This window comes from Hibiscus syriacus, unplaced genomic scaffold (assembly GCF_006381635.1).
Source record: "Hibiscus syriacus cultivar Baekdansim isolate YM2019G1 unplaced genomic scaffold, ASM638163v2 tig00111493_pilon, whole genome shotgun sequence".
Taxonomy (NCBI): Eukaryota; Viridiplantae; Streptophyta; class Magnoliopsida; order Malvales; family Malvaceae; genus Hibiscus; species Hibiscus syriacus.
The window spans coordinates 319,867-386,321 of record NW_024063102.1 but is presented as its reverse complement, the minus strand read 5'-3'; the positions used below and the strand labels follow the sequence as shown (position 1 = coordinate 386,321).

At 35.6% G+C, this 66,455-nt stretch overlaps 3 protein-coding genes, 1 long non-coding RNA gene and 2 pseudogenes across 5 annotated transcripts; 3 read left to right on the top strand and 3 right to left on the bottom strand.

Annotated features, from left to right (window-relative positions):
* The first annotated feature begins 5,889 nt into the window (after positions 1 to 5,889).
* Positions 5,890 to 24,865, top strand: LOC120163747 (probable serine/threonine-protein kinase PIX13). 2 transcript variants are annotated; one of them, XR_005519679.1, is made up of 7 exons: positions 5,890 to 6,057; positions 6,256 to 6,587; positions 7,416 to 7,551; positions 7,688 to 7,830; positions 7,965 to 8,088; positions 8,226 to 8,851; positions 24,855 to 24,865. XR_005519679.1 is itself a non-coding variant. In XM_039173593.1 (6 exons), exons 1-6 carry the CDS (start codon positions 5,991 to 5,993, stop codon positions 8,675 to 8,677), a joined length of 1,254 nt encoding a protein of 417 aa, XP_039029524.1. In that variant the 5' UTR covers positions 5,890 to 5,990; the 3' UTR covers positions 8,678 to 8,891. The 2 variants fall into 2 exon arrangements, 1 of the variants encoding a protein (XP_039029524.1); XM_039173593.1 differs by lacking the exon at positions 24,855 to 24,865 and having other exon boundaries at positions 8,226 to 8,891.
* LOC120163748 lies at positions 20,996 to 24,802 on the top strand (annotated as a pseudogene).
* A 548-nt stretch (positions 24,866 to 25,413) lies between the features above and the next one.
* LOC120163663 lies at positions 25,414 to 32,437 on the bottom strand (annotated as a pseudogene).
* A 1,133-nt stretch (positions 32,438 to 33,570) lies between these two features.
* Positions 33,571 to 36,954, bottom strand: LOC120163733. Its single transcript, XM_039173581.1, has 2 exons — positions 36,849 to 36,954; positions 33,571 to 35,970 (listed from the first exon to the last, which is right to left on the bottom strand). The coding sequence occupies exon 2, from the start codon at positions 35,618 to 35,620 to the stop codon at positions 33,707 to 33,709; it is 1,914 nt and encodes a 637-aa protein (XP_039029512.1). The 5' UTR covers positions 35,621 to 35,970; positions 36,849 to 36,954; the 3' UTR covers positions 33,571 to 33,706.
* LOC120163734 lies at positions 36,119 to 36,426 on the top strand. The gene is made up of 2 exons (XR_005519678.1): positions 36,119 to 36,160; positions 36,214 to 36,426. It is a non-coding gene; the product is annotated as an uncharacterized LOC120163734 (long non-coding RNA).
* A 13,271-nt stretch (positions 36,955 to 50,225) lies between the features above and the next one.
* On the bottom strand, positions 50,226 to 51,125 carry LOC120163662 (uncharacterized mitochondrial protein AtMg00810-like). The gene is made up of 2 exons (XM_039173542.1): positions 50,502 to 51,125; positions 50,226 to 50,348 (listed from the first exon to the last, which is right to left on the bottom strand). The coding sequence occupies exons 1-2, from the start codon at positions 51,123 to 51,125 to the stop codon at positions 50,226 to 50,228; spliced, it is 747 nt and encodes a 248-aa protein (XP_039029473.1).
* Between the last annotated feature and the right edge of the window lie 15,330 nt (positions 51,126 to 66,455).

The window sequence follows — 66,455 nt, the reverse complement described above, 5'->3', positions numbered from 1 at the left end:
CTCTCAACAACTCCATTTTCTTGAGGGGTTCTAGGTGCTGGAAAATTATGGCTAATACCATTTGAATTAAAAAAATCAGTAAATCCAAGATTTTCAAATTCAGTACCATGATCATTTCTAACACTAGTTATGGAGTAACCTTTTTCATTTTGGATTACTTTTGAAATTGTGATGAATTTTTCTAATGCTTCATCTTTAGTACTTAAGAATAGAGCCCAAGTATATCTAGAATAGTCATCTACCAATACAAAACAATATTATTTTCCACCCAAGCTAACAATTCTAATTGGCCCAAAAAGATCTATATGGATCAATTGTAATACTATACTAGTTGATACATCATTAATGGATTTAAAGGAAGCTCTTCTATGTTTTCCTTTAGCACATGCATCACAGATTTTATCATTATCAAATTTTAGCTTTGGCAACCCTCTTACTAAATCTCCTTTAATTAGTCTTTGTAAAACACTCATGCTAGTATGTCCTAGTCTCCTATGCCATAACCAACTATCATGTTCATCCTTAGCAACTAGGAACAAGTTAGTCATATTTATTGTATCTAAATGCACCATGTATATGTTTCCTATTCTATGACCAACAAGCATAATCCGATTAGATGCAATGTCAATGACTTTACAACCATTAGTTTCAAATATGACATTGTATCCCTTATAGCATAATTTACGAATACTAAATAGATTATGCTTTAATCCATTCATATATAAAACATTTTTAATTTGTATGGAAGAGGTATTACATATACCTTCAATGTGACATTTTGATTTATCATCAAAAGTCACATCTCCTCCATTTTTGTCATTAAGCTCTATGAACTGGCTCTTGTCTCCGGTCATATGTCTTGAGCATCCACTATCAAGGTACCATGAGTTTGAACTTGTTTCTCGTGCCTTGTAGCAATGCTCCTTTTCCAATAAACATAGATTAATTTTTTATTTCTGGTACCCAATTTCTTTTGGGTCCATATTCATTAGTTTCTAAAATTCTAGTCTCCTTTGGTATCCATTTGTGTAGGATATCCTTATCTTTAGTAGTAATGAGTTCTTTAGGAACCCATATACTTCTAACAATTTTTTCATTAGAGGTTCTTTGAGGACCTCTATGAATGCAGTTTTTAAAACTTTTTCTAACAAAGTTGGATTTTGAATTTTCAAAACGTTTTGTTCCAACTTTATCAAAAGAAGCTTTAAGATCATCAATTTTCTGTTGATGATCGTCGTTTACTCTTGAAAGTAAGTTATGTAAATCAATATTTTTCTTTTCAAAATCTTCGATTTTGATTTGCAATTCTTTGATCTTACTTTCAAGATCATTGTTGGTCTTGAATATGAGATTATTTTCATTTTTCAATTTTGAAATATCATTCTTGTATTTTAAAAATAATTTCTCATAATCCGAAGCCAACCCAGTATATTCCTCTAACAGCTTATCAAAAGAATAATCTTCGAAATTAAATGAGCTAGAGGTTACCTGAGAATCCTCCCCGAAAGCCATCAAGCACAAGTTTGCTACTTATTGTTCCTCTTCATTGGAAGCTTCATTATCGCTCCATGTAGCCACGTGTGCCTTGTACTTCTTCTTTGATTGACCATTTTTCTTCAATTGTGGGCAATCATATTTGACATGCCCCGACTTTTCGTATTTGTAGTAAATGATTGAGTCTTTCTCCTTCGATTTAGTTTTGAAGCCTTCATTTCGTTTGAATTTTCTTCCTCGGTTGGGCTTCATCAGTTTTCTGAACCGTTTGGCAAATAATGCCATTTTCTCGTCATCGTCATCTTCATTCGAATCACTCTCATCTTTTGTGGATTTGAGAGCAATCTTTTCGGTCTCCTTATTTGTCTCATCTATTTTCTTGAGGTCTTCCTCATCTTGAAGCACCATTTCATGCGTGAGGAGAGAACCAATTAGCTCATCGAGGGTCAAGGATTTTAAGTTTTTAGCCTCGATGATAGCCGTCTTCTTTTATTGCCAAGATTTTGGAAGAGAGTAAACTAACTTCCTCACAAGCTTCTCGTTTGGAATGATCTCTCCATATGATTTGAGACCATTGACAATTGTGGAAAATCTATCCGTCATAGCTTTGATATCTTCATCCGGTTTCATCCTGAAATTTTCATAGCTATGAGTTAGAAGACTAATTTTAGATTCTTTTACCTCGTTTGTGCCTTCATGGATGACTTGTAGTTTATCCCATATATCCTTGGCGGTTGTACAAGATGAAACTCTTCCGTATTCATCTGGTCCAAGAGCACAAAAAATAATATGGACAGCCTTTGAGTTGAGCTGGAACATTCTTGTCTCTCATTCACTCCACAATCTTGAATGAGTGGAAGGTATGATGTATCGTCTTCTATGTTATTTCATGCTCCCATGTCACTTGCTTGAATGAAGTACCTTATTCTATTATTCCAATAAGCATAATTAACTCCATTGAAGAAAGGATGCTTGTTGATGGGCAATGAATCAAGACCAAAGTCGAAGTTTGAAGTAGAGGCCATTGATGACTTGAATATCGATATAACTCTTCCCGAATCGACTCAAGAGGTGATTAAACCTTCAAATGAGTAAGGCTCTGATACCAATTGTTGAGTTAATCGATCGATGAATCGATAAAGAGGGGGGTGAATTGGCAATTAAAATTTTGGCGGAAGCTTTTGCAGAAAATTGAAAATAATTGCACAGCGATTTAGAGTGGTTCGATTTTCTTAACCAAAGTCTACGTTCACTACCTTAGCTATCCACACTACGGATTTTCCAAAAAATTCATTAATTTATTCTTTCTTTTGAGGACAAAGAGTAACCTTACAACTCCCTCAAGAATTATACCCCAAATTCTTGAGAACACTCTCTCCCAAAGAGAAATACACAAATTTGCAAACTTACAGAAAAACCTCACTAGGCAATATGTTTGCACAATTCTAGAACAAAGAAAGAACACTCAAGAATGAATACAATTGAGTGCAAATAATGTTCTTGAAAGCAAAAATGAATATTGAATGAAAATTGGCTTGAATTGCTCAAACTTGATGTTTAAGGCTTTCTCTTTGTTTCTCTCACAATTGTTGTTGATCAATGGCTCCTAAGCTTGTTTAAATACACATTGGATCACTTCTGAACGTTGGGGATCATTGGTGAAGTCAATAGAGCCGTTATTGAGTAATTATCATTTAAAAATCTAGTGGGAGCGTGGGTGCATCAGTACACTCTCAATGGTGCATCGGTACACTATGTGTAAAATTTAAATATTTCGACCGTTATAAGACCTAGTGCATCGGTACACTTGGGGTGCATCGGTATACTAATTACATTCGATGTTTCAAAAGAGCCAGGTGTGCATCGATGCATGGTTGTGCATCGGTACACAAAATGCATTCGAATTAGTGTGTGCATCAATACATCAAATGGTGCATCGATACATCCCTTCATAAAATTGATTTTTGGCTCGATTTTGGTTCGAAATACTTTGTAAAAATTGTTTCAAAAATATTTTAAGAATTTTACACTTTAGTAAGGTTTGAAATTGACCTTTGAAAAACTTGGAGTAATATTTTGATATTCGAATAATTTAATCGAATATACTTTAAAAATGATTATAAAATCTTAAAATTCAATAACACTTAATTTGTTATATCGAAACATCAAAATATTTTCAACAACTTTGGTATAACATATTAGATGACGCATTAAATTTGTGTGTGATTAGAACTAGTGACCCCTTTAATCCCTAGGCATGCCCCTACCACTAGGGCAAGCTACTCATTTGCCTCTACCACTAAGGCAAGCCACTTATTCGATTTTAATTTCCACAATTTTTTATATATTGTTTTTAAGGTTATTTCACACATGTATATAGATATTAAATTATTAAAATAAATATAATAAATATATTTATATTTCACATATATATTAAATTATAGTTAATGTAAGACTTAGAAATGAAAATAAGTTTAAATAAATTATAGTTAATGTAAGACTTAAAAATGAAAATAAGTTTAATGTTTTTTTAATTAAATTAAATTATTTTTATTTTTTGATTTATATTCTCTAAATAATTTTAATATAATTTTATATATTATTATTAACAATAATTGTAAAAAATAATTTAAATAAAAATATTAAACTCATTTTTATTTTTAAGTATTACATTAACTATAATTTAATATATATGTGAAATATAATTTATTTGTTAAATTTATTTTAATAATTATATATATATATATATATATATATATATATATATATATATATATATATATATATGAAATAAACTTAAACAAAATATATAAAATATTGTGCAAATTAAAATCAAATGAGTGGCTTACCCTATTGGTAAAGAAAAAGATGTCCCTGGTTTGAATCCTTGCCCAAGCTTCTTTTTCATCTATTATATTTTTCTTTTGCAAGGGTGGTGTCATGTGTCACCACTTGATTGGTGGGAAAATTATTTAATTAACATATTAAAATTAATTAAATTCACCCTCCAATTATATAGTGACATGTGGTACCTCCGAATTGGATGACTAAATTTGTTTAATCGAATTAAAATAGTGACTAAATTGATAAAATTTGTAAATATTAAGGACTAGATATATAATTAAATAAATTTTATTAACTACCACATCATCACCTCCGTTAAAAATTAACGACCAACGGCTTGATTGAATCATTTAAATAGTTGGTGGTCTGATTGATTGTTTCCAAATGGTGATGGTCAAAATGGTTTATGACCATAGTTTGATGGTCACCTGTGTAGTTTACCCAAGAAAGTATAGAAAGTTGACTTTCGAAGAATGGAAGGCAATGGAGTTAGGTGACGATTGGATTAATTCATTCACTCTCGTCTCGTATTTGTGTAGATGTTAGATTAAATTCATTATAACTTTATTTATATAAAATTATGAGTTTGATGAAATAATACTTTTATTATTTATGGTTGTAAACGTTGATTGAAAGAATTAAATTATATTAAATATTAATTTTTAGACATTTTATTATAGTAACTAAGTTTGAAATTTACTCCAACCACAATGATAAATTACCACGTCATTCATGATCTCAATGAACGACAATTACAAATTTCAAAATAACTACTAATTTTTTATTTACATATAAAAAAGAGGTGAAGATTCACATTGAAAAAATGATGTGGACAGATGTGATTGATTGGGACTACGAATGACGTGATGAACCGAAAACATCTAATAATTTCTCCACAATAATTTGTATTCTTTGATTTTATTCGAGTTAATAAGATTTTACATATGTTGTCATCTAATTGGTTAGTATAATATTATTCAAAATGACACATGAATTACATATTAGAAGAGAGAAAATAACATGTCAAATAAAAAAACTACATCTGTATTTTATTAATTTTTAACAGTCAATAATCAAAATAAAAAAATTAATATTATTTACAATTTATAAAAAATATAATTTGATGATTAAAATAAAAAAATATAATAAATATATATATATATATATATATATATATATATATATATATTAACACGTCGTTTTAATTGTCAAATAATATATACCTTAATCTCAAATAAAATAAAGAATAATATAAAGAGAGTAAGAATCGATTCAGTCAAATAAAATGTAACTTAACAATATAAACCGACAAGTAAAGAGTAATTAACAATAAAATAATAACTAAATTAACCCCTCATCAATATATATATTATAATTTACCCCGAGCACATGCACGGTTAAATTTTGTTTGCTTGCAATGTATATTTCTATTATTTATTTCCATTGTCAAAGTTTAGTTGTTGAATTTTCTTGAAAAAAGAAAACTCAGTTTGTGTAAAGGAAAACCATCAATGGAAGTCAACTGATGTAAAATAGCAAACCCCGTTTTTGTTGTTGATTAAAGCAAGAATTTTGATTATTTTCCTTATTATCACCTTGTTGAAAATATATTTCCTTTTGTTTTTGGTTTGGGGATAAGAGCTATTTTGAAGATGGGAATCTGCTGGTGTTCTCCAGCTGATAATCCAACACCAGCCACCACTACTCATCTCAGTTCAGGTATTTGTTTCGTAGTTTTGCTAAATAATGAACTTGAAATTGATTGATAGTGTTTAAGGATCTTTTTGTACTCAGCACCAAAAACCCAGATTTTGATGCTGCTTTGTTGTTGTATTTTGGTCATTGGCTTGTGTATTTCTGGAAAATGTGCATGTTATTTTTGTTCTAAGCATATTTCAATTCTGTGGGTTTCCATAGTTATATCTCAATCAACCAGCAACACAGCTTCTACTGCAACATCTAGGGACAGTAACATCTCCCGGGACAGCAGGTTCTCGGCTTCGAGTGGGGATGAGGCTTTTCAAAATGGGCAAATTTTGCCCACCCCGAACCTAAGGGACTTCAGTTTTGCAGAACTGAGGGTTGCAACTAAGAACTTTAGGCCTGACATGGTGCTCGGTGAGGGGGGTTTCGGTAAAGTCTTCAAGGGCTGGCTCGATGAGAAGGCGGCAGGGAAGAGTGGAATTGGAATCCCCATTGCTGTTAAGAAACTCAGCTCTGAGGGCTGGCAAGGATTTGAGGAATGGAAGGTAATTTCATTGATTCTCTAGATATTGTTACTTGCTTTTTCTTCTTTAATCAGTCCAGGGATACTCTTCAGATGAAATGTTCACATGTGTTAGACAAAAGCTTCTAATTACCAAAAATGCCTCGTTAAAGAGAACCGAAAGAAACGAAGAATTTTTCTGTTATTTACAGATGATGATGTCTTTAGAGTTCAAAGCTTGTTATAAGAGGGCTGAAAAGTGAATAATTATTCAAGGCTAAACCATATTATTATGCTTTACATTGCCACTTTTGGAAGTACTTTTTACAGTTTGCATTTTGAAATAACCTGTTTTCGTGCCCCGCCAACACCCCACAAAATTTGTAGCTCGGATACTTTTACAAATGCCATTTCTCGTGTAATATCATAATATTGTTCCATGTCATCTTGCATTGGTTCTTTTGACTTGTACATGTTATAGAACTTCAAAATGTCTCTTTATGAATTATGATGCATATCCATAGCTCACATTTCCACACCTGCATTTTGGGAATTGGTTACTGCATGATTTACTGGTTTTCTTCAAGTATTTAAAACGTATGGACATCAGTGGTTGCTCAGATATTTTTACGAATGCCATATCTCTTATAACTTCATAATATCGTTCCATGTCATCTTGCATAGGCGCTTTTGACTTGTACATGTTATAGAACTTCAAAATCTCTCTTAGTGATATACATCCATAGCTCACATATCCACACGTGCATTTTGGGAATTGGTTACTGCTTGTTTTACTGGTTTTCTTCGAATATTTAAAACGTATAGACATCCGTGGTTGCTAAAGCTTTTGTTCTGTCATTTATTGGTGCAGTCAGAAGTAAATTTCTTAGGGAGGTTGTCTCATCCTCACCTTGTAAGGCTTCTTGGATACTGTTGGGAGGATAAAGAGCTGCTTCTCGTTTACGAGTTTATGCAGAAGGGTAGCCTAGATAACCATCTATTTGGAAGTAAGAGTTTAGACTTTAGGTGTTTATATCTCTGGTTTTATCATGTGAGCATATATTTTATGTGTGCACACTTTCAATCTCTGATTCCCGGCGAGTTAACTTTGTTCATCGCACACATCATGGCTTCTGCTACCAGGGGGTTCTACTGTCCAATCTCTTGACTGGAAAATACGGATTACAATCGCGATAGGAGCTGCAAAGGGCCTATCTTTCTTGCACTCGTCAGACAAGAAAGTAATTTACCGAGATTTCAAAGCCTCAAATATACTACTCGACAGGGTAACTTTCCATGCAACTTGTGTTTTCATTTAGAGATTAAAGACTTGAATAATTGATATAGTATAGAGCATTCTCCTTGAATACATACAAAGGAGACATTAATTTTAATGGTTTGGCTATTGGTTACATTGCAGTCCTATACCGCCAAGTTATCAGATTTCGGGTTGGCCAAATTGGGTCCTTCAGCCAACCAATCGCATGTTACAACAAGGGTAATGGGCACATACGGCTATGCAGCTCCGGAATACGTTGCTACGGGTAATCCTCCGAAACCTTTCTGTAATTCGGGTGCTTTCATATATGATGTCCTTGCATTGCTCTACATATTGTTGCATTTTCAAGACAATCGAGCAAAACCCCACTTTGCACTTCTCATGCCTCGGCTGATTTAACAGGACATTTATACGTAAAGAGTGATGTGTACGGTTTCGGTGTCGTTTTAGTTGAAATATTAACAGGGCTGCGAGCACTCGATACAAATCGCCCCAATGGGCAACATAATCTGGTGGACTGGGTAAAACCGTATTTATCCGATAGAAGGAAATTGAAGAACATAATGGACCATCGGTTGGAGGGCAAATATCCTTCCAAAGCCGCAGTTCGAGTTGCCCAGCTTGCTTTAAAATGTCTTCAATCCGAACCGAAGTACCGACCGTCAATGAAAGAAGTCGTAGACACTTTGGAACAGATTGATTTGATAGACGAAACCCCGAAAGAGCCGAGAAAGCACGCTGCCTGTCAAACAAACCGTAGGCATCACCAGCAGCAGCCACTGCACCATCAATCTCCACTTGCTTCAAAACATGAAACAAAACGAGCCGACTCGAATCGTCCACAGGCGAGGTAAGTCGGAACATCTGCCGGATTTGTTTCAGGTCTCAATATTCACATGATAATTGTTCCACAAACATTTCCCTTTTCTTTATTTTTGTATTTGTTTAGAATCTGAGCTCAATTTTTTAGTGTGACTTATGTTGGATATATGGCTACTGTAATAGTTAAATTGTAATTATTTTAGTAAGTGCGAGTTGTGCTTGGTTTCTTGTTAGAATTGTAATTATTTTTGTGTTTTGGTAAAAAAAATTAAAAAAAATTATTACAACGATCTAATATCACTAATAATATTATTTATTATAAAAAAATCTTAATATTACAATTTTTAAAATATTAAAATAATTTAACTGATATTATTTGTGATAAAAAATAATATTAAAATATTTGCATCAATGTAAGTTATTTTTTTCTTTCAAATGTGTTAAATACTTATTTATAAAGATTACGTACAAATATTTATTTACATCACTGTAAATTAATTATTTTTTACTTTAAACGTATTAAATATTTATTTACAGTGATATAAATTAATACATCATAAAATAAAATAAATTTTCTATAAAATAAAAAAATTGCTAATGAAAAATTAATAATTTTACCATCGACCGTACCATTCCGCTCATTGGAATTATTCTTTTAATCAAATATTGAAAAATTAGGAATATATTTTTCGTAAAATATTACTCACCTAGGAGCACTATCAACGTAGATCAGCAAATAACACTTTAAAAGTTTAGGATCAAATTATATTAAATTAAAATAGATGGGTTAAACACCAAATATCACCACAATAGATGGAGTAAAAGTAGAATTAAACCTTTGATTTCATAACTCTATTGTTCAATTGAATTAATAAACTAATAAATTTTACCAGTTGGACTTTTTATTTCATTTAATGAAATGTAAAAAAATAATAATTTAAATAATTTCATTTTGTTTTCTAATTAAAAGAATTGTATGAATTGAAATTTTAATTTAAATCAAATTTTAAAATTTGTATATTAAAAGTAAATTGAATAAGTCAAGATTAATATTTTTTTTAAATCTTTATTTTACTCTTAATAAACTTGATAATTATAACAAATTTAAATTTAGGCATAACATCAAAAATAACCCTAATGTTTATTAAAATAGTAATTTTGGTTCTTATTCTTTTTTTAAGCATTTTAGTCTCATCGTTTCACTTTGGGATAAAAAGCCTCCTCTATAGATGTAAACTATTAATTAACAAACAATTAACGCTCTGAAATAAGAAAATTTGTTAACCTAGAATTAAATGTAGAGGACTAAAATGCTTCAGAAAAAAGAATAAGGAGCGAAGTTACTATTCTGATAAATGTTAAAGGCCTTTTTGTCTTAAAATAAAATATTAGGGGACAAAATACTCCAAAAAATAGAATAAGGAGAAAAATGATCATTTTAATAAATATTAAGGGCTAATTTTAATATTACATCCTATTCCTTAGTACTCCTGCATACACATCGTTGGACAAAATCAGTATCGGGAATCAGGTAGATAAATGATGACGGGGTCTCCGACCATCGAAATGATTTTTATAGAGAAAATAACCTCAGTGACCAAAAATGCCTTATAATATACGATTTTAACCAACTTTTTTTGGATTTGCCAAAATGACCAACTAAATCGTAATGCGATCGATAATTCGCAACGCGATCTCTGGTATCGCAAATCAGTTTCCAGATTCGCAACGCGATTCTGACTATCGCATTGCGATTTTCCTAATTCGCAATGCGAATACGTAATTCGCAATGCGAATACGTAAATCGCAATGCGAATACGTAAATCGCAACGCGAATCTGACTATCGCAACACGAATCTGGCTATCGCAACGAGATTCCGACTATCGCAACGCGATTCTAACTATCGCAATACTTAATTTCAAATTCGCAACTCGATTTCTGAATTCGCAACAGGTTTTAGTTTTGCAACACAAATGTTTTGGGTATATAACTACTCAGCAGCATCAACTCATAACCTAAATCCCTAAATCGCAACTCATTCCATCTCCATCTATCACTCTCTCTTGCGACATCCGTTCCTATATCCAACGACATCCTTCCCTATCCGGCAACAGGTTTTAGTTTCGCATCTCGTTTGTTTAGTAAATTAATTTACAATAATGAAATCATCTAATGTTGATCATGTTTGGATAGATTTGTGTTTTGGAGGGTCATGGGAGAATGTTCATGGTGTTTTACAATATATGCCTTTACCCATGAATCTTCAACTAAAACTGTCATTAAAAAAGTTAACTTATGAAACTCTAATGTTACGTGTTGCAAATAAATTGAATTTAGAGCCCCTAAGTGGATTTAGGCTATCTTATCAGAGAAATGGTAAAGTTTATTTGTTAAACGACAATGAAGATGTTGAACGATTCATTGCTTACATTAGTGTTTCAAGTGATGGTGTTACATTGTATGTTGTTGAACCTAGAAGTAGTGAAGTTGGGTCAGTAGCGGGTAGTAATCAACTAAGTTTTTCAACCCCAGTTTATGATGCTCAAAATTTAATGGTTCCACCACAATTTCATCACCAAGCAAATATTGTTTCACCACATTTCCAATACCAAACACAATCTCAAAACCCACAACCTTTCCCTAATCCAAATCCCAATCAACTTTCAGCACCAAATTCCGGTTTTCGTATTGACCAAATAGACGATGATGAGCCAACAGAAAAATTGTGAGTACTAGTCAGTATTCGAAATTTGATCTTGGTCAATACCCAGACTTTGATCTTGGTCAATACTCGGATTTTGATGATTTTTCAGAAGAAGAAACATACCATGCGTGTAATGATTTTGATATTGGTCAATACCCGAATTTTGATGATGAAACAGCCGTTGCCGAGGAAGATATTGTTGATGATAATGAGGAGGAAGTTACGACTGTAAATGAACATGTTGAACATCCATTCTGTAATTCATATAGCCCTGAAGAAGAAAAAGAAGAAGAAGAAATCCCCAAAGAAAAGTCCCCGAAGAAAATGCAACAGGAGTATAACTGGAATATGCCAGAATTACTTCAGATACCGGAAGAAGAGTTGGTAAAGATAGCAGTTGATTGTTACACAAAAATTATTCGTATCAAGAAAGATGATTGTTTTGATACAAAGGAAGACTTGAAGATAGCTTTGTATACGAAATGTGTGGCAGATGGCTATCAACTAAAAGTTAACAAATCAAGCAAAGATCGTTTCGAAACAAGGTGTATGATTGACAAAAACTGTACGTGGCGTATGATTGCAAAGAGGATAAAAGATTGCGAAATGTTTCAAGTTAGGACTTTTATTGATAAACATACATGTTCAAGAACCCAAGTTTTTCCTCACCATAGACAGGCAAACAAAAATGTGTTGGGTGGTTTTCTGGCTGAGTTAATGTTTTTGAATGGCAGGGTATATCAGGGACATGAAATTATGACTGACATGAATGCTCGATTCAAGATTAGTATCTCATATTCTCAAGCTTGGAGAGCAAAATGTTATGCCTTGGAATTGTTGAGGGGGTCGCCAGAAGCATCGTTTGCCCAACTGCCGGCTTATTATCACAATTTAAAGCTGAAAAATCATGGGTCGGTAACTCATATCAAAACAGATAGAGATGGACGCTTTGAGTTGCTGTTTATCGCCATTGGTGTTGCGGTTAGTAAATCAATATAATTTTGTTGACTCATTTTTGTTATTTACATGCATTTCACATTTAAATGATTATATTTCTTGTGTATATGATTTTGTAGATTCGTTCGTTTATTACTTGCATGCGCCCAGTTATTATAGTTGACGGAGCATATTTAAAAGGTCAATACCTTGGAGTAAACTTATTAACAGTAGCCATGGATGCTAACAATAGGATACTGCCAATAGCTTACGGGGTTGGCAAATCTGAAACCTCTGATTCATGGACATGGTTTATGGGGCATCTTAGGGATTGCATAGGTCATATTAGCAATCTGACAATCATATCTGATAGGGCAAACTCAATTGACAGCGTTGTTAGAAGGTGTTTCCCAGATGCTTTTCATGGACTTTGTGGTGTTCATTTGTATAGAAATCTAAAATCAAGGTCTGCTGGTATAAAAAATCACAAATGGACATACTGGAAGGCTGTAAAAGCTTATCGGGAAGTGGATTTTAATAAGCATATAAACTGTTTAAGACATGTTTTGCCTCAATGTGCTCAAACACTAGAAGATGTCGGGTTTGAAAGATGGTCAAGAGTACATCAACTTGGAGCAAGATATGGTTTCATGACGTCTAATAGTGCAGAATCAATCAACGCTCTAAGTCGTCATTCCCGGAAATTACCCATTACTATGTTAATGGAGTTTTTTCGAGCCTCTATTCAACAGTGGTACTACAAGAAAAGAAACCATGCAGGTATTATTTCTTTAAATTCGTAACTTATCATATATTTTACTAAGTATTATTTATTTAAATTTACAGGAACATCGTGTTACACCATGGACTGAAAAAAAGATAACGAAACGTGTTGTGAAGTCAACGTCATGGAGAGTTGAACCATGTTCAAACACTTTGTTTGAAGTACTAGATAATAACTTAAATGGGCTTGTCGATCTAAATACAAAGACGTGTAGTTGTATGAAATGGCAAACATCTGGTTATCCGTGTGGCCATGTTATAAAAGTTGCTCTTCATCTAAACCAAGATGATTCAAGTGTATACGCTATGGATTGCTACACTACAGAAGTATATCGACAGACTTATGTCGAGATTGTCTACCCTATTCCACATCCTTCTGAGTGGGACATACCAGATGACTTACAAACAGTTTTGCCACCAGCCATGGACAGAAGGCTATCTGGCCGACTAAAAAGTCACGATCGTATACCGTCTAAGGGTGAAGAGAAGAAGAGATTGATATGTAGTCAGTGCAAGGAAAGTGGTTATACAAGGTTGACATGTTGATCACCAGTGCCATCACAATCATCTTTTCCTCTACCAAAATATGGATCCTCATCAAAATCCCAATCACAACTGGCTTCACCTTTTGGGACTGTTAACTTAGGTGATTTTTAAATGCAAACGTTGTATTATGTGTATATTATGTGTGAACTTTTAACATTTTCAGTTAGGCATGTATTAGTAACTTGAGTTTGAACATTGCTATGATATGTTCAGTTGTTATCACTTATTAGACATTCATTTGACTATCGCAACGCGGAAATCGCAACGCGAATATGACTATCGCAACACGGAAATGACTATCGCAACGCGGAATTGACTATCGCAACGCGGAAATGACTATCGCAACGAGAAAATCGCAATGCGAAATGAAAATTGCAACGAGAGAATCGAAATGCGAAAATAAAAATCGCAACGCGAATTTAGTTTCGCGTTGCGATTTTCATTTTCGCATTGCGATTCTCTCGTTGCGATTTTCATTTCGCATTGCGATAGTCATTTCCGCGTTGCGATAGTCTGTTTTGCATTCAACATAATGCAGATTGAAATCAACAAATCAACTATTACATTTCAATCAATTAAACAAGCACAAATAATAATTATGTACACATCAATTAAACAAATCAACATTTACAAATCATCTTTTACAAATCAATTAAACAATCAAAAAATAATAATAAGAATTATTTCCTCATCAATTATTGAATCAACTTTTGCACCCATATATCCATTTCATGAAGCTCACTTCAAGATTAACCTGCAGAAACCAAACATTAAATCAACAACACTTTCTACACATCTAAAACCTACAAACAACAAATTATTAAATTCTAGCTACTTAACCAAACATTTTCAAACCAAAAAGAGTATATATGTTTAACAACACTTGCATTTGACTTACAAATTGTTTATGGACACTTTCATAACTCGGATCCAGGTAGGCAGCGTCTCGCATATATCGTTCTAGCCATAAAATGCCGAAACCACAAGTCTACTGCACCTCTATCTCTATCGGTGGGAGGTAGAAACTGTGTACTTCCTGTCGTCAAACGCTCCAAGCACATGCATACGAGAGGACCACAATCCCCTCTGGCTTTCTTCGTTTGTTGTGGCGCGGTCTCGTCTCTGATAACTGTAACATTGAACTTCTTTGGCTTCTTGTTTTCAGAATTAGTCCAATAATTAATTGCATCCAAGAATTTAGCCAAATGAGAGCTCCATCCCTTAATAATATCTCTCAAATCAGACAATGATATGTAATTTATCATGCTATCATATACTATTGTCTTTAGGGATGAGAGCTGAAGCTCGACGAGAACCCAATGAGTACGTTCTAAAACAGGGATAAACACCTACATCGAAATGTAATAATTCAAATTGCGCACTTATTTATGAACACCTTTAAAATATTTAAACAAATAAATACTAACCTTATCGACCTCCCACCATGCAGGATAAAGTTTAACTTGTCCATTAGCCAACACATATGATTCCTGTCGTTGATTCTTCAAGTGAACTACGTGAAAAGACGTCGGTATAATTGTATATCGCGTTTTTTTTATATTTTTATTCAATTTCCTTATAATTAGAAGACGTGTCACCCATGCATCAATATGTTGTTTTACAAAAAAAGACATATATTAGTGAATTACATAAATTTAAAAAAAATTAATCAAACTGAAATATAAGAAGAAATTTAAGACTTACCCCCCCATCGAAATAGCCGTTGTCTTCAACCCCTAATAATACACCCCACCAAGACCGTTCAATCAACAAATGCATATCATCGTTGAGTTTGTATATGTCAGCGTAGCACCCTTGGCTCCGCTCATGTAGATAAAAATCAACTACAGTCTTAGCCCAAAGGGTATTATCCAAAATTGTTTCCGGTAGTTGTTTCCTCTCCACTTCATCTGCCGGAATGGTATTGGCCGGTAACTTATACGAAAGCCAACAGTCATCCATCATGTCCGGCACGTGAGGGGGCTTCTCAATAATTCGATATATTATGCCGTGTGAATCAGGCTCTAGAATGTTGGGAGGGACCTCTTTAACGATGACAGTGGCCTCTTGAACGGTGGGAGGGGACTATTGAGGGATGATAGGGGCCTATTGAACGATAGGGGAGGCCTCTTGAACGATGACAGGTGAGTCGGGCTTTTTCTTACGGATTCTTCGCACTATTGGGGTGAACGGAGACGTAATGGCACGTGCACGCCGTCTGATGCGTGAACTCCGTCTTGCAAGAAAAACCCGACGTAGAGCATCCACCTTAGCGGGCCGCTAAAAATAAATTAATACATAAATCAGTAAATAAACAGACATGATATTAAACAGTGAAAACAAAGACAAATATATTTCAAACTTGCACGGTATTCACCCAAGTCATTATTATATCATTGTTCACAAAATGCATCAGATAACATTCCAGAAGTAAGCACTTATATAAACATTTAAAAGGACAACATATGGGTTTAGTGCAGGTTCAATGACAACATAAAGAGTAGTAGTTTATTCTTGAAACTTAAATTTTCAACACTGTAAAGTTAGTATTTGTCTTTTGGTTGAAGTAATGCAATTCATTCAAGTTTCAATTTGCAGAAGAAGAATAGAATCTGAAACTTAAAATCGCAACGCGAAAATGACTATCGCAATGCAAATTTGACTATCGCAATGCGAATTTGACTATCGCAACGAGAGAATCGCAATGCGATTTTCATTTCGCATTACGATTCTTTCGTTGCAATAGTCAAATTCACATTGCGATAGCCATTTTTGCATTGCGATAGTCATTTTCGCGTTGCGATTTTGTTGTTGCGATTTTCATTTCGCATTGCGATTCTCTCGTTATGATAGTCATTTTCGCGTTGCGATAATCATTTTCGCATTGCGATAGTAAACTATTCTTCTTCTGCAAATTGAAACTTGAATGGATTGCATTACTTCAACAAAAAGACAACAAAAAACAAATACTAACTTCACAGGGTTAAAGAATAAACAGTTAAACAGTATTGATAGCAACCGAATGAATTTACTAAGCAATCTAAGTGAAATTACGAATAAATTTATCATCAAGTTAAATATGAAAAATATTAAACTTACCTCGTTGCGTAGAGTATGAACCTCGTTCTGCAACGATGCTACAATCTCACGTAGAGCTGCTACCTCACCACGTAAAGTAGACACCTCAACACGCCATGCACCATTGTCATCGCGTAAAGTACCGACCTCCTCACGCAAGGCATTGAGCTCATTACGTAACTCCCCTAACTCATCCCGTGGAGGTGGAGAACAAGGAGATAAATGTCGTGGCATCTTTGTCGGTCGCCTATCATGAGGTGATGGTGGAGAAGAGGCTCGATGATGTGACAGAATAGGTGATGACTCTCGTTGTGGAGGTGTATATTCGGGTCGATCAGGTGATGGCTCTGGGTGAGGTGATGGCTCTCGAAGTGGTGGCTGCTCATCATCCATGCCATAAAAAATGCTTACTAGCTTGCCGCCAATCAGTGGCAAGCTCAGCTTCCGTGGGTGTCAGCCTCTGTAATGGAGTGTTGGCCTCCTAACAATATAAAAGCTCAAACAAAGTAAAACGTGTACTAGTAATAACTTGTTTATAAACATATGGTAGTATTTGTGTTAACTTACATTATTTATTGTAGTATACGGTAGTAAATCTTCCCATTGCTGCAAGGACCGTTTCCTCTTCCAGGAAATAGCCCTAGGAATATCATTAGAAGTTTTTAATGCATATGTTTACATGGCGGGAAAGGCCTCAAATATCCAAATCTACAAACAATATAATAACAAACATTAGTAATTGTTAAAGAATTAATTATAATTTTGGAAACATTATATAAAAATTATTACCTTAAAGGCCCAAATAAAGCCTGACAAAGTGTATTTGGAACCATCGCCACGCAAACTTTTCCGATCATCAAAGGCAGACGACAACTTATTTCATGTAGCTTTCCATAGATACGAACCCCACGGAAACAGGTTCCATGCATTTAGGTCCTCTACCAATTTAATTAGATCATTAGGAATAGGTTGTCGGGCCTTTCTGCCTAAAAAGCCGGCTTGCAAAAGTATTAGAAGGCATACTCGAACAACATCGACGTCATCCATCCGAGTAAAACCATCTTTCTTATTCAATAATCTCGTCAAGTCTTCCATGTGTAAATTCGACTTCTCCGTTGACAGCTCAGGAAAAACCCGGGAAAACCATGATAGGCGGGTAACATGTCTAGTTTACCGATCTACATCATCGTGTCCGAAGCGTAGACCGGTGATTAAGCAAAACTCCTCCCGCCCAAAACACGTATACGCCGGTGGAAAATCAAACCATATCTCTTCATCACGACGTTGTATAGTCTCTGGTAGATCGCTAGTCATGGTTTGAAGAAACAGATGGGTCAACATAGCATCTCCACCCGGATGTTGTACTTTCAGCAATGGCCCGAAGCAAGTATCCTCAAATATTTTTCTTTGTGCAGGTGAAAGCTTCGACACAATTGTTTTGGCCAGGCTTACTTTATTTCTTAAGGTCAATTGAGCCGAATAAAAGTTCTGCAAAAACAATAAACATACCAAGTTAGATATACCAAAAACTACACTGTGAAGATATAACAAGAACAATAAACATAAAGAGTAGTAGTTTATTCTTCAAACTTAAATTTGCAACACTGTGAATTTAGTATTTGTCTTTGTTTTTTGGTTGAAGTAATGCAATTCATTCAAGTTTCAATTTACAGAAGAAGAATAGTTTTTGAAACTTAAAATCGCAACACGAAAATGAAAATCGCAACACAAAAATGACTATCGCAACGCGAATTTGACTATCGCAACGCGAAATGAAAATCGCAACGACAGAATCGCATTGCGATAGTCATTCTTGGTTTCAAATACTAAAATTGAAAGAAACTTGAATGGATTGCATTACTTCAACCAAAAGACAAAACAAAGACAAATACTAACTTCACAGGGTTAAAGACTAAACAGTTTAGCAGTATTGGCAGCAATCGAATGAATATAATAAGCAATCTAAGTGAAATGGTTAATCTATTATTGAAAACACCAGTAAACTTATCATCAATTTCAATATGAAAAACCTAATAATAATGCAAAAATTTCAAAATAAAAATAATTAAAAAAACTAACCCTCGGTGGTTGATTTGGTTGATTTTTCATTTATGACCGTGAATGATTTCGCCGGAGATGGAGACTGATATCGTCGGAGATGAGGACTGATTTCGTCGGAGATGGGGACGGATGTCGCATTAGAGAGTGAGAGATGGAGATGAGACTGAGTTGTGATTTAGGGTTTTAGGTTATGAGTTGCGATTACGGGATATATTGTGGACGGTTCAGTGTTCCGATATATTAATATATTCGTGTTTGGAATTTGAAAAAAAAATACTCGTTGGATACGAATGGCGCTATGTAAATTGCATTGCGATAGTCAGATTCGCGTTGCGATTTACGTATTCGCATTGCGATTTACGTATTCGCATTGCGATTTATGTATTCGCATTGCGAATTAGAAAAGTCGCAATGCGAATTTGGAAAATCGCAATGCGATAGTCAGAATCGCGTTACGAATCTGGAAATTGATTTGCGATACCGGAGATCGCGTTGCGAATTATCGATCGTATTACGATTTAGTTGGTCATTTTGGTAAATCCAAAAATAATTGATTAAAATCGTATATTATAAGGTATTTTTGGTCAAGGTTATTTTTTTTTTATGAGTAACCGACCATAGAAATCATTGTGCGTGATAATGCTGGCTCAGTGGTCGTACGTTTTGCTCTCCTACGGCTATATCAACTGCATGTTTTTCTTAGACCACGCTTTAATTGTATTTTTATTCTGTTTTCATTTTCTTGTATTTCTTATGCAATCACTTGTGACACTAATTTCAGTTAATGAAGACATGATTAAATTTCAATAATATTTAGATAATAAATATATTTATAAATTTAAATTATACTTCTACAATTATAAATATCTGAATCGAGATTCAATTCCGGTTAAATTTATAGTCTTAATATGTAAGTGGTAAATGTAAAAAAATATCATTATTATTATTAGGGTAAAATATAAAAATAGTCCCCGTATTTTTAGAGTACTTGCATTTTGGTTACACAACTTTTGAAACTTGTAATATAGTTATTAAACTTTTAGTTCGTTTTTAGTAAAGTGTCTACCGTTACCTCCCGTTAAATTTTGCTAATGTGACACTTAACTCCCGTTAACTCTCTTGTTAGCCCTCTTCTTCTTCAAAAAAAAAAACTCAAATAATCATTTGCAAATCAAAAACATATATTTATAGTAAAAACAAGAACTTTTCAATTCAGAAGAGAAAATAAATAAAAGCAATAATATATACATCCAAACTTTCTATTATTCAACATTATTGACATAGATGACGCAGAAGAGATGCACGACGTAAATATGCTTCTGAAAGTGTTGGATCTTCCTCAATAGCAACATTAAGATCGTTGAGTACCTCACTCTAACGATTAATTTTTATACTCTGTGAAACTCTCTCAAATAACTCAATAACATTTTTCATGTTTCCATCTTCACATCCAAGTTATTATACAAAACAAAACCCAAGTAATCAATGAAATTATACAACCCATAGTTACATCAAAACCCCATTAATTTTGTCCAACAAAACCATAGATCAAATTATCAAATCTGCATCAAATTAATGGGAATCTTCCCAAAACACACAAGTAAATAATAGTTGACTAACCCATAGTAGAAACGAGTGGTTGAAGAAGCAAAAGCTGAAAATCAATACAAAATTGAGTATAAAATCTGTGTAGATTTCCATGCCATCGAATCAAATGCCACCTCAAACTCAAACACTTTAACGTTGTTTTTCCTCAGTTTCTACGAATCAATAGATTTACATAGGAATGCCTTCTTGATATTAATTTGGCAATTTTTTTCTTTGGGGATTTTAAAGAACTACCAATATTTGTTAGAAAAAGAGATTTTTTTAGATTTGAAGGAAAAAGTTACTTTTTAAGGCCTTGAGGTTCAACTTCAACCTTGAGCATTGTAAAGATCACTTGTACGAACTTTATGAAATCCTTTTCTCCTTTATTTCAGGCGCATAAAAAGGTTTCTTTATGAGGCTTGGTTTGACATGAAGAAGAAGAATAAGAATAAGAAGAAGAAGATTGTATTGCAAGTTTTAAAAGTTAGGTGACCAAAATGCAAGTTACCTAAAAGTTTGGGGACTATTTATATACTTTACCCTTATTATTATTATTATTTTAAATCCATCCCTTTCAGCGGCAAAGTTGAAGTAAATAATAATAATAAAAAGGCAGCAGCTCTCGCCCGTGCTTGTCAAAGTTCCCGGGTTTCAAGAAACGCAACTCGGAGTCGAAAAACAAACGGCGACTCCGTCGCCAAAGACAAAAAAAGATGACCGGCGGAAAATTCCGATCGCAATTCATAACATATATCAATCCCGTTCGTCACGCTCCCCGCTCCCGCTCGACTTTAAGTAGAATCCAAAATCTAATCTCTCTCTCTGTATCTCCTTGGACGCTGCTTCGAGCATTTTTCTCGAGCTTCATTACCATTAAATTCACATGTTTTATACTGGTAAGCACTTTGGTATCTTTCCTACTTTCTTGAATTTCCTTTTTTTATTACTAGTATGCTTTAATTCGGATTTGAATTAGCCCATAATTCGTTCTTTTTTTTTTGTCTTCTCTAGGGGTTTAATGGATTGATTGTAGATGTTTTAGATTATTATGTAACTGATTTGATTCAAGCTAATTATAACTAACTGTAAAGTTCAAAATGAAATAAAAATGCCGACTTTTATTAGATGGCCATTTGTTTAATTTGATCCTTTTTCTAAGCTGTTAATTATTCTTGAGCTTCATTTCCATGTTACACGCATGTTCAATACTCGTAAGCGCTCTGATATCTCTCCTTTCCAAACCCCCCCCCCAAGTCTGCTTGAATTTGGATTTGAATTAGCCACTTAGCCTACTTTTATGTTTTTGTTCTCTCTAGGGTTTTAATAGGTTGATCATAGATGTTTCAGATTATTTTGTGATGATTTGATTTAATTTAACCCAAATTAATCCTTAAAATGAAAAATAAAAACGGCAACTTCCATTAGATAATTATTTGTTTAATCCGATCTTTGCTTATTCTATTTATTATCTAATTATTGTTTTTTAAAGTAGTTAAGTTGATTATTCTTTCAGGTTATTTTTAGTATAACCATTGTTGATGCAGAGATATCAGATAGAAAAACAATGTGAGATTATTATATTTTTGGGTTCTATTTTCAGAAAATTCCCCCCTTAATTTAATTGATCTTGATCATCTGCTTTATGTTGTCTTGCAGTGGAAGAGGACTCAAAGCATATCGGCAGCTGTATGACAGAAAGGTTCCTTTATATTCATGTTCTAAATTGATTTATCAAAATTATGTAGTTTTCATAATTGTGATGTATGATGCCTTTGCCCATATTCACAGTTTCTTGAGGTGCACGATCCATTGTTTTCTTTAATATGTTGCACAAACTAACCGTTGGCTCAAATGTTGACTGAGAAGGAACTGGCAGCTTCCTGTGCTCCTCTATTTTTCAATGACAATGAGAAGGTGATGAATGGATTTTTTTTTTTTAAATTTTAATTCTTAGCTGCTATTGAGACTGTTTCTCATGTAAACTTGTTTCTTTCAGGATATTGACATAATTGCAACTTACAGTGATACTTCTGGGACTATTAGAACAAGTAGGGTGAAAATGAAGGACCTTTCTGCTTCTTGGGTTCCGGAAAACCCTATCGTTGGAGATCCTAACAAACAAAATGGCTCACAGGTACTTCCATTTGATGTCGTAAAACTGGTTTTAGTTATTCATGGTCCTATACTAAAAAACTTAAGATATCAATGTTTATTTGTCAAAATAGCAAGTATAGTGAAATAAAGGGTATTAGCTAAGCAGTTTAGTTTTATCAGCTTATACATTTTTCATCCGTTATGTGATCTATTTGGCCAGGAAAAGGAAGTTTTATTATGAGCACTTGTCTGTCTCCTTTTCCTTGCTCAAAACCTTGACGTTACCAGTTGTGTAATTATTTCCTAGGTATTTAAACTGAAAGATTCCTACCAAGCTAGCACCACATCTGAAGAAAATGCTGAACATTTTATTGGTGATAATCATTTGCTAGAAGTTGAAACCGAAAAGCATTACCAGGCATCATGGAGCCCTGTCAAGTACAAGCGCCAGGTAAATTGTCTGACACTTCTGTGTATTTACTTTGTGTTTCTTATATGGTTGAAATTTGTGATAGTATCATCTTTAGATGTTGCAGAAAAAAAGGAGGGATTTCCGTATTGAAGAACTTGTCCGCCAAGTTAAAGAGGCTGACAAGCAGATGGAAGCAACAGCAGCTATTGAGAACTTGAAAAATATGGACCCCGTTGTCAAGGGAAAATATAATTTATGGAGAAGAGATATGAAAATCCTAACTCTGATTCTACCTTGAAGCTTATGCGTGACCAGGTTATTATGGTAAAAGCCTATGCAAACATTGCCAGGTCTAAGAACCAAAATGATCTTTACCATTCTCTCTTGAAACATGTCAGCCAAAGTCTCCGTGTTATTGGAGATGCTAACTCTGATTCTGATATTCATCCTAGGTATAAGAAATTTATGTCAACTATACCGATTATCAGATACACGTGTTCTTGTTTTTCATGCAAAAGTATGTTGTTCTTTTTCCAGTTCACTTGATCAGGCAAAAGCAATGGGCCATGCTCTATCTTTAGCAAAGGATCAACTCTATGATTGCAGTACTGTTGCAATGAAGCTTCGAGCCATGCTTCAGTCAGCGGAGGATAATGTAGATTCTTTAAAGAAAAGAAGTGCCTTCTTGATTCAGCTAGCTGCAAAAACTGTCCCGAAACTTGCATTGCCTACCTCTCCAGCTAGATGCAGACTACTACATTTATGGATATCAGAACAGAAGGGATTTGAACTTAGAAAAGCTTGAAGATCCTTCGTTGTACCATTATGCCATATTTTCTGATAACGTACTCGCAACATCTGCTGTCGTCAATTCTACGGTGCTGCATGCAAATGAGCCCGAGAAACATGTTTTCCATATAGCTACCGATGAACTTAGTTTTGCTGCAATGAGAATGTGGTTTATCTTAAATTCTCCTGAAAAGTCAGCAGTTCAGGTTGAGAACATTGATGATTTCAAGTGGTTGAATTCCTCTTACTGTTCCGTTCTACGACAACTTGAATCTGCCAGAGTTAAAGAATATTATTTCAAGACACACCCATCCTCTCTCTGTTGGGTCTGACAATCTCAAGTACAGGAACCAAAATACTTATCGATGCTAAATCATCTTCGGTTCTATCTTCCCGAAGTGTATCCAAAACTCCACAAGATCTTATTTTTGGACGATGACATTGTAGTTCAGAAGGATTTGACACCTCTTTGGGACGTGGATCTGAAAGGAATGGTGAATGGTGCAGTGGACACCCGTAAAGGGAACTTTCATAGATTCGACAAGTATCTCAACTTCAGCAACCCGAAAATCTCTGAGAACTTTGACTCCGATGCTTGTGGTTGGGCATTTGGTATGTATATTTGTTATTTGGAGGAGTGGAGAAATCGAAACATCACTCAAATTTATCATCATTGATAAGATATGGTAACAGTTCACTAATGCTTTTCACATGTCTCAATCCTCATATTGGGAAGTTCTGATAACTCCAGTGTCTTGCATTTTATGAATTATCATTAGTTCTTAAACATCACTTTGTCACTGATGAAGAACCTATTTTTGCAGGAGGAGGATCGAACTCTTTGGAAGCTTGGCACATTGCCACCGGGACTGATCACTTTCTATAACTTGACGCGTATTAGGACTCCGGTAGGACCCTCCCCTCAACCAAATTGAGATGGAAAATGCAGCAGTCATCCATTACATTGGAAACTATAAGCCATGGTTGGATCTGGCTGTGGCCAAGTACAAGTCGTACTGGTCCAAATATGTAGGCAAAATAGCTGAGATAATGTAAGTGAGATTTTTTAGTTCTCAATATAGTCCACTTCGGGGATTATTTCTTCATCTAGGATGAATTGAACAGTACCGACCTAATGATGCCAAGTGCTCCACGCGTCTTCAAGCTAAATATGAAGACTCCTAACTGCATGGTGTCTTCAGACAAATGAAGAAGATTTCACGACTGCATGGCATCTTCAGGTAAATGGAAAAGACCTCAGGAGTGCATGGCATCTTTTATCAAGGAAAAGAAAAGTTCAAGAGGAAATTCTTTTTAGACTTCTTTATTGCTTTCATTGGATTAACCCTTTTTTATTAGCTTAGAGGTATGCAGCATTGGTTAAGTTTTTATTTTATTTTAATTTTAATTATTGGAATTTTTTATGAGAAATATTTTTAAATAGTGTATGTAGCATATTTTACAAAATAAATTTTAAAATAAAAAAAAATGTGTATGTAGCATTATTTACTTATTCTTGTCTGCATACACATTTCATATGATATATAAACGTGTCCATTGTTTTTTTGAAGTAAATTTATACAATTTATGTAGTTTGATTTCCGATTTGACTTTATAATACGGTCCTAAGAAAAGTTTTGAAACTCCAATTTTAATAATTTGGCGCGTCAAGTTGATTCAACAATCACGAAAAATTATGAAGAAAAAAAATGAAAAAAGAGGATGGACGTTAAAGCCTGTGTGAAATTGATTGAATGAGAAAAGCTTAAAAGCTTCAAAACCGATGCTCTCCTCGACTGTAAGGAGATGTTTGGACTGTCCACATTCCAACATTTCCTTGAAATCCATTCCTTTTGTATTACTCCCACATTATCACTTCATCCCCCAATAGCCTCTGCTTTTTCTCCATGTCCGACATTTGCACGTACGTCGGTGGTGCCACTGCGAATGGATAACCTCCACCGCTAGTCCCCATGTTCTTCCCATCCGAAGAAGGTTGTGACTGTAACACCAGCACTGCCTATCTTCCGGCTGTTCCGCATGCGACGCTTCTCGCACTTCCTGTTGTCGCTGCACCTTGTGAAGCCATGGCCTTCATTGATTGGCCATGTTGATTCATTCCGTCGAGCATCAATAATCCACCTCCGAGGTTTGCTTTCTGATGGTTGAAATTGCTCCCCAATTGAACCAAGGCCGATTCCCAATCAGCTTCGTCCTCAAAAGATTCCTATCCAGAACCCGGCGAAGGCCCGGCCGGCACACCGCCGTCAAACAAAGCCAATGGAATTTCTCCGCTTGCTCTTCACTCGACATGACATTCTTTCCGAGGTTAAAATAATCGAACTCTCTTCGCACGATTATACCTTTCGAGTAATCTCCTTCCTTTCCTTTCTCTGGCTCTTTCTCAACAGGTTCTTGTTGCACTTTCTCCTCCGGCGCCGGCAATGCCTGAACTGTTGCGGAAGACGGCTATCGGATAGAGCAAAATCGTAACTGATAATTTAAGAAAATAAAAATGAAGATAAAAAGAGACACAAAATTTACGTGGAAAACCCCTAAATAAAATAGGGTAAAAACCACGGGCAACGGTAGAAGAATTTCACTATGAGAAAATAGGAATTACAACCTCTCTCGATCTACCAATGAGAAAATAAGAATAATTCTCTCTCGATAAAAGGGAGAAAACAACTCTCAAGAAACTCTCTAAATTCTCTCTAGTATTAGAAGAAAGCTAGAATGCTTTGGGATGGTTTTGAAGCTAAATGAGCTAGGGTATTTATAGTTGAAGTCTTAAGGACTAATTTGTAAATACCCTAAATTACAATGACTAAATTTAAGCTTTTACCATTTTATTTTTCAACAATTTCAGCCCCCTTTTTGACTACATGAATCGGTGCCCTATTTGTTTTTAATTTTCCAACTTTCGGTGCCATGTGCACTAGATTTCAACAATCTCTCACTTGAAGATTTGATTGGAACAATCATATCTTCACACCATTCTTTATACCTTGTACCTTTCATGTTGCTTATGTCTCTGACAGGCCACAGGAGGATCGACACCAAGTAAATTTATCGGCATTGATCGCCTTCGTCATGAAATCTGCTATGTTGTCTTTGATATGGATCTTATGCATATCCACTGTCCCTTCTTCCACTTTTTCACGAATGAAATGGTACTGAACTCGTATGTGTTTTGTCCTTGAATGAAATGCTAGATTCCTTGCTAGATGCAAGGCGCTTTGACTGTCACAAAATACAGAGACATACTCTTGATTGTGCCCAAGCTCCTCCAATAGCATCTTCAACCAAATTGCTTCTTTACTGGCTTGTGTAGCTGCTACATATTCTGCCTCTGTTGTGGACGTAGCCACAACTGACTGCAATTTTGAAACCTAGCTTACAGCTCCACCAGCAACTTTGAACACATATCCTGTAGTAGATTTGCTTTTATCCAAATCCCCTGCATAGTCAGAATCTACATACCCATTAATTAGTAAGTTTGATCCTCCGTAACATAATGCAACATTTGAGGTCCCTTTGATGTATCTGAGGATCCTCTTTACTGTATTCCAATGCTCTTTGCCTGGATTCGCCATGTATCGACTAACCACTCCCACTACTTGTGCAATGTCTGGTCTTGTGCATATCATAGCGAACATTAAACTTCCCACTGCTGATGCATACGGTACTCGAGACATCTCCATCCTCTCTTCTTCACTGCTAGGACTCATACTGGAGGATAATTTGAAGTTAAAAGGAAGAGGGGTAGAAATTGGCTTACAATCTTGCATGCTGAATCGTGACAAAATTTTCTTCAAGTAATTCTTTTGTGAAAGCCAAATCTTCCTATTACTTCTGTCTCGGTGAATTTGCATCCCTAGAATCTTGTTTGCTGATCCCAAGTCCTTCATTTCAAATTCCCTAGCCAGTTGTGCCTTCAATTCTTCAATATGATCTTTGTTGGGTCCTGCAACCAACATGTCATCTACATACAACAACAATATAACAAAATCGTTATCATCAGACCTCTTGAAATAAGCACAAGGGTCTGCATTAAGTCTGTTGTATCCAAGGCACATAATGAAAGAATCAAATCTCTTATACCAACACCTCGGCGCCTGCTTTAGACCGTACAGAGATTTGTTCAACCTGCAAACCAAGTTCTTCTTTTCTTTTTCTTCAAAACCTTCAGGCTGGAGCATATAAATTTCTTCTTCAAGATTTCCATGAAGAAAAGCTATTTTAACATCTAGCTGCTCTAGATGTAAGTCCAATGTAGCACACATTGCCAAAACTACTCGAACTGTTGTTAGTCGAACCACAGGAGAAAATATTTCATTGAAATCAATACCTTCTTTTTGAGCATATCCGTTGACCACCAGTCTTGCACGATACCTCTCAACTTGATCGTCACAATTTCGCTTGATTTTGAAGACCCATTTGTTACCAATTGGCTTCCTTCCTTGTGGTAGTGGCACAAGGTCCCATGTATTATTTTTATGAAAGGCTTCGATTTCTTCTTGCATCGCCATCATCCACAGTGAAGCATCTGAGCTGTTTATTGCCTCCTGGTATGTTGATGGCTCACCGTCCTCTGTTAAAAGGCAGTATGCAATATTATCTTCTATAACATAATCCGAGTGCCAATTGGGACGTCTTCTCACACGATCTGATTGACGAGTTGTTGGAGCTTCAGAACTCTCTGGTTCTTGTTCATCATGTGCTGGTTCTGCTTCAGAAGAATCTCCTTCTTCAAACTCTTTTTCCACATGTATCTGAGTAGTCTCTGACTTTTCAGCGTTATCATCGTCTTCTTTTCTTTGTAGCTTATCTTCTACAAAGATAACATCCCTGCTAATGATCACTTTGCAGGCAGTGGGATCCCACAAGCGATACCCTTTACTCCATCAGCATACCCCAAGAATTTGCATTTCCTAGATTTTGGATCCAGCTTTGAAATTTCTTGGGCGTTGTACATCACGTACACAATACTTCCAAATACATGGAGGTTTGAATAATCAACTGGTTTACCAGTCCACATCTCCATTGGTGTCTTCAGCTCTATTGTAGTTGATGGAGCTCGATTCACCAAATAACAGGCGGTATTGACTGCTTCTGCATAGAATGATTTTTCTAGGCATGCGTCCCTCAACATTGCTCTTGTTCTTTCTAACAAGGTTCTGTTCATCCGCTCTGCCACTCCATTTTATTGAGGAGTGTTCGCCACTGTGAACTGTCTTTTGATGCCTTCTTTCTTACAAAAGTCATCAAATTCTTCGCTTGTGTATTCTCCTCCATTATCTATTCTGAAACACTTGATCTTATTTCCAGAATCAAGTTCCACCCGCGCTTTGAAGTTTTTGAAAGTTGAAAACACGTCCGACTTCTTCTTAATAGGGTGCACCCAACATCTCCTGGAGTAATCATCAATAAATGAGACAAAGTATTTTGCTCCACCTAGGGACGTTACTGGTGCTTGCCATACGTCAGAGTGAACCAATTCTAGAACACTTTTGCCTCTAGAATTTGATGTGTTGAATTTCAACCGGTGCTGCTTACTTGTTATGCAATGCTCACACAAAGGAAGTGATACCTTTGTTAAGCCTGGAAGTAGTTTTTGCTCCATAAAGACTTTCATTCCTTGTTCTGACATGTGTCCAAGTTTCTGATGCCATAGCATTGCCGAATCTGAACTACATGAGACAACAGAGGCTTCTGCTTCTACCAAAGTCTCTCCCTTCAGCATGTACAAGTTTGCAGCTATCTTTTCACCTTTCAGCACCACAAGCGCTCCACGGAACACCTTCATGATTCCTTTCCGTGTTTCAATCTTGCTTGCATTATTATCCAACAATCCGTAGGATAATAAATTTTTCTTCAAGCCTTTCACGTGCCGCACATCTCGAACAACTTTAATTGTTCCGTCATACATCTTCAATTTGATGGTTCCCACGCCAACGATCTCTAAGGCATGATCATTGCAACTATAAACAGATCCTCCTGAGACAGGTTCATAATGATGGAACCATTCTCTTCTTGAGGTCATGTGATATATTGCTCCCGAATCAATGAGCCATATATCTGCAAATCGTTTTCTTCCTTCTACGGTGGTTGATGCTTCACAACATAGAGCATCTCCATCATCTGAAGTGTTTGCGGTATTGTCTTGTGGATTGGAATTTTTATTTAGACTCCAACAATCATTCTTCAAGTGACCCTTCTTTCCACAGTTGTAACACTTTAAATTCTTCTTGCTCCTCGACTTCGATCTACCATGTTTGTGACTGCTGCTTTGGCCACGTTCTGTTGATCTTCCTCTCATCGTTGTCATCGTTGTCAACGCTTCTGCTTGTTGCAGATTTACTTGTCTGTCTTCCTTATTCTTGCGCCGATTTTCTTCTTGTAGAACAGCAGCTGCAACATCATCGAAGACTAAACTGGTGACATTATTGTTTGTCAAGTTAATGATGAGTTGATCGTATGAATCCGGTAGACTTTGAAGTAGAAGTTCAACACGTTCTTGTTCTCCTATTTTACAGCTTAAGGATGTAAGCTGAGAAAATAAGGTGTTCAGTGTATTTAAGTGCTCCGTCACTGAAGTAGATTCTGGCATACGGAGAGTATACAATTTCCTTTTAAGGAAAATTTTATTGTGCAGCGATGTGGCCTCGAACAATTTGGTGAGATGATCCCATATCTCCTTAGCTGTCTTCTTCTCCTCGATGCTTGACAATACTTCATCTGCTAATGCTAGATGAAAGTTTGCCATAGCATTCCCGTCCATCTCGTTCCATTTGATGTCATCTGCAAAATCCACCGGCCTTTCACTGATAGCAGCTAGACACCCGTCTTTCCTCAGGATGGCCTTCATCTTCAATTTCCACAATGAGAAATTTCTCCCATTGAATTTTTCAATATCAAATTTCGTTGCCATAGCTTCTTTTACGGATAGCTCCCACTATTTCACTATCGTGAATAGTTCTCTGGAACCTTCAAAGAATGGGTAATACCTTCTTACTTTCTTATGTTGGAGGATCCACCTTTTGGTGGTAACCACAAAGACAATAAGCAGATATTACACACTCTAATCTAGCTCGGATACCAATTGTTACGGAAGACGGCTATCGGATAGAGCAAAATCGTAACTGATAATTTGAGAAAATAAAAATGAAGATAAAAAGAGACACAAAATTTACGTGGAAAATCCCTAAATAAAATAGGTTAAAAATCACGGGCAACGGTAAAAGAATTTCACTATGAGAAAATATGAATTACAATCTCTCTCGATCTACCAAGGAGAAAATAAGGATAATTCTCTCTCGATAAAAAGGAGAAAACAACTCTCAAGAAACTCTCTAAATTCTCTCTAGTATTGGAAGAAAGCTAGAATGTTTTGAGATGGTTTTGAAGCTAAATGAGCTAGGGTATTTATAGTTGAAGTCTTAAGGACTAATTTGTAAATACCTTAAATTACAATGACTAAATTTAAGCTTTTACCATTTTATTTTTCAACAATTTCAGCCCCTTTTTTACTACATGAATCGGTGCCCCATTTGTTTTTAATTTTCCAACTTTCGGTGCCATGTGCACTAGATTTCAACATGAACGGCATTCACATTTTCAACTGCTTCTGGTTCAGCCTTAGGTAAACCATCCTCAATCTGTTGCGCTGCAGATTTCTTGTCACGCACAAGTTCATCGATAAGATGGAGTTTCTTCTGCGTGATTTTCTCGATTTCAGGATAGGCTGAAGTTTGTCCAATGCCGGCGGTTTTGCACCATGAATAGAAATTATCGAGTTCATCTAATTGCTTCCCTTGTCGGCAGAAAATGTCGTAAGCATTGATGGATTCAGCAATATCTAGCTCCGTGAAACGATCGATATAAATCTTTAGTATTTCAGTTATGTCGTAATATAACTGGAAACTTTCTTCCACTATTTGGTACAGCGCCACCGTCACCACCCTGTGGCACTTCGCCGCCCCTTTTCAATCAACAAAAAAAGCCACAAATTATATAGAATTTTGTCAAATGATATAATTAGTGTTATTCGGGGTAATATTATTCAAAAAGAAATAACGCATGCAATAAGTATCGGAAGACGTGTGTTTGTACGAGCACGATCTTTTAGATAGAAATTAACCTGTTGGTCGACAGGCTAAAAAGCGTTCAAGCAGCTGCTGCAAATGCTGCAATGTCGTAAATATCTGCTCCGTCTTCATGTCACGAAAGTGGGAGGTTTTACTGGCATTTTCCTTGTCGTTGGTCTCTTCCTCTCTCTCTTCATCCTTGGTCGACGTGGTTTTATAAGGCTTTGCTTCACGTCTATCTTGAATTTTGTATTCCAATCTCTCGTCGAGGTACAGCGCGTAAGCACGCACAAAGGCGGAGAAATCCCAGGAATCGTTCCGTGTAGCATCGCGGAAATCGGACAAGTTGAGTATCCGAGTCCCACGCCTAGTGGAAAAGAAAAACTCCTGTTCGTATGCAGGATCGCCTTCGGCCAACAGCCTTTGGATCAACATCAAAGATTTCAGCGCAACGGTCCAACTTTTGGTCTTGTTGAGGCGCTTCCACAGGGTGTTAACGCATGCGATGATGTAGGCCCGTAAGTATGACGTTGTGCATACGATTTCTCGGAAGTATCGATCGTCGGCCGGATACTCTTCGTGCTTTGTTGCCTTAACGATGGCGACATCAAGGTCCGACAGCTAGGTGTTGCCGCTAACTTTGGCTAGCCTAATCTTGGTTTGGTCCTTGACGCGCCCAATGGCTTTTTTGAGTTTGCTTGGAGCCATTGGTACTTACTTAGGTTACCCAATTATCAGATTTTGCGAAAATAGAAAATCCCAAACAACAATAGCTGTTGATTTTGGTGTTTGCATTGTAAATAAAACCAATGCTTTCAGGTCAATCGACATCAAAGAGAAGATTATGTTCAAAGATAACAACTCTTAAAGCCCAAACCCCTTCGGCCTCTTACTCCATCACCACATGAACTCTTCCCGCCAAATAATTATCTCATCTGTTTTCTGTTATAGACTACAAAGCCAATACATCATTTTCTTTTTTTCTTTTTTTGAAAATTACAAAGCCAATACATCGGTTGAATAGAATCATACTCTTCGCTGAAATTCAAATTTCTTCGCCAAAAAAAAAATCAAAATCTTTTGAAATAATACAAAGAGCAGACTGAATAGGTGAAAAAGAGCAAGACCATTCTATAATACAGAAAATCACAATGAAACCAATGATCAGAGATTCAAAAAATAAGAAAAGAAAAAACAAAGCAACGATACTATTTCGAAACTAAAACCAGCAAAAGAACATATCAAGCAGAAGAATTCGCATTCTGAGAATCGAAATGAAATTGAAAGAAGATTGGATGAATTACCTAAAAGAAGAATAGCGGCGACTGGCGAGAGAATTTAGCCAAGGTTAAAGGTGATGGTTGAATCTTCTTTTGTGAGAAAGGAAATTACAAAGAGTGAAAGAGGGTTCCGGATGAGTGCTTTGTTTCTCTTTATATAGTGCCGAGGGAAGACTGAAAAAAAAAACAGTACCACAGCCAAGTACAAAAACATCGGCCTAATTATACTCTTAGTCCCTATGTTTTCGCACATTGGCAATGTAGTCCTCTAATTTTAACTTTAGGAATTAATCTCACTATTCTTTTGATGTAATACCATGAAAAAAATATTCACAAACAATATTCACATGATATTAATTGTTTCAATGTATAAGACTTAACATTTAAAATAATACATAGTAAACAATAACGGGGACAAAATATAAGATTATCAACACCACCACAAACAGTAGATGCATGACAGAATGGTCTAATTTACAACAATTATAAACTTGGAAAACGATTATAGCAGCCAAGCCATGCATCATTGGCCAATGCTGTAAGACAATATTGTGACCATGATACCACTATTAATCCACACAAGACTATATATTTACGGAGTCTCCCTAAAGAAACCAAATCTTATAAACAATTCCACAGTTTAACAAACAGCCTTAAACCCCAAACTAGGTTCCTCCATGGCCAGTAAGCTTTGACTTCAGATTCCGTCAATGGGGTTCTTCAGATTCCCATTAAGCAATGACATGAGACTTCCACCATGGACCCTCCCCTCTGGGATCAAGAAGTCGAAGCTCTTTCTGCTGACATTGCCGACAATGTGATTGTCGTACCTGTTTATCCCTTCCTTTTGCTGCTCGGAACTCGGGAAACTTGAGCACGAGGATGAGGGCTTCATAGATAATGGAACCAACACCTGTGGAGGTATGAGTTGTGGCCCTTTCGTCGGCTTGTTTGGTGAATCGATGCAATCGGAAATGACACTGTTCCCTGAGGAGGAGTGATTGTTGTTGAAGCTGCTTCCTGAGGTCGATGTAGCCGATACAAGACCGTGGAAAACTCCGGGGGCAATGAGCCCTCCTCCCTTGCTTGCCTCCCTCTCTTGCAACATGCTGCTATGAGCTGCACACAGACCACTCCTGCCCCTTGCAAATTTCTCACATTTGCTTTCACCCCAGGAGCATCTTTTACCCCCACCATGGGCCTTACACAAATCTGTGCTTCCTTGGGCACTCTTGCCGCAGTTCTCGAACTTGCATCGCTTTCCACCACCGTGTCTGACGCAACAATCGGTGCGACCGCGTGCGCTCTTTGTACAGCCTGACACTACACACCTCTTCCCACCACCATGTGCAACACAAAAATTGGTGCCTCCATGCACACTCTTGGGACAAATGCCGCCACCATTGTAGAGGCAACGCTTTCCCCCACCATGTCCTTTGCACAATGGCGTGCTCCCTTCAGCGCCTTTGGTACACCCAGCAAAGATACACCGTTTTCCACCACCATGAGCCTTGCAAAACATGGTACTCCCTTGAGCACCCTTAGTGCATGCTGGGAACTGGCACCGACGCCCACCACCATGAGATATGCACAAACCAGCTTGTCCTTCAGCACTGCGGGTGCAACCTTCAACCTTACACCTTTTCCCCCCACCATGTCTGATGCAAAGCCCGGATTTACCTCGTGCGGCCTTTGTGCACCCTCCAGGGAAGCCGCATCGTCTGCCTCCACCATGTGCTATGCAAAAATCCGTCTTACCCTCAGCACTTTTAGTGCAGCCCAAGTGCTGGCACCTCCTCCCTCCACCATGAGCCTTACAGAAGACGGTACGGCTCTCGGCACCTTTATTACACCCTTCTTTTTGGCATCTTTGTCCGCCTCCATGACCAATACATAGACCAGTTGCCCCTCTTGCACCTTTGAAGCAACCGGCAAACTTGCATTTCTTTGAATTGCTAGGTCGGTTATCTGAAGAAGTCATAGTGGTGGTTTTCTCAGAGAGTTTGTCTACCAAGAAATCCGTCTGACTAGAGGGCTCACAACTTTGATGTATTCGATGACAATGAGATTCATTTCCAAACTGGAAAAGTTCAAGTGTTTGCACCAAGGCTTTCCCACTATCCATTCTTGGTGCCAAAAGGAGTGATGGCATATAGCCACCAGATTTCTTCGCCGAAGTAGAACCCTCATCGACAACAGGTAGTATTTTGTTTGAAAGAGGCATACTAGCATCAGTGTCTGTCAACAATGAACATTCCAACGGATTCATACTCTCCTTGGTACCTCCAGTAAGGCCGAGTTTTAGGATAGAGTTATCCTCAGGGGGCAAACCCGGTATGAATGAAGTTGCTGATGATTTGCTCTTGTTGAGGCCAATATCGTGATAATCATTGCATACACTTGAAGTTGGACCCAACCCCAGAACCAACCTGCAGCCATCATCAGGGGCAGAAGAAAGACCAGCATGAAGATCGCTTCGAGTACTTCCAAATCCTGCCTTGTAGCTTCCTCCATAGCCAAGAAAGTTCATGCATAAAGTGGTATCACCGAAATTTTCATTTTTCAAGAGTTCAGACAAATGGGAAAACTGTACATTCTTATTCAAATCCATAGATGCTGTGAACTATAACGCCAAGGAAGAGGAGGCAGGGCAAACTTACAGGAAAATCTTTAACACATGCTACTGACTGGTATACATATCATTAAAAAAATTAGGAAAACAAAAGATATCCTGATTACATTCCTCCTCCGCTTAAGAATCCCGACGTATCGGCTCGGTCCATTTTATCAAGCGTCACAATAACAGCACAGACTTGAACTATGTAGAGGCTTAGTAGTAGCTGATGTATCTGACAACTTTTCTAGGACAAAATCCTTTTATAAGAACGTTCAAAGTAGATTCAAACCGATACATAGAGCGGCTTGTGCTCCTGGTTGACAGACTGATTATCTTCACTAACCCTGACATGCAAAAACAATTTAAGCATCATGATCGGGTCCAAATTAAAAACCATCTAAATACATTAGACTTGAGTAATAACATTTCAGTAGCATTTATTAGATACTAGCATCAAAACTTAAACGAGGGGAAGTTATACATTATTAGACGGTAGAGACTTAAGATTGAATATAACAGATTCATGATTAGACGGTAAATTTTGGTGACCAGCAACACGTTTATCGATTACAACCCAATCCCTTGAGATTAGAACTTAATACCATCTTATACTCTGTGAAAGGACAAAGAAGACGCTCATATAGACCAAGAAACAAAGAACATGATTAAAAAGAACAGAGTTAACAGGAAAAAAGAATAAAACCATTTATATCACAAGAACTGCAGCCAAATTTTTTTAAAAAAATCTTCCATCTTAAGCATAGATCTGAAACTAGACAAATACCTTAAGAACTGAACTTCACAAAACAACTGGAATCACTCATACACAACACAGATTTAAGAAAAGAAAAAAGGACTAGGGGACCCTCTCAAAAATAGATAAGTGAACTAAAAATTTCGTCAAAGAAAAGAAAACTCAGATTAGTTTGAGTTCAGCCGCGTATTAGACTTTCGATCAAGATTAAAAGTGTGCATAAAGACCAAAACAAGGAAAATTCACCATATTTCCTTCTTTGAATGATTAACATACCCTCCAAGGCTAAAAAAAAAACACAAATCTAAATATAACATGAGATTCTGAAACACGTAAGAAGTAAAGTTACCCTAAAAAAAAGTTCGGCAATAAAAAATGAGAGCAAAATCAATGGAATAAAAATAAGCAGCAAGCAGTGAATAAAACCATTGAACTCGAAGGGAAATGAAAAGATAATTGTAGATATACCGTGAAGAAATCCAAATTTAGAGCAAATTGAAGGATATGAGACGCTGCTAGAGGCATATTGAGAAAGCTGGAGAATCTTTAAAACAGAGCCGATAAAAGTTTGGTACGAACAAAAGCAGAATAAAAATCTAACAAAGCGTGAAAAGATGAGAGAAGAATGGAGAAGACAAAGAAAGTGAAAAAAAAAAAAAATAAACGAGAGAAGAAGAGATACTGAAGCGAGGATCTGATAATTCATAATATGATCCGAAACGGAAACAATATAATTAATATTATATAATATTATTTACATATTGATTATAAATTATGTCATTTAAAAACAGTTAATTTTATTAAATATGATGAAATATCTAAAATTATAATAAAATTTAAAATTGTAATTTTAAACTAAACGTTTGGGTTTTTTTTATAGAGAAAATAACATCAATGACTAAAAATCCCATATAATATACGATTTTAACTAACTTTTTTCGGATTTGCCAAAATGACCAACAAAATCGCAATGCGATCGCTAATTCGCAACGCGATCTCCATTATCGTAAATCAGTTTCCAGATTCGCAACGCGATTATGATTATCGCAATGCGATTTTCCAATTTCGCGTTACGATTTTCCCAATTCGCAATGCGAAAAAGTAAATCGCAATGCGAATTTGGAAAATCGCAACGCGATACTGACTATCGCAACGCGATAATACAAAATCGCAACGCGATACTGACTTTCGCAATGCGATACTTAATTTCGCAACGCGATACTGACTTTCGCAACGAGATAATACATAATCGCAATGCGATTTTCAAAACGCCATTAGTATCGCAAAGCGTATTTTATTTTCAAATTCCAAACACGAATATTAATATATTGGAACACTGAACCGTCCACAGTATATCCCGTAATCGCAACTCATAACCTAAAACCTAAAATCACAACTCAGTCCCATCTCCATCTCTCACTCTCTCACCCATCTCTGACGAAATCCGTCCCCATCTCCGTCGAAATCCGTCTATCTCTATCTCTCAGAGCCACCCTCACAATCAGAAATGGAAAATCAACCAAATCAACCACCGAGGGTTAGTTTTTTTAATTATTTTCTTTTTGAAATTTTTGCATTATTATTAGGTTTTTCATATTGAAATTGATGATAAGTTTACTGGTAATTTCAATAATAGATTAACCATTTCACTTAGATTACTTATTAAATCAACCGAGAATGGCAACGCGAAATGAAAATCGCAACGACAAAATCGCAACGCGATTTTATTCTCTCGTTGCGATAGTCAAATTCGCGTTGCAATTGTCATTTTCGTGTTGCGATTTTCATTTTCAGAAATTATTCTTCTTCTGCAAATTGAAACTTAAATGAATTGCATTACTTCAACAAAAAAACAAAGACAAATAAGAAATTCACAGTGTTGCAAATTTAAGTTTGAAGAATAAACTACTACTCTTTATGTTTATTATTGTTTTTGGTATTTCTTCACAGTGTAGTTTTTGGTATATCTAACTTAGTATGTTTATTGTTTTTGTAGAACTTTTATTCGGCTCAATTGACCTTAATAAATAAAGTCAGCCTGGCCAAAACAATTGTGTCGAAGCTTTCACCTGCACAAAGAAAAATGTTTGAGGATACTTGCTTCGGGCCATGGCTGAAAGTACAACATCCCGGTGGAGATGCGATGTTGACACACCTGTTTCTTCAAACCATGACTAGCGATCTACCATATACTATACAACGTCGTGATGAAGAGATATGGTTTGATTTTCCACCGGCGTATACGTGTTTTGGGCGGGAGGAGTTTTGCTTAATCACCGGTCTACGCTTCGGACACGATGATGTAGGTCGGTACACTAGACACATTACCCACCCATCATGGTTATCCCGGGTTTTTCCTGAGCTGGAGAGGCCGAATCTACACGTGGAAGACATGACGAGATTATTGAATAAGAAAGATGGTTTTACTCGGATGGATGACGTCGATGTTGTCCGAGTATGCCTTCTAATACTTTTGCATGCTGGCTTTTTAGGCAAAGAGGCCAGACAACTTATTCCGAATGATCTAATCAAATTGGTAGAAGACCTAAATGCGTGGAACCTGTTTCCGTGGGGCTCGTATTTATGGAAAGCTACATGGAATAAGTTATCGTTTGCCTTGGATGATCGAAAAAGTTTGCATGGCGATGGTTCCAAATACACTTTGGCAGGCTTTATTTGGGCCTTTAAGGTAAGAATTTTTATATAATGTTTCCAAAATTATAAGTAATTATTTAACAATTACTAATGTTTTTTATTATATTGTTTGTAGATTTGGATATTTGAGGCCTTTCCCGCCATGAAGACATATGCAATAAAAACTTCAAATGATATTCCCAGGACTATTTCCTGGAAGAGGAAACAGGCCTTGCAATGGGAAGATTTACTACGGTATACGATAATAAATAATGTAAGTTAACATAAATACTACCATATGTTTATAAACAAGTGATTACTAGTACACGTTTAACTTTGTTTGAGCTTTTATATTGTTAAGAGGCCAACACTCCATTACAGAGGCTGACACCCACGGAAGCTGAGCTTGCCACTGATTGGTGGCAAGCTAGTAAGCGTTTTTTTGATGGCACGGATGATGAGCAGCCTCCACTTCGGGAGCCATCACCTCACCCAGAGCCATGACCCGACTATACAGCTCCACAATGACAACCATCACCTATTCTGTCACATCATCAAGCCTTTTCTCCACCATCACCGCAAGATAGGCGACCGGCAAAGTTGCCACGACGTTTATCTCCCTGTTCTCCACCTCCACCTCCACGGGATGAGTTAGGGGAGTTACGTGTTGAGGTCAATGCCTTGCGTGAGGAGGTCGGTACTTTACGCAAAGACGATGGTGCATGGCGTGTTGAGGTGTCTACTTTACGCGGTGAGGTAGCCGCTCTACGTGAGATGGTAGCATCGTTGTAGAATGAGGTTCATACTCTACGCAACGAGGTAAGTTTAAGATTTTTCATATTTAACTTGATGATAAATTTACTCGTAATTTCACTTAGATTAACCATTTCACTTAGATTGCTTAATAAATTCATTCGGTTGCTGCCAATACTGCTAAACTGTTTTTGTTAGTATTTGTTTTTGGTTTTGTTTTTGTCTTTTGGTTGAAGTAATGCAATCCATTCAAGTTTCAATTTGCAGAAGAAGAATAGTTTACTTTCGCAACACGAAAATAACTATCGCAATGCGGAAATGGCTATCGCAATGCGAAATGAAAATCGTAACGACAAAATCGTAATGCGAAATGAAAATCGCAACGCGAAATGAAAATCGCAATGCGATTTGTGTTTCGCGTTGCGATTTTGTCATTGCGATTTTCATTTCGCATTGCGATTTTGTCGTTGCGATTTTCATTTCGCATTGCGATAGCCATTTCTGCGTTGCGATAGCCATTTCCGCATTGCGATAGTCATTTTCGCATTGCGAAAGTAAGTTTCGTGTTGCGAAAGTAAACTATTATTCTTCTGGAATGTTTATATATGTTGTCCTTTTAAATGTTTATATAAATGCTTACTTCTGGAATGTTATCTGATGCATTTTGTGAACTATGATAGAATAATGACTTGGGTGAATACAATGCAAGTTTGAAACATATTTGTCTTTGTTTAATATCATGTCTGTTTATTTACTGATTTATGTATTAATGTTTTTTAGCGGCCCGATAAAGTGGATGCTTTACGTTGGGTTTTACTTGCACGATGGAGTTCACGCATCAGACGGTGTGCACGTGCTATTACGTCTCCGTTCACCCCAATGGTGTGAAGACTCCGCAAGAAGAAGCCCGACTCACCTGTCATCCCTCAAGAGTCCCCTCCAATCATTCAAGAGGCCCCTATCATCCCTCAAGAGTCCCCCCCACCGTTCAAGAGGCCACTGTCATCGTTAAAGAGGTTCCTCCCACCATTCCAGAGCCCGATTCACATGGGGTAATATATAGAATTATTGAGAAACCACCACCGTTACCGGACATGATGGATGAGAGTTGGCTCTCGTATGAGTTACCGGCTAGTACCCTTCCGGTATCTGAAGTGGAGAGGAGACAACTACCGGAAACAATTCTGGATAATACCCTTTGGGCTAAGACCGCAGTTGATTTTTATCTACATGAGCGGAGCCAAGGGTGTTACACTGACATAAGCAAACTCAACGATGAGATGTATTTGTTGCTTAATCGGTCTTGGTGGGGTGTGTTATTAGGGGTTGAAGACAGTGGCTATTTTGATGGGGAGGTAAGTCTTATATTTGTCTTATATATGATTTTGATTAATTTTTTTAAAAATTAATGTAATTCACTAATATATGTCTTTTTTTATAAAACAGCATATCGATGCATGGGTGTCACGTCTTCTAATAATAAGGAAGCTTAGGAAAAATAAAAAAAATTCGCGATATACAATAATGCCGGCGGCTTTTCACGCAGTTCACTTGAAGAATCAACGAGATGAATCATTTTCGTTGGGCAATGGACAAGCTAAACTTTATCCTGCATGGTGGGAGGTCGATAAGGTTAGTGTTTATTTTTTAAATTTTTTAAAGGTGTTCATAAATAAGTGCGCAAATAAATGAATTATTACTTATGATTGCAGGTGTTTATCCCTATTTTGGAACGTCGTCATTGGCTTCTCGTCCAACTTCAGCTCCCATCCCTGAAGATAATAGTATATGACAACATGATAAATTACATATCACTGTCTGATTTGAGAGATATTATCAAGGGATGGAGCTCTCATTTGGCTAAATTCTTGGATGAGATTAATTATTGGACTCATTCTGGACACAAGAAGCCAAAGAAGTTCAATGTCACAGTTGTCAGAGACGAGACCGCGCCACAACAATCACCGGGAGCTAGAGGGGATTGTGGTCCTCTCGTATGCATGTGCTTGGCGCGTTTGACGACGGGAAGCACAGAGTTTCTACCTCCCACCGATAGATATAGAGCTACAGTAGGCTTGTGGTTTCGGCATTATATGGCTAGAGCGATATATTCGAGACGCTGCCTACCTGCATCCGCGTTATGAAAGTATCCATTGTTAATTGGTAAGTCAAATGCAAGTTTTGTTAACATATATACTCCTTTTGGTTTGAAAATGTTTGGTTAAGTACCTAGAATTCAATAATTTGCAGTTTGTAGGTTTTAGATGTGTAGAAAGTCTTGTTTGAGCAAATGTTTGGTTTTTGCAGGTTAATCCTTAAGTGAGCTGCGTGAAATGGATGTACGGGTGCAAAAGTTGATTCATTGATTCAATAATTGATGAGGAAATAAGAATTATTATTATTTTTTGATTGTTTAATTAATTTGTAAAAAAATGATTTGTAAATGTTGATTTGTTTAATTGATGTGTACATAATTCTTATTTGTGCTTGTTTAATTGATTGAAATGTAATAGTTGATTTGTTGATTTTCAATCTGCATTATGTTGAAGGAAAAACAGACTATCGCAACACGAAACTGACTATCGCAATGAGAGAATCACAATGCGAAATGAAAATCGCAATGCGAAATGGCTATCGCAATGCGATTTTCTCGTTGCGATAGCCATTTTCGCATTGCGATAGCCATTTTCGCATTGCGATAGTCATTTTCGCGTTGCGATTTCCCCGTTGCGATAGTCAAATGAATGTCTAATAAGTGATAACAACTGAACAGATCATAGCAATGTTCAAACTCAAGTTACTAATATATGCCTAACTGAAAATGTTAAAAGTGCACACATAAAATACACATAATACAACGTTTGCATTTAAAAATCACCTAAGTTAATAGTCCCAAAAGGTGAAGCCAGTTGTGATTGGGATTTTGAAGATGATTGCGATTTTCAGAATCTCGTTGCGAAAGTCAGAATCGCGTTGCGAAAGTCAGAATCGCGTTGCGAAAGTCAGTATCGCGTTGCGAAAGTAAGTATCGCGTTGCGATTTTCCCAATTCGCAATGCGAATAAGTAAATCGCAATGCGAATTTGGAAAATCACAATGCGATACTGACTATCGCAACGCGATAATACAAAATCGCAACGCGATACTAACTTTCGTAACGCGATACTGACTTTCGCAACGCGATTCTGACTTTCGCAACGCGATTCTGACTTTCGCAACGAGATTCTGACTATCGCAACGAGATAATACAGAATCGCAATGTGATTTTCAAAGTTCGCAACAGGTTTTAGTTTTGCAACACAAATCTTTTGTGTATATATCTACGCAACAGCAACAACTCATAACCTAAATCCCTAAATCGCAACTCATTCCATCTCCATCTATCACTCTCTCCGGCGACATCCGTTCCTATATCCGTTCCTACATCCTTCCCCATCCGGCAACAGGTCTTAGTTTCGCAGCTCGTTTGTTTAGTAAATTAATTTACAACCATGAAATCATCTAATGTTGATCATGTTTGGATAGATTTGTGTTTTGGAGGGTCATGGGAGAATGTTAATGGTGTTTTACAATATATGGATTTACCCATGAATCTTCAACTAAAACTGTCATTAAAAAAGTTAACTTATGAAACTCTAATGTTACGTGTTTCAAAGAAATTGAATTTAGAGCCCCTAAGTGGATTTAGGCTATCTTATCAGAGAAATGGTAAAGTTTATTTGTTAACCGACAATGAAGATGTTGAACGATTCATTGCTTACATTAGTGTTTCAAGTGATGATGTTACATTGTATGTTGTTGAACCTAGAAGTAGTATTGTTGGGTCAGTAGCGGGTAGTAATCAACTAAGTTTTTCTCAAAACCCACAACCTTTCTCTAATCCAAATCCCAATCAACTTTCAGCACCAAATTTCGGTTTTCGTATTGACCAATTAGACGATGATGAGCCAACAGAAAAAATTGTGAGTACTAGTCAGTATTCGGAATTTGATCTTGGTCAATACCCGAACTTTGATATTGGTCAATACTCGGATTTTGATGATGTTTCAGAAGAAGAAACAGACCCTGCGTATAATGATTTTGATATTGGTCAATACCCAAATTTTGATGATGAAACAACCGTTGCCGAGGAAGATGTTGTTGATGATAATGAGGAGGAAGTTACGACTGTGAATGAACATGTTAAACATCCATTCTGTAATTCATATAATCCTGAAGAAGAAAAAGAAGAAGAAAAAGAAGAAGAAAAAGTCCCCGAAGAAAAGAAAATGCCACGGGAGTATAACTGGAATATGCCAGAATTACTTCAGATACCGGAAGAAGAGTTGGTAAAGATAGCAGTTGATTGTTACACAAAAGTTATTCGTATCAAGAAAGATGATTGTTTTGATACAAAGGAAGACTTGAAGATAACTTTGTATACGAAATGTGTGGAAGATGGCTATCAACTAAAAGTTAACAAATCAAGCAAAGATCGTTTTGAGACAAGGTGTATGATTGACAAAAACTGTACGTGACGTATGATTGCAAAGAGGATAAAAGATTGCGAAATGTTTCAAGTTAGGACTTTTATTGATAAACATACATGTTCAAGAACCCAAGTTTTTCCTCACCATAGACAGGCAAACAAAAAGGTGTTGGGTGGTTTTCTGGCTGAGTTAATGTTTTTGAATGGCAGGGTATATCAGGGACATGAAATTATGACTGACATGAATGCTCGGTTCAAGATTAGTATATCATATTCTCAAGCTTGGAGAGCCAAATGTTATGCCTTGGAATTATTGAGGGGGTCGCCAGAAGCATCGTTTGCCCAACTGCCGGCTTATTGTCACAATTTAAAGCTGAAAAATCCTGGGTCGGTAACTCTTATCAAAACAGATAGAGATGGACGCTTTGAGTTGCTGTTTATCGCCATTGGTGCTGCGGTTAGTAAATCAATATAATTCTGTTGACTCATTTTTGTTAGTTACATGCATTTCACATTTAAATGATTATATTTCTTGTGTATATTATTTTGTAGATTCGTTCGTTTATTACTTGCATGCGCCCAGTTATTATAGTTGACGGAGCACATTTGAAAGGTCGATACCTTGGAGTAAACTTTATACTTCCTGTGATCAAACGCTCCAACGCCAAGTATACGAGAGGACCACAATCCCCTCTGGGTCCTTTCGTTTGTTGTGGTGCGGTCTCGTCTCTGCTAACTGTAATATTGAGCTTCTTTGGCTTCTTGTTTCCAGAACGAGTCCAATAATTTATCGCATCCAAGAATTTAGCCAAATGAGAGCTCCATCCCTTAATAATATCTCTTAAATCAGCCAATGATATGTAATTTATCATGATGTCATATACTATTGCCTTAAGGGATGGGATCTGAAGCTCGACGAGAAGCCAATGTTTACGTTCCAAAACAGGGATAAACACCTGCAATCATAAGTAATAATTCATTCATTTGCGCACTTATTTATGAATACCTTTAAACTCAATCTAAAATAAATACTAACCTTATCGACCTCCCACCATGCAGGATAAAGTTTAGCTTGTCCATTGCCCTACGCAAATGATTCATCTCGTTGATTCTTCAAGTGAACGGCGTTAAAAGACGTCGGCATAATTGTATATCGTGTATTTCTTTTATTTTCCTTAAGTTTCCTAATTATTAGAAGACATGACACCCACGCATCGATATGATGTTTTACAAAAAAAGACATATATTAGTAACTTACATAAATTTAAAAAAAAAATAATCAAATTAAAATATAAGAAAAATATAAGACTTACCCCTCCATCGAAATAGCCATTGTCTTCGACCCCTAATAATACGCCCTACCAAGACCGATCAAGCAACAAATAGATATCATCGTTGAGCTTGCATATGTCAGTAAAACACCCCTGGCTCCGCTCATGTAGATAAAAATCAACTGCGGTCTTAGCCCAAAGGGTGTTATCCAGAATTGTGTCTGGTAGTTGTTTCCTCTCCACTTCAGATACCGGTATGGTACTTGCCGGTAACTCATACGAGAGCCAACTTGAATCCATCATGTCCGGTACGTCAGAGGGTTTCTCAAGAATCCTACATATGACGCCATGTGAATCGGGCTCTTGAATAGTGGGTGGGACCTCTTCAACGATGACAGTTGCCTCTTGAACGATGGGAGGGGACTCTCGAGGAATGATAGGGGCCTCTTCAACGATAGGAGTGGACTCTTGAGGGATGACAGGCGAGTCGGGCTTCTTCTTGCGGTGTCTTCGCACTATTGGGGTGTACGGAGACTTAATAGCATGTGCACGCCGTCTGATGCGTGAACTCTGTCGTGCAAGAAAAACTCGACGTAAAGCATCCACCTTATCGGTCCGCTAAATAATTAAATAGAAATATCAGTAAATAAACAGACATTATATTTAAACAGTAAAAACAAAGACAAATATATTTCAAACTTTCAACCAAAAGACAAAACAAAGACAAATACTAACTTCACAGTGTTAAAGAATACACAATTTAGCAGAATTGGCAGCAACCGAATAAATTTACTTCAACCAAAAGACAAAACAAAAAGACAAATACTAACTTCACAGTGTTAATAAACAATTTAGCAGTATTGGCAGCAACCGAATAAATTTACTAAGCAATCTAAGTGAAATGGTTAATTTAAGTGAAATTACGAGTAAATTTATCATCAAGTTAAATATGGAAAATCTTAAACTTACCTCGTTGCGTAGAGTATGAACCTCATTCTGCAACGATACTACCATCTCATGTAGAGCGGCAACCTCACCACGTAAAGTAGACACCTCCACACGCCATGCACCATCGTTATCACGTAGAGTAGCGATCTCCTCACGCAAGGCATTGACCTCATCACGTAACTCCCTTGACTCATCCCGTGGAGGTGGAGAACAGGGAGATAGAAGTCGTGGCATCTTTGCCGGTCGCCTATCATGAGGTGATGGTGGAGAAGAGGCTCGATGATGTGACGGGATAGGTGATGGCTCTCGTTGTAGAGGTGTATAGTCGGGTCGATCAGGTGATGGCTCTGGGTGAGGTGATGGCTCTCGAAGTGGAGGAAGTGGAGGCTGCTCATCATTCATGCCATCAAGAAAACACTGACTAGCTTGCCACCAATCAGTGGCAAGCTCAGCCTCCGTGGGTGTCAGTCTCATTAATGGAATGTTGGCCTCCTAAAAATATAAAAACTCAAACAAAGTTAAACGTCTACTATTAATAACTTGTTTATATATGATAGTATTTGTGTTAACTTACATTATTTATTGTCGCATATGGTATTAAGTCTTCCCAATCCAACAGACGTTTCCTCTTCTAGGAAATAGCCCTAGGAATATCATTTGAGGTTTTTAATGCATATGCATGCATGCTGGGGAAATCATCGAATATCCAAATCTACAAACAATATAATAACAAACATTAGTAATTGTTAAATAATTAATTATAATTTTGAAAACATTATATAGAAATTCTTACCTTAAAGGCCCAAACAAAGCCTGACAAAGTGTATTTCGACCCATCGCCCCGCAAACTTTTGCGGTCATCAAAGGCAGACGACAACTTAGTCCAGGTAGCTTTCCATATATATGAACCCCACGGAAACAGATTCCATGCATTTAGGTCCTCTACCAATAATATTAGCTCATGAGGAATAGGTTGTCTGGCCTCTCTGCCTAAAAAGCCGGCATACAAAAGTAGTAGAAGGCATACTCGGATAACATCGACGTTATTCATCTGAGTAAAACCATCTTTCTTGTTAAACAATTTCTTCAGGTCGTCGACGTGTAAGTTCGGCTTCTCTATTGACTCATCAGGAAAAACCCTGGATAACTATGATGGGCAGGTGATATGACGAGTGTACCGGCCTACATCTTCATGTCCGAATTGTAGACCAGTGATTAAGCAGAACTCTTTCCGCCCAAAACAAGTATACGCCGGTGGAAAATGAAACCATATTTCTTCCTCACCACGTTGTATACTGTCGGGTAGATCGCTAGTCATGGTCTGAAGCCACAAATGGGTCAAATTAGCATCTCCACCCGGATGTTGTACTCTCAGCCATGGCCCGAAGCAGGTTTCCTCAAACAATTTTCTTTGTGCATATGAAATCTTCGAAGCAATTGTAGTGGCTAGGCTAACTTTATTCCTTAATGACAATGAAGCCGAAAAAAATTTCTACAAAAACAATAAACATACCAAGTTAGATATACCAAAAACTACACTGTAAAGATATACCAAAAACAATAAACATAAATAGTAGTTTATTCTTGAAACTAAAATTTGCAACACTGTTTTGTCTTTTGGTTGAAATGAAAATCGCAACGAGATAATGAAAATCGCAACGCGGAAATGACTATCGCAACGAGAGAATCGCAACGCGAAATGACTATCGCAACGCGAAATGAAAATCGCAACGAGAGAATCGCAACGCGAAATGAAAATCGCAATGCGATTTTGGTTTCGCGTTGCGATTATCTCGTTGCGATTTTCATTTCGCGTTGCGATTCTCTCGTTGCGATAGTTATTTCCGCGTTGCGATTTTCATTCTCGAAACTATTCTTCTTCTGCATTACTTCAACCAAAAGACAAAACAAAGACAAATACTAACTTCACAGGGTTAAATACTAAACAGTTTAGCAGTATTGGCAGCAATCGAATGAATTTAATAAGAAATCTAAGTGAAATGGTTATTCTATTATTGAAATTACCAGTAAACTTATCATCAATTTCAATATGAAAAACCTAAAATAATGCAAAAATTTCAAAATAAAAATAATTAAAAAAACTAACCATCAGAGGTTGATTTTCCATTTCTGAATGATTATGAGGGATTTCTGACCGTGAGTGGTTGTGAGGGATTTCGCCGGCGATGGGGGCGGAAATCTTTGGAGATGGGGACGGATTTCGCCGTAGAGAGTGAGAAATGGAGATGGGACTGAGTGTTGTGATTTTAGGTTTGAGGTTATGAGTTGCGATTACTGTGGACGGTTCAGTTTCTGATATATTAAGAAAAAATTCGTGTTTGGAATTTGAAAAAAAAAAGAAGCGTTAATACGAATGGCGCTATGTAAATCGCATTGCGATAGTAAGATTCGCATTGCGATTTACGTATTCGCATTGCGATTTTCCTAATTCGCATTGTGATTTACTTAATCGCGTTGCGATTTACGTATTCGCATTGCGAATTATGAAAATCGCAACGCGAATATATAAATCGCAATGCGAATTAGGAAAATTGCATTGCGATAGTCAGTATCGCATTGCGATTTTCCAAATTCGTATTGCGATTTACTTATTCGCATTGCGAATTGGGAAAATCGCATTGCGATAGTCATAATCGCGTTGCGAATCTAGAAACTGATTTGCGATAATGGAGATCGCGTTGCGAATTAGCGATCGCATTGCGATTTTGTTGGTCATTTTGGCAAATCCGGAAAAAGTTGGTTAAAATCGTATATTATATGGGATTTTTGGTCACTGAAGTTATTTTCTCTTTTTTATATAACTATTGATGCAAGAAATTAACATCTTAAAATCACGCAAGACAATACAAGAGAAAAAAATTCAAAACTTAACAAAAAAAATTCGAACAATAGATAAATACGAACATTTCTGATTATATCGATAAATGAACCACAAACTATAATCAAACTACTAAAAGATCACTGACATATCACAAATTAGAGTTGAGCGACGTGATGTGAGAAAACTATCTACGAATACAAATCATGTATCCAAATCCAATTCGAAGATCCAAAGCATGAAATATCAACTTGATAACAAATAAGTGTCATTTTGATCAGTTGAGGTGATGTCAAATCCAACCCTAAAAAGTTATAAACGAGAATAACGATCAAAAGGTCGTTAACGAAGATCGAAAATATATTAAAAGACAAAAGAAAATATATAATAAAATTAAAAAGAATATGTCATAAAAACAAAATTTAGTAAAAATAATCTTGCACCCTTTAATCTTTTTCTTCATCTTTTATTGCAACCAATAACATCAATCTTAGCATTAATTATCATCGTCGATATTATTTTATATATATATATATATATTAATTAAACTTATGATACAATGATAAATTATATCAATTAAAACTTTGAATTTTTTCCTTTTTCATTCTTTGACTTATTACTCCTTGTTAGGAACACAGTTGAAAGTAGAAGTATACTTGTATTTATGCTTGTAAAAGCTGAATTGAAATACAATGTTTCTGTTGTTTATGTACAACTTCTAAGGACTAGCTTATGCCTAACAGTTTGCTCAACTGACATTAATAACTTAAACTGCCAGACTAACAACTTCAAGAATTTGCTAACTACTTAACTAACACACCATGCAGGCTAAGTACACGCACACAACAGTATGAGCAACACAAGCATTGATGTTGACTTATCATGCTAACATTCCCTCAACTTCTTCTTCTTCTTCTCTTCTGAGCTTGAACATTATTGAACTCCAATCTTCCCTTGAAATAATTCAAACGCGCCTTTAGATAGTGTTTTAGTAAAGCCATCAACCACTTGATGAGCTGCAGGGACATAGTTTGCACACAGCTGTTGAGTAGCCACCTTCTCACAGACAATATGCACATCAAGGTCAACATGCTTTGATTGTGCATCGTAAACCGGATTGGTACTCATAGCTACAGCTCATGTATTATCACACCAAATCACAGGTTTCCCACACTGTTTCAAGCCAAGCTCAGTTAGCAAAGTACTTACCCATGTAACTTCAGCAATAACATCAACTAGGCTTTTATACTCAGCCTCCATCGTTAAATGAGAGACATAATTTTGCTTCTTTGAACTCCAAGCAACTAAGTGATTGTCAAGGAACACTCCATACATTGAAATCGATCTACGATCAGTGATATTTGCACCCCAATCAGCATCAGCGAATGCTAAAACTGAAAATTTCGATTTAGAAGGCAAAAACATCAACCTATAGTCCACAGTTCCTGCAAGATACCTCAAAATGTGTTTTACTGTTACTAGATGAATTTCACGAGGCTCATGCATAAATTGAGCCACCTTTCCAACGTTGAATGCAAACTCGGGTCTGGTATGACAAATATACAGTAATGACGCAACAATGGATCGATACATAGTAGTATCAGCTAGTAGATCTTCATCCTCAAACAACTTAGGTGCAAGAATAATTGGTGTGGCACACGATGAAGCATTCCTCATGCCATCATTTTCCAACAGTTCCAAGATAAACTTCTTTTGACTAAGCATTAGATTAGCATTACTCCGTTTTACCTCAATTCCCAAAAAATAACTAAGGGGTCCCAAGTCTTTGAGAGAGAACGTGTTTTGCAGCATGCCTATGATATTAGCAATCATAGAGGTTGATGATCATGTAATAACTATGTCATCCACGTAGACTAGGAGGTAGACACGTTCAACCCCCGTGTTTGTAAAAAATAGAGAAGTATCAGCTCGAGACACTTGAAATCCAATCTATAGCAATACATCTTTTAGTTTGGCATGCTAGTTACGAGGGGCTTGCTTCAGGCCATAGTGTTTAACATCCTCAATACCAGATTAGTGACCAAATTGTAAAGTTTTAGAAATTGGTGATTAAAGTAGGATAATTGAATAGTTTAATGATTTATTGGAAATATGATGAAGGTTATTTGGTAATTATTAGATGAATTAAAGGGTAAAATGGTAAATTGACAAGTAATATTTTTATATTCCTTTTATAAGAAAATGAACCACGTGGGAAAGGAGAGAATTATCCAGAGTTTTCTTTCTTCTTCTTCCACCTCCCGTATCTCCAAGCTCAAAGGTGAGTTTCTTTGTTTATGGATTAATTGTTGATTTTAAGGTTGGGTTTTGATTATTAGATGATAACTAAGCTTAAGGAAAGCTTAAGTTATCTTAAAATCAAAGTATGATGGAGTTAGGAGGGATTAAAGATTTGAGGTTCTTAGGTGAAATCTTGAAATAGAGTTCATAACTAGAGTTGGAAATTAAATTTGACTTGTCAAGGGTCTAATTAAGAAGCTAGAAGCCATAGAATTGGAATTAAAACATATTACAAATTTGGTTGAATTCTTGAGTTACATATGAGGAATAGAATTTTGAAGTTAAAGACGGTTTATATGGATATAAATTGGTTTAAGCATGTGTATGTGAGTTGAGAACATGAAAAGGGATGAATGATGAAGCATTTGAGTTGATTTGAGTAGATTTTCGGGCTTAAAAATAAATTTTGGGCTATGTGCATCGTTGCACATTCAATGTGCACCGATGCATCAAGGGTAAATTTCCAGAAACTGTTCAATGTGTATCGATGCACAGGAAGTGCATCGATACACCCATTAAAAATGGAAACATCGAATGCAATTAGTGCATCGATACATAAGGAGTGCATCGATGCACCCCCTTAAAATAAAAACATCAAAGGTGATTTGTGTATTGATGCATGGGTAGTGCATCGATGCACTTCAAGGGAAATAGAATTATACTTTTCTTTTGGTCTAAGAAATGATGGATTAGTGTATATCAATTGGATACTAATATGTATCAATGTATGATTATATAGATATCGAGCACGAACAAGTCCCAGAACGATTATCAAGTTATGATTCGATCGCAAGAGAGGAAATTATAAAAATGGATTGGAACTTAGTGAGCCAAGGTGAGTGTGCATTATTTTATATATGATGTTTAATGGGAAATAAGACTTGCGACAAGTCTATTTTCTATAGTATTGTGCATGAAGCATGAACATGAACATGTGTTTGTTATGAGTGTCTGAGTTATATGTTATGGTATGTGTTAACATGTTATTGTATATGTATTTCATGGTTGATGTGAATATATGATATGTTATGATGATATAAACTATATGATATGATAAGAAATTATATGAATATAAAAGAGAAGTTATGTGATAAGATCTTTGAGATATATAGAAATGAAATATAAGATTACGCGAATACATGATATGGGATTAATTAGGTAATAATATGGGAATATGGTAAAAAGCCAGTTTAGAAGAAATGATAGGAATGAAGTAATCAAGTGTAAATGTTATATAAACAATAAGAATGTGAGTTGGGTAAGTGAATAGTGGTATGAACATTTATGTGAAATAGTAAAATAGAATTATATCATTGAATGAGAATTGAAACAAGATAGATAATATTGACCTATATGATGATATGAGAATAGTAGATCAAATAGGAGACTTGAACATAAGTGATAATAGGAACATATAAGATGAGTTAGATGGGAAAGATACATATGCTTAAATAAAATTATGATATATGGGTTGTATGATGGAAATCTACGTAGTCATATTAGAAAGTTATAGGTACTATATGAATTGAATTAGGTAAATATATTAGATTAGTATATAAATGAAATAATAGAAGTGATATATGTTTATGAGTATGACAGATGTGATGTGATCTAGGTGAATATCATAGAATGAGGTATAAGCTATATGATATGATATAAGTTATTTTATACATATATGATATAAGCTATTAATCAGGACATATGAGATTATGAGAATGAGAATATAAATGATGTGGATACAAGTATAGGAAAATGATATATATATATATATATATATATATATATATATATAGGAAGATGAATTATATGAATACACATTTAGATGATGAAATGAAGGATTATGAACATGTGATATATATATATATATATATATATATATATATATATATATATATATATATATATATATATATATATATATATATATATGATAAGACATAAAAATAAGATATAAGCAATGTGACATGAAATGTGAAATAGTATGAAAAGTGAATATGAGCTACGTGATATGTGAAAGTGATTTACGTATTTATACGTATATGTGATTCAACTTATGTGACATAATCTACGTGCTATGTGAAAGTGAACTACGTGTTTATGTGAAAATGTGAAATGACATAAATGATGATGCCCATTTTATGTGTCATGAGAGCTAAGGTATAGTTGGCATGCTAAGAGTCGAGGGTCTACACGGTCATTCGGGACATATATGTATTCTTTGGAACATGTGTGAGGTCTTTTGAGACACATACTTGATCCTTGGCATAGGTATATGATTCTTAAGGAATTTTCTACGTGGTCCTTAGGGACAACCTTATATGGCACTTCGGTGCATTTCTACTCGGCACTACGGTGCAACTCTACGTGGCACTTTGGTGTATTTATATGAGCTGTGGTGATAACATTAGTTCACAACCTCTATAGATTCACATATCTATAGTTCTCACATGTGTACATGGGCTAATAAAGAAATAACAACAAATATATTACATGTGACTTGTATTCTTTTATGCTATGAATGGTATTATATGATTTATATGATAATATGTGGATTGTATGATTAAATGAGTCAAATGTTGGTTAAAATGCTAGGTATAAGAGGATATGTATTAAGTGATATAAACGATAATAATATTGATAATGAAATAAGGCTAATGATGGAAATGATGAGTGATGAATATATGTGTGTATATGTTATTATATGAAATGATATATTGCATATGTGTTATAGGGATTTGTTACATGAATGAAGGTATGAGTGATAGTAGTAATTGTTCATGCATGATTACAAGCTATAGTTTATATTTTATGTTTATTGCCTTACTAAGTCCTAGACTTAGCGTGTGATTGTTTCACACGTAGGTTATCGAAGTGAGATGAGTTAAGAGCAATGTGGAGCAAGACAGGTCAGTTCTCCTTACCAAAGGTCATATCAGAAGGAAGGTGAATAATATGTATTTTAATATATAAAGTTCTAGTTGGCATGTATTCAAAATAATATATTGTATAAGCTCTGAATAGTTCGGTAAAGGTTTTGAATAAGTTATATGTAGTAATAAATTTTAAATTACTCACTATTTTATACAAGTAAAGGTTTTGAAAAGTCAATGTGACACTTCGGACTCGGATCCGGGTCGGATACGGGTTGGGGGTGCTTCATAGTGCTTTCTCTAATTGGCATACAAGGGGCGCACCATCAGTTGCAGTCTGCTCGAATCCTGGTGGTTGCTTCATAAACACAACTTCTTTTAAGTCTCTATTAAGGAAGAAATTGTTGATATCAACATGCCTCAACTCCAGTTATTTCCCACTGCAATCGATAATAAAACACTAAGGGTTGTGAATTTTACAACAGGGATGAATGTGTCAAGGTAATCTTACCCAGGCATTTGAGAGAACCCTTTCGCAACCAGTCGTGATTTTTATCTGTGTACTGAGCCATCTGGATTGTGTTTCACTTTGAACATCCACTTGTAACCTACTACAGCACATCCTGGAGAGAGCTTAACAAGTTTCCAAGTTCTATTTCTTTGAAGTGCCTCAAACTCATCCTGGACTGCAGCAGCCCATTTTGGAGATTATAAGGCTTCAGTAATAGTTGAGGGAACATTCTCGTCAAAGTAGGTTGAATAGGCTTTAGGCTTAAAAATGCCGCACTTGCCTCTTGTAAGCATAGGGTGAGTGTTCATAGGTGGAACATCAACACTATTGGAGACTTCAGTATCAATACTGGTTGAAGCAACCTCATTGTTAGGTGCATCACTATTAGATACAGCTAAACTGGAAGGTACGTCCACAACTTTTTCTCCTTTACATTCAAAACTAGGTTTGATAGTTGGTTCAGTAGATGCATCTACACTCGAAAATTCACCAGCATCTTCTTCCATGCCCGCATCTTCCTTATTATTAGGTACTGAAGATCCTGACCAGGTACACGTTGCATGTTAGTCACAATTTCTAGAGATTGTGACTGTCGATTCTTAATCGCATGTGGTTGAACTGAAGTTGCTTGACCTGCAAAAGGAAATAAGGTTTCATTAAAAACTACATGTCGAGAGATGTAGACCCTCCCATCAGCTGCAAGGCACTGAAATCCTTTATGTTGGGGGCTGACACCAAGGTATATTTATGGTTGTAAGCGAAATGCAAGCTTATAAGCTTGAAAAGACCGCAGGTGAGGAAAACACTGACAACCAAAAACTTTCAACTCGTTGTAGTTTGGTTTCTTTCCCAGTAGCTTATCACTAGGAGAGACCCCCTGCAGAACCTTAGTAGGTAGTTTATTAATCAACTGAATAATAGTAATTATAGCATATGACCAGTACTCCATTGGTAAGGAAGCTTGTGCCAGTAACACAAGTGTCATCTCAACAAGATGTTTGTGTTTCCTTTCAACAATTTTATTCTGCTTGGACGTGTGAGGGCATGATAACCTGTATATGTGCCAGCTTTGATTTGTAAGGGTGAAAGACTGCGAAACTCACTACTCAGTCACTCTTAACAGCTTTAATGGAAGCATTAAATTGGGTTAACACCATTCTTTGAAACAACAATAAGGCTTCAGTGGCCTGAGACTATGTCGAGTACATGCATCAACAAATGACACATAGAACCTGAATCCATTAGAGAAAACATGTAGAGGTCCCCATAAGTCAGTAAGGATACGTTGAAAGGGAGTATCATACATTATATTCGATTGAACAAAGGGTAACTTGTGGTTTTTGCCAATATGACAAACAGTGCATGTTTTATTAACATCAATAGAAACTTTTACATCAATTTCTTTAGTAACTTGTTTTAAAACATCACTAGAGGGATGACCAAGTCTTCGATGCCACAACTCCTCTATTTCATTAGGTACAGTTTTAGTAACAAAGCTAATATCATCAAGCGTGCACTTGTCTTTTTTTCCAGTCTTATTTATTACAAACGAATAAAGCCTCTAGTTTCTTCACCAGTCAGAAGCACCTGTCTAGTAACCTCATCTCGTAAAAAACAACTACTGGCATGGAACTCAAAGAATATGTTGTTGTATCTAGTAATCTTTGAGACCGAAAGCAAGTTCTTTGTTACATGAGGAACATACAATAAATCATGCAATATCAACACTCTAGATGCAGAAAGTAAACTAGAATCACCAACCAGCCGAATGTCTAACGAATTACCATTGCCAACAGTAAGTTTACCTGGGCCATGAAATTCAGATGCGTTTGTAAGGTTTGTTCTATCTAGGGTGACATGGTGAGTAGCACCAGAGTCCATCACCCATCGTTCAGAGTTTGCAGTAGCAACATTTACTTGAGAGTCCATCTTACCCCAAGAGCAGCATTCACACCCCTGAATACCACTTGTTGAAAACATTTTGATGTTTCGATATAACAAATTAAATGTTATTGGATTTTAAGATTTTATAATAATTTTCAAATGTATATTTGATTAAACCATTCGAATATCAAAATATTACTCCAAGTTTTTCAAATGTCAAAAAGTGTAAAATTATGTTTTGATCTCAAAATATTTTTAAAACAAATATTACAAAGTATTTCGAGCCTAAATCGAGCCAAAAATTATTTTTAAATAGAAGGGTTTCAAGAAAAAAATAGATTGCCCGGATGGTACCGGTACCACCCTCAGATGGTACCGATACCCCTATGACAATTTTGGTTCCGAGAAAAACAGAATGCTCGGATGGTACCGATACCTCCCTGGATGGTACCGATACACCTAGTCCATAACAATCAAAATATTTGAATTTTACACTGCATGTATCGATACCCTATGGATATGTATTGATACCCCCTACGCTCCTCAACTATTTTATTAATTATTTTCACACAACAATGGCTTTATTGACTTCACCAGTAATCCCCAACGTTCAGAAGTGATTTAAGGTGTATTTAAACAAGCTTAGGAGCCATTGATCAACAACAATCAACAAGAATTTAGAGAATCAAAGAGAAAGCATCAAACCTTAAGTTTAAGCATTTTCAAGCCTATTTCATTTAATATTCATTTTTGCTTTCAAGAACACTTATTGTGCTCAATTGTATTATTCTTGAGTGTTCTTTCTTTGTTCTATAATTGTGCAAACATCTTACCTAGTGAGGTTTTTTCTGTGAGTTTGTGAAATTTGTATTGTTCTCTTTGGGAGAGAATGTTCTCAAGAATTTGGGGTATAATTCTTGAGGATTTTGTAAGGTTACTCTTTGTTCTCAAAAGAAAGACAAATTAGTGAATTTGTGGAAAATCCTTAGTGTGCATAGCTAAGGTAGTGGACGTAAACTTTGGTTGAGAAAGTCGAATCACTCTAAATCAATGTGTAATTATATTCTATTTTCTGTAAAAGGTTCCACCAAAATTTTTATTGCCAATTCACCCCTCTTGGCTATTTCGTCGACCAATTAACTCAATAATTGGTATCAGATCCTCGCTCATTTGAAGGTTTAATTCATCAATGGTCTCCACTTCAAACAACGACTTCGGTCTTGATTCATTTCCCGTCAACAAGCCTTCTTTCTTCAATGGAGCTAATTATGCTTATTGGAAGAATAGAATGATGTATTTCATTCATGCAAGTGACATAAGATAATAGAATATCATTGAAGACAGATACATCAGACCTTCCACTCATCCCAGATTATGGAGTGAATGAGAGATAAGAATGTTCCAGCTCAATTCAAAAGTTATCCATATTATTTTTTGTGCTCTTGGACCGGATGAATACGAGAGAGTTTCATCTTGTTCAACCATCAAGGAGATATGAGATAAACTACAAGTCACTCATGAAGGCACAGACGATGTAAAAGAATCTAAAATTAGTCTCCTAACGCATAGCTATGAAAATTTCAGGATGAAACCGATAAAGATATCAAGGCTATGACGGATAGATTTTCAATGATTGTCAATGGTCTCAAATCATATGGAGAGATCATTCCAAATGAGAAGCTTGTAAGGAAGTTAGTTTACTCTCTTCCAAAAGCTTGGCAATCAAAGAAAACGACAATCATCGAGGCTAAAAACTTAAAGTCTTTAACTCTTGAAGAGTTAATTGGTTCTCTCCTCACTCATGAAATAATGCTTCAAGATGAGGTAGACCTCGAGAATATTGATGAGCCAAAGAAGGAGACGGAGAAGAAGAAGAACGTTGGTGTTGCTCTCAAATCTATAAGAGATGAGAGTGATTCGGATGAAGATGACGATGACGAGGAAATGTCATTATTTGCTAAACGGTTCAGAAAACTAATGAGGCCCAACCGAGGAAGAAAGTTTAAACGAAATGAAGGCTTCAAAAATGAACCGAATGAGAAATACCTTATTATTTGCTACGAGTACAAAAATTCAGGTCATGTCAAATACGATTGCCCATAATTGAAGAAGAAGAGTCAATCCAAGAAGAAGCACAAGGCTCATGTGGCTACATGGAGCGATGAGGAAGGTTCCGATGAAGAGGAACAAGAAGTAGAAAACTTGTGGTTGATGATCATCGGGGAAAACTCTCAGGTAACCTCTAACTCATCTAATTTTGAGGATTATTCTTTTGATGAGTTAGAAGAGAAATATATTGAGTTGTCTTCGGATTATGAGAAATTATTTTTAAAATACAAAAATGATATTTCAAAATTAAAAAATGAAAATAATCTCATAACCAAGACCAACAATGATCTTGAAAGTAAAATTAAAGATTTGCAAATCAAATTAAATGAGTTTGAAAAGAAAATTTATGATTTGCATAATTTACTTTAAAAGGTCAACGATGATCATCAAAAGAAAATTGATGATCTTAAAGCTTTTTTTGATAAAGTTGGAACAAAACGTTTTGAAAATGAAGAAATTTCAAAATCCAACTTTGTTAGAAAAAGTTTTAGAAACTACAATCATAGAGGTCCCCGAAGAACCTCTAATAGAAAAATCATTAGAAGTATATGGGCTCCTAAAGAACTCATTACTACTAAAGATAAGGATATCCTACACAAATGGATACCCAATGGGACTAGGATTTTGAAAACTAATGAATATGGACCCAAAATAATTTGGGTACCAAAAATAAAAAATCAATCTATGTTTGTAGGGAAATGAGCATTGCTACAAGGCACAGGAAACAAATTCAAAATCATGGTACCTTGATAGTGGATGCTCAAGACAGATGACCGGAGATAAGAGCCGGTTCATAGAACTTAACGACAAAAATGGAGGAGATGTGACTTTTGGTGATAATTCAAAAGGTCACATTGAAGGTATATGTACAATAGGTAATACCTCTTCCATAAAAATTAAAAATGTTTATATGTGAATGGGTTAAAGCATAATCTATTGAGTATTAGTCAATTTTGCGATAAAGGATACAATGTCATGTTTAAAACTAATGGTTGTAAAGTCATTGACATTGCATCTAATCGGATTATGCTTATTGGTCATAGAATATGAAACATTTACATGGTGCATTTAGATTCTATAAATATGATTAATTTATGCCTAGTTGCTAAGGATGAGCATGATAGTTGGTTATGGCATAGGAGACTAGGACATACTAGCATGAGTGTTTTACAACGACTAATTCAAGGAGATTTAGTTAGAGGGTTGACAAAGCTAAAATTTGATAATGATCAAATCTGTGATGCTTGTGCTAAAGGAAAACATAGAAAAGCTCCATTTAAGTCCATTAATGATGTATCAATTAGTAGAGTATTACAATTGATCCATATAGATATTTTTAGGCGAATTAGGACTATTAGCTTGGGTGGAAAACAATATTGCTTTGTATTGGCAGATGACTATTCGAGATATACTTGGGTTCTATTCTTAAGTACTAAAGATGAAGCATTAGAAAAATTCATCACGTTTTCAAAAGTAATCCAAAATGAAAAAGGTTACTCCATAAGTAGTGTTAGGAGTGATCATGGTACTGAATTTGAAAATCTTGGATTTACTGAGTTTTGTAATTCTAATGGTATTAACCATAATTTTTCAGCACCTAGAACCCCTCAACAAAATGGAGTTGTTGAGAGGAAAAATTGAACTTTAGAAGAAATGGTTAGAAACATGCTTTGTGAAAACAATTTACCACAATGTTTTTGGGTGGAAGCCATAAATACCGCTTGTTATATTATAAATCGAGTAATGATTAAGCCGATTTTAAAGAAAACTCCATATGAACTTTTCAAAAATAAAAAGTCTAACATTAGTTATTTTAATCCTTTTGGATGTAAATGTTTTATTTTAAACAACGGTAAAGAAAATCTTGGCAAGTTTGATGCTAAAAGTGATGAATGAATTTTCCTGGGTTATTATTTAAATTCTAAAGCTTATCGAATAATTAATAAAAGAACTTTAGATATAGAAGAGTCTATACATGTTGTTTTCGATGATAATCCCCTTCCAAGGAATCATTCTTGTGTGAATGATGATGTAGGTATTATAAACGCAAATGACGTTAGACATGACGTTGGAGAACCATCATCAAAGGAAGAAACAAAAGATGAGGAAACTCATGATGTTCTCCAGAATCTAACCATTGAAGAAAGGGAAGTCTCTTACCCAATTGAGTACAACTATGTCAAGGATGGTGAGATAATAGGTGATTCATCTAAAGGGGTAACAACTCAATCTTCTCTTAGAAATATTTGTAATTATGTTACATTTATCTCATGCATAGAGCCTAAGAATATTAAAGAAGCATTAAATGATGAACATTGGATTATGGCTATGCAAGAAGAGTTAAATCAATTTGAGAGAAGTAAAGTATGTACATTAGTTGAAAGGCCTAGTAATAAATATATTGTAGGTACTAGATGGGTGTTTAGGAATAAGCTTGATGAAAGTGGTAATATAGTAAGGAACAAGGCTAGACTTGTTGCTCAAGGCTATACTCAAGAAGAGGGCATAGACTATGATGAAACATACGCTCCCGTAGCTAGGATGGAAGCAATTAGAATGCTATTAGCATTTACATGTTTAAATGAATTTAAATTATATCAAATGGATATTAAAAGTGCATTTTTAAATAGTTTTATAAAAAAAAGTGTATGTGGAACAACCTCTTGGTTTTGAAGATTCAAAATTTCTGGATCATGTTTTTAAATTGACAAAAACACTTTATGGTTTAAAACAAGCTCCTAGAGCTTGGTATGAAAGATTGTCAAATTTTTTAATTGAAAAAGGTTTTTCAAAAGGGAAGGTTGACACTACATTGTTTTTAAATCATAAAGGTAAAGATTTATTAGTAGTACAAATTTATGTTAATGATATAATATTTGGCTCTACTAATGATGCTCTTTGCCAAGAATTTTCTAAGCTAATGCAGAGTGAATTCGAGATAAGCATGATGGGGGAGCTCTCATTTTTCTTGGGACTCCAAATCAAGCAAAGAAAAGATGACATCTTTATCAATCAAGCAAAATACATTAAGGATATGCTCAAGAAATTTGGATTGGAAAAAGGGAAACCCCATGCCACTCCAATGAGCTCATCAACAAAGCTTGACAAAGATAAAGGAGGTAAATGTGTGGATGTTAAATTGTATAGGTAAATGATTGGTTCTTTGTTTTATTTAACTGCAAGTAGACTGAACATTATGTTTAGTGTTTGCTTATATGCTAGGTTTCAATCATGCCCTAAGGAATCACATTTACTAGCTGTTAAAATAATCTTTAGATACCTTAAGGACACTCCTAGTTTAAGACTTTGGTATCCTAGAGACTCTAGCTTTAGCTTGCATGCCTTCTCTGATGCGGATTGTGGAGAATGCAAAATAGATAGGAAAAGCACCTCCGGTACTTGTCAATTCCTAGGAAGTATGTTGATTTCTTGGTTTTCAAAGAAACAAAATTGTGTTGCATTATCTACCACTGAAGCGGAATACATTTCAGCCGGTAGTTGTTGTGCACAAGTTTTATCGATGAAACAACAACTTTTAGATTATGGAATTGAAGTAGGTACCATACCTATCAAGTGTGACAATACTAGTGCTATTTGTTTCACTAAAAATCCCATCCAACACTCTAGAACTAGACATATTGATATTAGACATCATTTAATTAGAGATCATGTCGCTAAAGAAGATATAGTTCTAGAATATGTTGATACTTTTCATCAATTAGCGGATATTTGTACAAAACTTTTAGATAAAGAAAGATTTTGGAAACATAGGAGAGAATTAGGTTTAACTAACCTATCTTCACTTAGTGTTTAAAATAAGTTTAGCACTTTTAATTAGAAATGAAAAATGCTTATAAAAATAATATTTTTAATTGCATTCTTTGCTATTAGTTAGGTGGAGTTTATGATTCTTAGTGAAAATTAATTATATGTTCATATTATGATTAACGATAGATTTGATTGATTAAACATAGTTAATTTTTGTAAAATGAGTTGCCAATACCACTAGAGCAAATTAATTTAGCATTTTGAGTGTTTAAATACAGATTTTTTAATTTTTTGCGCGTTAGGTATCGATACTCCCTTTGCATGGGTACCAATACCATCCTTGTAACATCCTCAATACTGGGTTAGTGACTAAATTGTAAAATTTCAGAATCTGGTGATTAAAGTTGATAGTTGAATAGTTCAATGATTTATTTAGAAATATTTCCTGAAAGTTGTTAGTAATTATCAAAGGAATTAAAGGGAAAAATGGTCATTTGACAAGAAAGATTTTTATTTCCGTATAAGATAAGGAAACCCATGTGGAAGTGAAGAAGAATAATAAGCTTCCATACTTATCTTCTTCTTCCTTCTTTTCTATGCGTGAAAGCTTAAGGCAAAGGTGAGTTTTCTAATTTCTTTATTGTTTGTTGATTTTAAGCATGGGTTTTGATCCTTAGATGATAATTAAGCTTAAGGAAAGCTTAATTTGTCTTAAAATCAAAAGATAAAGGAGTTTTGACAGATAAAAGAAAATGGGTTTTTAAGTGAAATTTTGAATAAGAAGGTTTAAATGAATTTGGAGGATGAATTTGACTTGTCATCTATGAGAATAAGAAGTTAGAAGTGTTAGAATTAAGTTTGGATAACATGGAAAATTTGATATGATTTTTAACTTTAAGAATTTGGATGAAATATGGGAGATTATAAAGTGTTGGAATGATAGGAATTGGTTAAAGTTGTTATAGATGAGTTTAGTAGCATAATAAGGATTTTATACATGAAAATTTGGGTGAAGTATTGATGAATTTCGGGTAAAAATAGCCTATTTTGGACAGGTGCATCGATACACTATGAATGGGTACCGATGCACTAAGACAATTTTGAAGGTGCATCGATGCATGGAAAGTTCGAAGCTATTTTGGGTACCGATGCACCCATAGTGCATCGGTACACTCCTAAATGAAAAGTGAATTTTCGGTTCATTAAATTATCCTAAGTTATTAATACCAAGTTATAAAGTTTAGGCTTTTGATAATTGTCTCAAAAATTATGTTTATGTAGATATCGAGCCTAAACGAGTTACGGGACAATCGAAGAGTTAGGATTGAATCAAAGCAAACAAGTCTAAGGTGAATGCAATTTAATTTGTACTTATATTATTGAATAAACTTTGGCTTGCGATGAGCCAGTGATGGAGTTACTATGGTAAGAAGTGACTCCTTAAATGTCATTTGAATTTTGATTTATATGATGACATGTATGTGTGTATGTATGTAATGGTTATATGAAAAGTATATAAGTTACATGATTTATATGAAATGTTATGATAGGTGAACAAAAAACCGTGAGCCTATATGAATATGTGATATGAATGTGATATATGTGATGTATGGGAATCATATAAAAACAAGAGATGAGAATGATTTACATGTCATATGAACACAAGAGAAGTGTTATAAGCAAATTGATATATGATTATGAAATCTTATGAAAAGTGAAATATGCATGTGAATGCGTGAAATGATATAAATGATAATGCCCATGTTATGTGATATGAGAGCTAGTGGTATAGTTGGCATGCCAAGAGTCGAGGGTTTACCTATGTTCTACGGAACATATGGACAAAATTACCTATGTCTTTTGGGACATATGGACAGTATACCTATGTTCTAAGGAACATATGGATAGTTTACCTAGGTTATTCGGGACCTATGGACAGTTCCCGAGGTTCTTTATGACCTTTGGATAGGTCATTCGGGACATTTATACAAGCTGTGGTGACATCATAGTGGTGCACAACCTCAATGTACTCACATACCTTAAGTTCTCACAGGTGTACATGGGCTAATAAAGAGACAATAACAAATACAATATATGAGATGTATATGCTTGTGGTGATATGAAATGTATTATATGAATTACATGATGTTATGTGTATTATATGATATACAGAAATGATAAGTACAAAATCATATGATAAATAGGGATTATGATAATGATGTATATGTACAGGTATGCATTTTGTTATGTGAAATGTTCTATGATTTATATTATATGTTTTATATGCCTCACTAAGTCAACGACATAGCGTGTGATTGTTTCACGCGTAGGTTCTAAGAAGAGGAAGATTGATAAGAGTTATACAAGACAGATCAGTTCTCCTTTCAAAAGATCATATCATAAAAGAATTGAATAGTATGTATTTTGGTAATAATGATAGTGGTTGGCATGTAAATAAAGATTTGAATCCGATATGCTCTAATCGGTTTTTGTAAAATTATATGATTGAATTTTGTAATGTTTTAAAGTAAATATGTACATGGTAAATGTATATTAATGAACGGTTAAATTTTTACGAGTTTTATGAACGTTTTACGAAAGTTACTGTAGCAGTACATCGATACACAATTTATATTTGAATTTTTTCACTGTTCATGGTACTGTTCACGGAACTGATTATACCGTATAGTACTGTTCATAAATACATATTTTTTCAAATTTTTATAATGAAGCATAATTTAATAATATTTTATTATATTTTCTTAAAATAAGTTCAAATGTTTTACTATTTTACAAGAATATTGTTTCAAAATGTCAATGTGACATCTCGGAATCGTATTCGGGTCGGATACGAGTTGGGGTGTTACAATCCTTGAATGGGTATTGATACCCCCATGAGGGTACCGATACCCTCCACTGGTTCTGGTTATTAAACGCCCAAAACCCCATTTGTGCCAAAAACTCTCATCTCTCTAACTCTCACTGTGTGTCCCTCTCTCTCAAACCTAATCTCTACATTGCTTAAAAACAACGATTTCAAGTTGGATTTCACTCAGTTTTCAACTCATAACCCTGCTAGCATTATTAATTTTGTGCAAACAACATCAAAATCCACTCAATCTTCAAATTTCAAGGTTACTCTTCTGATTTCTTAATCATGTATCAAAAACGCCCTAGGACATCCTCTAGTCGTTCAAACCATCCACCTAACCCACCTCTCAATTCACATCATATTCAATAAATTCCTAATCCTGATGATCCCGAAATGACTATTTGAAATGTGTGCTTTAACGAACTTGGTCGTAGAAAAAATCTCTTCTTTAAGTATTCTCAGTATTTTGAGTCATATAAAATTCAGGAAGAATGTATTCCTTCTATTCGAGCTATGCAAGAAATAAACTTTAGATATCTTCCTACTCTCGAAGCTTGAAAATTTGATAAACTTTTTCATCTCGAACCAGTAGTTTACCAACAACTCGTTCTAATTTTCTATTCCAATGCCATTTGTATTCAAAACCGAGCTAAAACCGAAACAATAGGAATTCAATCCTATCTTTTAGCTCGATTCATCCATATTGATTCTGAATACATTGCTAACACATTAGGATTAGATAATGACGACTTATATAATGAAAAAGAAACAGTAGATTCTCCTTACAAGGTTAGGTCATGTACGAGTGTGTTAGATCACCAAGATCGTTTTCTTCATCTGATGATCTC

What these genes read in the sequence shown, in the direction of transcription:
- LOC120163747 (XM_039173593.1), top strand. Translation starts at nt 5,991, where the DNA reads ATGGGAATCTGCTGGTGTTCTCCAGCTGATAATCCAACACCAGCCACC. An exon ending in CACTACTCATCTCAGTTCAG is followed by an intron (nt 6,058 to 6,255) that starts GTATTTGTTTCG and finishes GGGTTTCCATAG; the next exon opens with TTATATCTCAATCAACCAGC. An exon ending in TCCGGAATACGTTGCTACGG is followed by an intron (nt 8,089 to 8,225) that starts GTAATCCTCCGA and finishes CTGATTTAACAG; the next exon opens with GACATTTATACGTAAAGAGT.
- LOC120163733 (XM_039173581.1), bottom strand. Translation starts at nt 35,620, where the DNA reads ATGGATTTGAATAAGAATGTACAGTTTTCCCATTTGTCTGAACTCTTG.
- LOC120163662 (XM_039173542.1), bottom strand. Translation starts at nt 51,125, where the DNA reads ATGATTGCTAATATCATAGGCATGCTGCAAAACACGTTCTCTCTCAAA. An exon ending in TTATTGCTGAAGTTACATGG is followed by an intron (nt 50,349 to 50,501) that starts GTAAGTACTTTG and finishes GTCTGTGAGAAG; the next exon opens with GTGGCTACTCAACAGCTGTG.